At 45.4% G+C, this 71,393-nt stretch overlaps 1 protein-coding gene across 4 annotated transcripts; it reads left to right on the forward strand.

Annotated features, from left to right (window-relative positions):
* The first annotated feature begins 1,108 nt into the window (after positions 1-1,108).
* HEMK1 (HemK methyltransferase family member 1) lies at positions 1,109-55,263 on the forward strand. Of its 4 annotated transcripts, none has more exons than XR_006354227.1 (11): positions 1,109-1,280; positions 3,228-3,530; positions 13,318-13,409; positions 13,815-13,908; positions 32,895-33,053; positions 34,406-34,470; positions 39,654-39,703; positions 41,447-41,555; positions 41,907-42,002; positions 42,097-42,213; positions 43,644-43,738. XR_006354227.1 is itself a non-coding variant. In XM_043979372.1 (11 exons), the coding sequence occupies exons 2-11, from the start codon at positions 3,306-3,308 to the stop codon at positions 54,726-54,728; spliced, it is 1,074 nt and encodes a 357-aa protein (XP_043835307.1). In that variant the 5' UTR covers positions 1,109-1,280; positions 3,228-3,305; the 3' UTR covers positions 54,729-55,263. The 4 variants fall into 4 exon arrangements, 2 of the variants coding, with proteins under 2 accessions (XP_043835307.1, XP_043835308.1); XR_006354226.1 differs by having other exon boundaries at positions 42,115-42,213; positions 43,644-43,737; XM_043979372.1 differs by lacking the exon at positions 42,097-42,213 and adding an exon at positions 54,659-55,263 and having other exon boundaries at positions 43,644-43,757.
* Positions 55,264-71,393: the final 16,130 nt, after the last annotated feature.

Genomic DNA, 71,393 nt, shown 5'->3' on the forward strand with positions numbered 1-71,393 from the left:
AACTGTAGTAGGACTGATGGTTACAATTTGATAAATGGTTGAGGCTGGGGGACAAACTTAACCAGACCCAAGGATACCTATTCCAAGGCTGGAAGGTTCTCAGGATGTATGCCTAAAGACCAAGGAATTATATCTGGTAGTTGTGAGCTCTGGGAGCAGGGCATCATCAGTAAGTCACATTAAAGGCAGTCGGGTGACACAGTGAACACTGAGTAGGGAGTCTAGAAGACCTGAGTTCCATTCACTTTTTTTTTTTTATGCACCATATTTTAATTTTTTTTTTTAGTGAGGCAATTGGGGTTAAGCGACTTGCCCAGGGTCACACAGCTAGTAAGTGTTAAGTGTCTGAGGCCGGATTTGAACTCAGGTCCTCCCGACTCCAGGGCCGGTGCTCTATCCACTGCGCCACCTAGCTGCCCCAGTTCCATTCAGTCTTAAGACACTAGCCATGTAACACTGGCAAGTCATTTACCGCCTTCTGCCTCAGTTTCCCTTATTGTAAAATGGGGATAATAATAGCGCCTGCCTCCCAGAGTTGTTGTAAGGACCAAATAAAATAACATTTGTAAATTGCTCATCACAGTGCCAGGCACATAGTAGATGCTTAATATAAATGGGCATTTCCTTCCCGTACCAATGCTGTCACCCTCCAGGGAGACCTAGTAACCTGCTTTGCTTGGGCTTCAATTTTCCTTTCTGTTTCTAGGGGATGCACGAACACCTCCAGAGGACAGCTACGGGCATCTCCAGACCATTCATATAGGGATGCTGACATTCCAGATATACATAGAGATAGTGAACTGCATGATGTGTCTGCACACTTACACATTACACAGTGGAATACAGAGGTGCACTGAGCTGGGTTGGGAGCTAATCAAAGGGAGAAGGTGGTGGGAGCCCGGGGCCAATAGAGCTCCCTGCATAATCACCCGGGGTCAAGCTCTAGCTAGAGCACAAACCACGTGATCTTTACACATCGGAGGGCAGAGTCAGGTGGGAGGGCCTGCCTCTTCAAGGACAGAGGAAGGGAGAGGATTGGGTGGGAGAAGCGAGGAGGGCGGGGACTTCAGCACCGGAGCTTCGCCCTTCAGAGGGAGGAAGAGAGAGGCTGTGCTTTGGGGGTGGAGCCACTCGCTGAGGCTGCTGCCCTTCCCGGAAGGAAAGAAGAAAGGACCCATGGGCTTGGGATTGGCAATGAGAAAGGAGGGTGATTGGAGACAGTACCTACAGCTCTAGGGACCCAGAACCTCAGCATCCAGTGCCTAGAGCAGTCTGCCCAGGTAAGGATGGCCTGGGGTCTTAGGGTATGGGCCTGGCAGGGAGGTTTTTAGGGAGACCCCAGGTTCATCTGAAGCCTCCTTTCCCAACCAGGTGGCCAAAGCAGGCCAGGGCCAGTGTCCAGGGCCTCTGGCCCACGAAGGATCCACCAGCCCCCCACAGCCTCATGCTTGGGGCTCTGCTTGTTAGAATCCAGTATCTTGATGATAGGATCAGACAGAACCTGGTCAGACATATCCATAGACTGTCCAAACTGGACAAGCCCTTAGAGAAGGAGTGTGTCCTGGACCCCTTGGGCAATGTGCTGGAGTTTAAGGATCCCCTCTGAGAATAATGTTTTTTTTTTTGTTGTTGTTTTTGTTTTTGTTTTTTTTTTGCAGGGCAATGGGGGTTAAGTGACTTGCCCAGGGTCACACAGCTAGTAAGTGTTAAGTGTCTGAGGCCGGATTTGAACTCAGGTACTCCTGAATCCAGGGCCGGTGCTTTAACCACTGCGCCATCTGGTTGCCCCCAGAATAATGGTTTTAAGTATATTTGAAGACATGCCCAGGATTGCCAAGAAAACTAAGAAACAGATGTCATTTCCCCCCTATCCAAATTCATGGATCTCCTAAAATCTAGCCATCCAGCCTTCTATGAAACCCATCTTAACCTGCTTTAAAACCTGTGGAGCCTGGGGCAGCCACGTGGCGCAGTGGATAGAGCACCAGCCCTGGAGTCAGGAGTACCTGAGTTCAAATCCGGCCTTAGACACTTAACACTTACTGGCTGTGTGACCCTGGGCAAGTCACTTAACCCCAATTGCCTCACTAAAAAAAAAAAAACACAACAAAAACCCCCCACAAAAACAAAACCTGTGGAGCTTGAAGGGACCCCAGAGTCCTCATTTTACAGATGAGAATAGTGAAGTCTAGGGAGGTGAAGGGACTTGTCCAAGGGACTTGTCATACTCACAGGGGGAATTGGAACTCAGGTCCTCTTGACTAGAGAGTCAGTTCTGTTAGCTCATACCAGAATAACTTTTTCTCTCTTCAGTTTTGGAAAATACTTGGCTTGTAATAATGCCATGAGGTAGAGAGGATAAATCAGCTCCCTTTTACAGATAAGGAAAAAGATGTAGAGATCTTCAGTGACTTGCTCAGATTGACAGAAAATATCAGAGCCAGGAAGAATCCAGCTTCCACTTTTCGACTTTACTAAGATGTCTCCGGGTTAACATGACAGGGTAGAGATCCAAAGCTGGGCCCAGGGAAATCAAGCTGGGATTCTGCCTACAGCACCCCAATGCCTTCCTAGGAAAGCCAATCAGCTGATTATTATCAGATTCCCCCTTTTCTATACCCCACTCAACTAGCTCTAGTGCAGGGAAGGCTCAACAAGGCTTGGGGAGGCAGGGACATTGAAAAGCTAAATAATAACAGAAGACTTGAGATCTTCTCAAGAAGAACAATATTGAGAAACACTCATGAGCACAACAGAGGCAAAGTTCTGGCTGTTCTAAGGAAGGAGGGATCCTTGTGGTGGGGAAGGCTTTCTGGGAGAGATAGGATAAACTGGGCCTTGAAAGTTGGGCAGGGTTAGGAGAGGAAGAGAGATAGCCTCTGTCTCCCAGCCTGTGAAATGGGAGGATGACAGCACCCCAGCCCCAAATACACACTCTATTCATGCAGCACATATCTAGGGAATATTCGTTGCATGAAAGGTGTGGTGTGCTACAGACCATGGAAGAAGGCTTCCTCTGGCTGTGTGGGAAGGGTAGGTTGGGTGTGGGGAGTCTGGTTCAGAGACACCTGAAGTAATCCAGGTGAGACCTGTACCCAGGTAGTTGGGAGTAAGGATGGAGATGGAGTGGGGCAGGATTGGGGAAGATGTTCAAGAGACAGAGGTGAAAGTCCCCTGATTCTCTCTGAAGCTCTTGGGGTGGGGGTGTCTGTCTCTCTCTTCCCCAGCCCCAGGTCAACAGAGAATCACAGACTCTAGGAGATTCTTGCCATTCACTCCAGCTGCAGACACTGCTCCTCTGAGACATGTGGCTTTGGCGCATGAAGCCATGGATCCTCGGACCTAGAGGGGTAAAATGGAAGGGAGGACTCTACTGGGCCTCTCTGAGGCCAGTCAGTGGCTGCAGGGCCCTGCTGGTGACAGCGACAGCCTTGGTCAACCACTGGACACAGCTGTTTGAGGAGAGAGGCGTTCCGGAAGCCCGGGAATCCAGCGAGTACATCGTGGCTCATGTGCTTGGAGCCAAAACAGTTAAGTTGGCTCCTAAACAGAAGGCAATGATCCAGATAATCCCCTGACACACACCCCGCCACCCCCACCCCAGGGATGAGGCAGGAGGGAGAAAAGTGAATCTTGGGATCTGTCTCCTAAGCAGAATTTGGCTCTCTACTCAGCAGGTGTGTACTCCTGCTGGGAGAACATAAGCTTCTTGAGAGCAGGGACCACTGTGTTTCTGTCAGTCAGTCAACAGGCATCTATTAGTTGCCTTCGCTGTTCTAGACCCTGCTGGCTAGCTCCTGGAAGCCAGAGACTGTTCTCATTTTTGTCTTTGAATCTCCAGCACCCAACACAGTGCCTGCCCAACACACAGTAAATAATGCTTTTACATTTGCCAGCAGGATCACCATAGGTAAATCCTTTCTCTCTCCTGGGGCCTCAGTTTCCCCAGGGGTAAAATGGAAATTAAAGGGTTGACCTGGGTGATTTTTGAAGTCCCTTCTAGCCCCAAATATCTATGGGTCCACTGTGTGGCCGGCATCCTGCTAACCACCATGGGATGTAGGAAGAGTATATGACATGTCCTTGTACACAAAGAGCTTATAGATTAGTTTGGAGTTTAGTGGGAAATCATCTCACAGTTAATCCAGGGCCTGACCTAAGTCTGAACTCATTTTGTGTAAAATGTCTGCACAAGGGCTTACTCATCGGGAAAAGCTACTGATCTTAACTGGGAGGGTTAGAGAATGTTAGAGCAAGAAAGGGACTTTGGAATGATGGGAGCAGAGATTTAAAGCTGGGTGGAACCTTAGGGGAACGACTGATATGTTTGATGGGAACTCAGGGTAGATGGTATGTCAGTTTTATGATCCAAATGAATCTGGTGTCATCTTGTTAAATTGTGTTTTGTATATGGGGATTAAATCAAGTTTTGTAGATGGGGAAAGGCAGCTAGGTGGTGAAGTGGATAGAGCACTGGGCCTGGAGTCAGGAAGACTCATCTTCCTGAGTACAAATCCAGCCTCAGACACTTACTAGCTGTGTGACCCTGGGCAAGTCACTTAACCCTGTTTACCTCAATTTCCTCAACAGTAAAATGAGCTGGAGAAGGAAATGGCAAACCACTTCAGTACCTTTGCCAAGAAAACCCCAAATGGGGTCACAAAGATTCCAACATGATTGAAACACAACTGAACAACAAGAAGATGGGAAAACTGAGGCATTGAGAAGTTAAACGGCTTACCCAGGCTCACATAGCTAGTGTCTGAAGCAATATTCGAAGTCAGATCCTTCTGACTCTAAGTCCAGCTCGCTATCCACTATGCATACTGCCTTTTTTTTTGGCTCGGCAATGAGGGTTAAGTGACTTGCCCAGGGTCACACAGCTAGTAAGTGGCTAGTGTCTGATGCTGGATTTGAACTCATATCCTCCTGAATCCAGGGCCAGTGATTTATCCACTGTGCCACCTAACTGCCACTGCTATACTGTCTTTTTTTTTTTCAATCTATTTATTTATTTATTTTTGTTGAGGCAATTGGGGTTAAGTGACTTTCCCAGAGTCACACAGCTAGTGAGTGTTAAGTGTCTGAGGTCGCATTTGAGCTCAGGTCCTCCTGAATTCAGGTCAGGTGCTCTATCCACTGTGCCATCTAGCTGCCCCTATACTGTCTTTTAATCCCCACCCCATCCTCCATCTCCAGTTTTACAGAGGAGTAAACTGAGGCTCAGAGAGAAAGAGAATTCTTTAGTCTCCCAAAGGTAGCAAGTAACAGGACTGAGTTTAGAACCCAGGGTCCCCTATTTCCAAATCTAGTGTTCTTCCTAATGCAACTCACATAGAAGTATATGAATTTTTGCCTGGGGTCAGCCCCACGACCTCTCCAGCCCAGGATTCTGGCTCTGCTGGGAATGGTTCAGTTTTTGACCATTTTGGAATCATGGGTCCCTTGGGTAGCCTAGTGAAGCCAATGGACCCCTTCTCAGAATCATATTTTCAAATCTGTAAAACAAAATATATAAGATTGAAAAGGAAACCAATTCTAATGAAATATAATGGTCTTTTAAAAAGGACAAGTTCACAGGCTCCAGGTCAAGAACCCCTGGCTGGAGGAAGCTATGGTCAATTTCCTCAAGGGGTTCGGAATAAGGCACAGACTCCCTCATCTCTCTACTGATAACATGCTGTGAATTGGCCAGAAGTTTAATGCAACCAACATGTATTACTTTTCCTGGACTTATTTGTAGTTTTGACCTTTATTACTTAGAGTTATAGACCCCCTGAGCTGGTAGAGACTCGAGCTGTCATCTAGTCCCAGCCACATTCAAAGGAGGACTTCCATCTGCAACATCATGCTTCCTCTGCCTCATAGAAAAGTTTTCCCTACCCTCAGCTAACATCTGTTGCCTGTCAGTACCACCCACTGCTTCTAGTTCTGTTCTCCAGGGTTACATGGAATAAATCTGTTCCTAGAGTCATTTTAATTCAACCAACATTTGTTAGGTTAGGCAGCTGGTGGCACAGTAGACAGAACACTAGGCACAGAGTTCGGAAGTTGTTGAGTTGTGTCTGCCTCTTTGTGACCCCACTTGGGGTTTTCTTGGCAAAGATACTGGAGTGGTTTGCCATTTCCTTTTTACAGATGAGGAACTGAGGCAAATAGGGCTAAGTGACTTGCCCATGGTCATGAAACTAGTAGGCTTTTGAGGCCAGCCCTGAGATCAAATCCAGCCTCAGACAGTTACTAGATGTGTGTCTCCAGGCAAGTCATTTAATTTGTCTCTGACTTAGTTTCCTCACTTGTAATACGAGGACAATATAAGCACCTACCTCTCAGGGTTGTTGTGAGGATATAATGAGATATTTGTAAGGTGCTTTGCACAGTGCCTAACACATAGTAGGTGTCTTATAAATGCTTATTTCTGTTCCTCATTAGGTACACATTGCATTTAGAGCACTGTGTTAGGCTTTGGATATGTTAAATTTAGATTAGGGACATTATTTCCATCCCCCATTAGGTACACACTGTATTTAGAGCACTGTGCTAGGCAGGAGAGGAGATGCTAAGTTTAGATAAAGGACATTCCCTACTCTAATGGCTGTCACAGTCTTGTAGTGGGGTGAGACAGCAACAGACATAATTGTAGTACACAATAACACAGGGAACCAGGTGATGTGCTGAGGTAGGGGGAGGAGGAATAGTTATCAACAGAGGGATCAGGAACAGCTGTCTGGAGGAGGAGGTAACTGAGTTAAGGTTTTGTTTTTTGTTTTTTTGGTGAGGCAGTTGGGGTTAAGTGACTTGCCCAGGGTCACACAGCTAATAAGTGTTAAGTGTCTGAGGCTGGATTTGAACTCAGGTCTTCCTGACTCCAGGGCCGGTGTTCTATCCACTGCGCCACCTAGTTGCCCCATGCTGAATACTCAGAAGCCGAGTTAGGGGGTTTTTTTTGTTTGTTTTGTTTTTTTTGCGGGGCAATGGGGCTTAAGTGACTTGCCCAGGGTCACAGAGCTAGTAAGTGTCAAGTGTCTGAGGCCGGATTTGAACTCAGGTACTCCTGAATCCAGGGCCAGTGCTTTATCCACTGCGCCACCTAGCCGCCCCCCTTTTTTTTTTTTTCCGAGTTAGGTTTTAACAGAAGGATAAGCATAGTACAGCCAGAGAGCAGAAGGGATGATAATTCAGGTGTAGGGAACAGCATGGGCAAAGGTGAGGAAGCAAGAAAATATAGGGTATGTAGGAGAAAATAAAGAATAGCCCACTTTAGCTGGAGCTGAATAATAAATAATAAAGGTTTAATCCTTATACATAAGGATTTAAAGGAAGAATGGCCCCATATTAGAGAAGGATTTAGTGGCCCTCAGATATTAGAAGGCTGTGATCATGGCCTGCCTGAGTCTTCTCCAGGTCAGCTCCTTCTTTAAATGCTACATTCTTCAGTAAAGAGTAAGTTCCTTTTTAAATATGGTCTTTGTATCTGCAATGGTTTGCATTAAGCAGATGCCACATAATTGGATTCTTCCAAATCCATTGGATAACATCCATAAATTTACAACCAAGTGTATAAAATTATCCTTCCTTTCTCTGGTCCTTCATTGGTCTCTTTGAAACTTTATGACAATACCCCAGGTTTTCATCTCTAGGGTTGGTGGGGGAAGCCCTTGCTCCTGAGTTCTCTTCCATAGGAAGATACATAGATCTTGGGGCAGCTAGATGGCGCAGTGGATAGAGCACCGGCCCTGGAGTCAGGAGTACCTGAGTTCAAATCTGGCCTCAGACACTTAACACTTACTAGCTGTGTGACCCTGGGCAAGTCACTTAACCCCAATTGCCTCACTAAAAAAAAAAAAAAAGAAGATACATAGATCTTTAACTTTCTCTTCTTGGCCTGTCTGTCTAGATTAGAATATTTTTCTTTCCAGTGTGTCCTCATGGGCTGGCTCCTGGTGCTCATGATTTCTCTCTCTCTCTCTCTCTCTCTCTCTCTCTCTCTCTCTCTCTCTCTCTCTCTCTTCCTCTCTCCCTCTCCCTCTCCACACACACACACACACACACACACTATTAGCCCTTGTTGCCCTTCTCTCAACCGTACCCAGTTCTGCTGCCTTTCTAAGTTATGCAGTGCTTTCTGGCAAAGACCCCTCTGCTAGAAGAGTTTAAACCAGTTGTTTTAAAACAGTTCCCTTAGTTCATTAGCAACTAATCACCCTGGTGGCTCTGAAGGAGATTGAATTTAAGCACCTGTTCTGCTCAGTACACTTTATTCATCCACAGGGGATACTGAGAGAAGACACCATCCGCCACCCTGGGCTAGCTCCCTCCAAGGGAGTTACAGGTAGAGCTAGGCTGGGATGGGCTCTGCCCAGTCAGAGTTTGTGATTTTGGGTCCCTTCCACTCCACTGTCCCTGCAAGTTCCTTACCCCTCCTCCCAACTAAATGATGCTCTCTTGCCCCATGGCTTTTCATACTGCTTGGATAAGCAGGGAAACACCAATCATAATCCTTCCCATAAAATGGAGGGCCACGGGACTTTGCTATCAGCCCAGCTGACCTATAGGCATTGCCATCTGATCTGCCAATGCACTCTAAGGACCACTGGGTCTTGTCACCTCCTCTGCAGCTGAACCCCGCCCCCTTGTATGTTTTGCTCCCCAAATTATTCAGCTGAAGTATTAGATTCTGATCCAGCGCCTTATCTTACATCTCTGTATGTATTTCTGTTTCAAGTATGTTTCTTATAAACAACATATTGTCGGATTCTGGTTCCTAATCCAGTTTGTTATCTGCTTCTGTTTTGTAGGTGAATTCATCCCATTCACATTCACATTTATGATTACTAACTGTATTTCCCTTCATTCTATTTTCTTCTATGTAGCCTCCTTGCTCTTTTTTTTTTTTATCTTGACCCTCCTCTAAAGTCTGTTTTGCTTCTGACTACTGCCTCTCTTAATATACTCTTGCTTTTATCATCCCTCCCCTTGTCCCCTTCCACTTGCTATAACATGAGTGGGGATGGTCTCACTTTTCTTTTCTTTTTCTTTTTCTTTGTGGGGCAATGAGGGATAAATGACTTGCCCAGGATCACACAGCTAGTGTGTGTCAACTGTCTGAGGTCAGATTTGAACTCAGGTCCTCCTGAATCCCGGGCTGGTGCTTTATCCACTGCACCACCTAACTGCCCCTCACTTTTCTAATTGTATTCTCAGCTCTTATAACAATGTTTGCCACAGTGTTGACATTAAATAAACACTTTTTCATCCATTATTGGGGAAATAAGACAAATCCACAGGTAATTTAGTTTTTGCAGGATCGTGAATCTAGACCTTGGGGGAACTTTAGAGGCCATCTAGTTCAACCCCCCCCCCCACTCCATTTTATAGAGAAGAAACTGAGGCCAAGGAGATTTAAGAGACTTATGGAGCTAAGTGACACAGATGATAAGAGTCGGGGACTTGGACTCAATAAGACTTGAGTTTGAATCCTGCTTAAGATACTTATTTATTGTATGACCCTGGCAAGTTGCTTAACTCTTTGTGCCTCAGTTTCCTCTACTGCAAAATGGGGATAACAATAATATGGACATAGTAATAGGGATAATAATAGCTCCTACTTTCCAGGGTTGTTGTAAGGATAAAATGAAGTCATATTCTCCCCCCTGCCCCTTTTTATTTTTGGCGGGGCAATGGGGATTAAGTGACTTGCCTAGGGTCACACAGCTAGCACGTATCAAGTGTCTGAGGCCAGATTTGAACTCAGGTCCTCCTGAATCCAAGGCTGGTGCTTTATCCACTGCGCCACCTAGCTGCCCCTGAAATCATATTCCTAAGGCATTTTGCAGACCTTAAAGCGCTACATGAACACTAGCTATTATTCTTCTTCAAGGTTATAAAGGTAAGTCTCAGAGGTGAAATCCGAACCTAGAGCTTCTGAATGTAGAACTCTTTGCACTATAACCTGCATTATGATAGGGCATATATTGTGCAGTAAAAGTAGGGGATTTTTGGTTTTGTTTTTGTTTTTAACCATTTTTGTGTGTCCCAAACTCTTTTGGTGGAATCTGGCTAAGCCTGCAGACCCCTTCCCAAAAGGCAGTTAGTTTGTTGCCTCCATTCATAATTGAACGAAATGCTATCAGTTACTTAGAGGTCCAGGAAGCTGGACTGATGGTTGGCCACAGATTCTTTGGCACAAAAAGACACCCTAGGGCTTAAGACACTAGGAATTACAGAGCCTCAATGTTGGATGATAAATGTATGTTTTTGGCCTGGTCATTGAAAAAACAACCCAGGACCAAGGACAGATCCCTGGGATTTTCCATTAGCGCCCTCTTAAAAAGGTGGTTGGTTTAATGTTCATTGACCCTTACTGGACTTTAACGTCTTCTCCTCATGGCTGGCCATTCAACCATTTCCATATCCACCTAATCATGCTGACTCCTAGCCCACGTCTCCATTCGGTCGTCAAGTGCAGCATGAGAGACTTCATCAGATGCTGGGCTGAAATCTAGGTTACTGGGGTCTATAACACTCTCCATATCTATCAGTGTAGTGGCCTTGTCGGAAATGGAGATGAGGTTAGTCGGGCAGGACCTCCTTGTTCTTGATAGAGTTGTGCTGACTCTCCTAAGCTCCCCCTCTAAGGAGAGGAGCCTGGGAAATGTACCTGGTCTATCACTGCCTGTGGTAGGTGACCTTGAAGGGGCAACAGCCTACTTGGATCCTTCATCCATAGAGTGTGGCTAGTCATCCTTACTTCCTCCATCACTCTCTTGAAGGACTTTGATTTTCCAACAAGAAGGCCAGGATGACCCAACCAGTTCCGGGCTTGGTAATCACAGCCCAGTTACCCTTGGGCAAAACCCTTATCCTCTTCATTCAAATGCCTTCTACTTAGGAAGAAGGTGGTACTAATTATAGTGTCCACAGACACACACAGTGGGTCTATAGCAAGGGTACTGAGCCTTTTTTGATCTCAGAAAGCATTTATTAAGCATTTTACAGTATCAGGTACTGTGCTAAGCATTGGGAATGAAAATATTAGCAATGTCCCAGTCCCCCTGGGCAGCCTGGTAAAGCCTAGGGACTTCTTCTCAGAACAATGCTTTTATTTTATTTTATTATTTTATTATTTTATTTTATTGTGGGGCACTGAGGGTTAGGTGGCTTGCCCAGGGTCACATAGCTAGTAAGTGTCAAGTGTCTGAAGCCAGATTTGAATTCAGGTCCTTGTGAATCCAGAGCCAGTGCTTTATCCACCAGACCACCTAGCTGCCCAAGAACAATGCTTTTAAATGCAAAAACCACACAGGATTTCTTTTCTTTTCTTTTTTTTTTTTAGTGAGGCAATTGGGGTTAAGTGACTTGCCTAGGGTCACACAGCTAGTAAGTGTTAAGTGTCTGAGGCCGGATTTGAACTCAGGTACTCCTGACTCCAGGGCTGGTGCTCTATCCACTGCGCCACCTAGTTGCCCCACAGGATTTCATAGTAGCCAATTATGTCGAAACATTTATCAATATTTTTTAAGTTCATGGACACCAGGCAGGTTCCAGAATTTCCACCAGCACAGAGTATTGGGGTAATAGGTTAAATCCTAAATCTGTCCAGGAAGACGGTTGTTTTTTTGTTTTGGTTTGGTTTTTTGGTGAGGCAATTGGGGTTAAGTGACTTGCCCAGGGTCACACAGCTAGTAAGTGTCAAGTATCTGAAACTAGATTTTAACTCAGGTCCTTGTGAATCCAGAGCCAGTGCTTTATCCACTGCACCACCTAACTTCCCCACCCCAGGAAGAGTTTAGATAAATTCATGGATAACTGCTTTATAGTCACTTTAAAAAAAACTAATTGTTTATTTATTTTTAACATTCATTTTAAATTTTTTTGAGTTCTGACTTCTTTCCACCCCTCCCTCATACTTTGAGAAGGCAAGCAATAATCAATTATACATGTGAAAACATATTTGCAAATTTATAACAATAAATTTTACAGTTAGACACAGTCTTCCCTCTCACTTTTCCAGTTTTGCCTGTCAGAATTCTCCTCTCTTTTCAGACCCAGATCAGTTGCCACCCCTTCCAGGAAGCCTTTCCTATTTTCCCTTTCCCACATGTTGTCCTCTCCTACTGCCAAAGCTCTTCCTTTGTAACTTCTTCTATCAGTAGCCACAGTTGGCCTTTTAGTACAGTTGTTTGAGTCTTAGACTGTAAGCCCCTTGAGGCCAGGCACAATGACTTATGCATCTTTGTCGTCCCCCAGCACAAGCCCAGGGCTCTGCACATGGTAGGAGTTCAGTTGTGGAATAAGTAGCTTATTGGCTGTGTAACCTCAGACAGGCCCCTGCCGCCTCTCTGGGGCTCATAGCAGGGTGCCCAGAAAGGGGATGGAATTGCCTGTGGGTAGTCAATGACAGATCCAGGGTTTCAAAATCACAACCTTTGGGGCAGCTAGGTGTCACAGTAGATAGAGCACCGGCCCTGGATTCAGGAGGACCTGAGTTCAAATATGACCTCAGACACTTGACACTTACTAGTTGTGTGACCCTGGGCAAGTCACTTAACCCCAATCTCCTCACAAAGGAAAAAACAAAAACCAAACCAAAACAAACAAAATCACAACCTTTGACCCCGAATACCCTGGTGTCTTTTTACCACCCTGCCCTGCTCTGTGAAGCAGCTTCTTGAAATGTATTTTATGTTGAATGATGTCTCAGCCCCTGTTTTTTGAATACTAGGGCTGGACCATGTAGAGGGGAGGGATGACTCATGTATAAATTGGCCTTGGTTTCATCCCTTAGAGGGGCGTGTGTGTGTGTGTGTGTGTGTGTGTGTGTGTAGTGGCGAGGGGGGTGGTGTTAGCAATAGAAGAATTCAGTCCTTTCTCAGCTCAGATAGCTATTGCAGAAAAGGAGAGGGCCTGGACTTTTGCCCTGGGTAGCTGGAGGCTGGGAGCCTGGAGAATTGGGGGGTGCTCAGCCCTTCTGTAGACCTCTGTTCCCCTCCTGGTTTTTCTTCCCTCCTCTCTTTGTCCCACTGGGAAGACCCAGGCTCAGGCATCAGTCTCCCCTCTCTGCCCCTGGGGTGAGCTTCTGGATCCTGGAAGGCTCTGAGATGCTTGAGTTTGACTTAGCATCATAGATTGGGAGACAAAAGGGACCGAGAAGCCACCTAGTGCAACCCCCTCCTTTTGCAGATGAAGAAACTGAGGCCCAGAAAGATTAAGGATCACACAGTGCCAGCCTGGCCCTGGGCCCTCTGGAGGGTGGGCGTGTGTGTGTGGGCTGGGGAAACACAGCCTGCAGATCAGCTCAGAGTCACTTGTGCTTAGTTTCAGAGCCTGCCGGCCAGCCAAAGATCCACCCCCATCACCAAGCTTCAGCAGGAGCAGATTGGAGAGCTGTGCGCTCGGAGGCTTCAGAGGTGGGACATGGCCAAAGGCAGGTCCTTCACCTGCCTCTTTTCCTCTCAGTGGCTCCAGTCCTTTCCCCCTTTCCTCCCATCACCTGTTTCCACCATCTTTATTTCTTCTTTCCTCCTAGCTTGGTTAAGAGGGCCAGGGGAGTTGGTAGAGTAAGGTCCCAGGAGAGTCCCTGGTCTTTCTGGGAAGACATGGTCCCGCCCCAAGGAAGCCTTTGGTTAGAACTGAGGAACTCTGGGAGGAAGGGAGACACAAACCTGCCCTACAAACCCCATCAGAACATTACACTCCTAGTACTGCCCTCCATGGGGCTGGCATGCCTATGTCTCCTGCCAGGTCATTGGCTTTTGGGGGTCCATAGTTTGGGGTGGGTTAAGCCAGCTCTTGAGGGTATTTCTCTTTTACAGGATGCCCGTGCAATATGTCATTGGTGAATGGGATTTCCAGGGCCTCACCCTCAAGATGGCACCGCCAGTCTTCATCCCTCGGCCTGAAACTGAGGTAGGAAGCTGTCTGTGGCACTGAGGCCGGCGTTTCCTAGTGGGGGGAGGGTTGTCATGGGTGACCAGGTTGTTTGCATTGGAAAATGTAATCCTTCATTCATTCATTCTGTGAATATGTGCTCCTCATCTGCTGTGTGGAAAGCCATGAACTGGGCTGGGTGTTGAGGGGGATGGTTCCTGCCCTCAGGATGCCCCCAGTCTAGCTGGGGAGACAAACTACTTATGGAACTGATAGTCCCTAGGAGCCAAGTGAAAAGATGCTATAGCTTCTATTTAGAGGGAAGGAAATAAGCATTTATTAAGCACCTATTGTATGCCAGGCACTGTGCTGTTATAGGAAAGGAAATAAGCATTTATTAAGCACCTACTATATGCCAGGCACTGTGCTGAGCACTGCACAGATAGAATACTCATTAGGTTTACTGAGTACATTCTAATGACAACCCTGTGGGGTGAGGAGTGCAGGGTTATTATCTAGTAAACTGAGGCACAGAGGTCAAGCAGCTTCCCCCACAGTTCATTATACAGCCAGGAAGTGTCAAAGCTGGGATGCCAACCCAGGCCTCCTGACTTCAAATCATGTATTCTTTCCACTGGACCACACTACCCTTGCAGGAGAGGTAGATAGTGATTTAAGAATTTAGAGGCTGGAGGGCTCACTGATGACTAAGGCTGTTAGCAAAGCCTTTTCTCTAGGGTAAGCACCCCAAGTTCTTTTTTGTTGTTTAGTCATTTTCAGTTGTGTCTAACTCTTCATGACCCTATTTGGGCTTTTCTTTTTTTTTTTTTTGGTTAGGCAGTTAGGGTTAAGTGACTTGCCCAGGGTCACACAGCTAGTAAGTGTTAAGTGTCTGAGGCCGGATTTGAACTCAGGTCCTCCTGACTCCAGGGCCAGTGCTCTATCCACTGTGCCACCTAGCTGCCCCAATTTGGGCTTTTCTTGGAAAAGATACTTGAAGTGGTTCACCATTTCCTTCCCTAGCTCATTTTACAGATGAGGAAACTGAGGCAAACAGGGTTAAGTGACTTGCCCAGGGTCACACAGCCACTAAGTGTCTGAGACCCCATTTGAACTCAAGAAGATGAGTCTTTCTGACTTCAGGCCTGGCTCTCTATGCACTATGGCGCCATCTAGCGGCTACAAGTTCCTTCAACTAATCCTTATATGACCCAGATCCTAGACCAGGCATCATCGTTATCCATGTCCTTTGGACACCTGCTCTGGCTCCCCTCCTGGCAAAACTAAGCGTCTACTCAGCACTGATTTCCCTTTTTCTTTTCTTTTTAAAATTTCATTGCTATTTTTTGTTTTTTATTTTACTTTCATTTACCCAAGTACCCCTCCTCCCTCCTCTCCCCAGTGAACCATACCCTACAGGAAAACAACAAAAAAAGAGAAAGTGTTTTCAAAGTCAAACCACACCCCTCCTGAGCTAGACTGTGCATTCAGTGTTTGGCATCCATAGTGCCCCAACTCTGCAAAGACGGGAGGGAGCCGGTACTGATTTTTTCCACCCCTGTCACCACCACCAAAGTGTGGCAAACACCTGGGTAGATAGAGTGTGATACTGGTAGAAGCTCCCATATCTCTTGGGCTTTAAGGTTTATAAAGAGCTTTCCTCATCATAACCTTATGAGCTAGGTATTGTAAGTATTTATGAGGGAGCCTACACCCATTTATGGATGAAGAAACTGAGGCTCAGAAAATTGGAGTGAGTGACTTATGACCCAAAGGTAATTCTAGTTCCCCACAATTGCATTTAAGAGACTATACCTAAGTAAAGTTTTGGGGCAGCTAGGTGGCACAGTGGATAAAGCACCAGCCCTGGATTCAGGAGGACCTGAGTTCAAATTTGGCCTCAGACACTTGACACTAGCTGTGTGGCCCTGGGCAAGTCAGTTAACCCTCATTGCCCTGAGAGAGAGAGAGAGAGAGAGAGAGAGAGAGAGAGAAAGAAAGAGACTATACCTGGCAAGGAGCCAGCACTAATCACCAGCCCATGATACCTACCATGATTCCAGCCCATAAAATCCCACCCTTCCACCTCTTCTAAGAAACTTTTCCTAATTTCCCAAGTCAGTCCCTCACCCCAGCTGGAAGTGTCTTCTCTTTCCTCAGAATTCCTACAACATCATTTGCATTTCTCTGTGTACCCTCATCATGCTCTGTACTCTCTATTTCATCATTATGTCCATACAGCATCCATGTCTTACCCCACTACCTACTGGACTCTGAGTTCCTTGCTGGCAGAGACTATCTCTTCTTCATGCTTGTCTCCTTGTTCATGCCAGCATAGGCTCTCACCTTACATCTGAGGCATCTAGGTGGTGCTGTAGTGCATAGAACTCTGGACCTGGAAGCAGCAAGACCTGAGTTCAAATCCAGCCTCGGATCCTTACTAGCTGTGTGACCCCAGACAATGCACTTAACCTCTGCCTGCCTCAGTTTCCTCGACTGCAAAATGGGGATAATGATAGTACCTACTTCACAGGGTTGTTGTTGTGAAGATCAAAAGTGTTTAGCACGGTGCCTAGTACATAGTAGGTGCTTAATAAATGCTTATTCCCTCCCCCTCCCCATACTTCTGCTCACTGCCTGGCTTAGAATCCTGCATATAGTAGGTGTTCAGTAAATATTTGTTGAAGCTGAGAGGACAAAGATCGCAAAATCACAATATATTTAATTCAATTTGACATACATTTATTAACTTCCTGTTATGTACAAGGAACACAAAAAGGAAATGAGATCCTGTACTTCAGGAGCCTATAATTTGCTGGGATGAAGGGAGGGGTTCAATGAGTCCACAGATAAGTAAACAAAATTACACAGAAAATAAATTCAAGAGCAGCAACATTAACCACCAAGGGGTCAGAGTCAACATTATCCCCTGGGGGGTTCAGGAAGGGCCTCCTGTAGGAGTGTCCAAAAGCACTTGAACTGGGCCTCCTGGGAGCTAGAAATTCTAAGAGGCTTCGAAAAGGAGGAGGAGGAGGAGTACACCAGACATGCTGCATCAGCTGAACAAAGACATGGAGGATAGAGATGGAATGTTATGAGCAGTAACTAGTAGGCCAGTTTCACTGGAGCAGAGAGTGCTTGAAGGGAAATGATAGGAAATGAGACTAGGCTGGGGCCTAGATTGTGGAGAGCTTTACAAACCAGGTGGAGAAGTCAGGTATTTTCTCCTAGAGGTAATAGGGAGCCACTGAAGATTCTGAAGAAGGGAGAGTGACCTGGTCAGTTCTGTTATAGGTGTATCAGCATTAGGCAACTGTGCAGAAAAGCACTGGAGAAGGGAGAAACTGGAAGAAGGGTGACTTCGAGGTGAGAGGTGACAAGAGTCGATCCAGGTTATCACCATTCATGGGGATTCAGGAATCATGGTAGACCTTGATCTTAGAAGTGCTGGCATTTGAGTTAGGCTTTAAAAATATATAGGAATTCAGTAGGTGAACAAGGAAGACATTGCAGGATGTCTAGGGGCAGGGCTTTCTCAAAGTTTAGAGAGCTATCCATTTGGCTGGGATAGAATATGGGGACGGGAGCAATAACTGCTGAGGAAGGAATGGTGGTATATTGTGGAAGGTCTTGGATACCAACAGAAGAGTGTGCACCTCACTCAGTAGACAATAGGTAGCTGTGGGAGGTTTTTTTGCACAAAGTAATAACTCGGCTGATCTTTGCATGAGGAAGATAATTCTGGCAAAGTGAATAATGGAAGGATAGGGGGCAGAGCAGTGACTGAGCAGGCAAGGTGGAGTCAGGAAGCCCTGATAGCTGTTGTAATAATCCAAGCAGTAGTTTTTAGGACAGCAATGCAGTGGGATGGAATGGGCACCTGCTTCAAATTCAGCTAGAGCTGAGTTCAAATTCTGTGTGACAGTCAGGCCATTCACTTCTGGACTTCATTTTCCTAATCTGTGAAATAGAGGGGTATGGATTAAGTGACCTTTCAGTTTTTAATCCATAATCCTACACTATGTTCTGGTTTATGGATCAGGAAGCAAGTACCTCAGAGACCATCTTATTCATTTTCTGGTTAGAGAAATCGAGGCCTAAGAAAGTTAAGCTACTTGTCCAAGGTCACACAGAAAATATCAAAGGTGGGATCTGAACCCAGGTGCTTGAGAAAAGAGGAAAGATTGGAGAAATGTTGTTGGGGTGGAAATGATAGGACCTGATGGCTGATTTACATGAGAAGTGAAGGAGCAGGAAGACGGTGCCAAGATTTTGAGCGTCTGGTCCATTGTTCTCCATAGATACCTTGGGGCTCTAGAATTCTGTGATCTGAAGCTACTTTCTCAATGTCTACAGTGGAAAATGGAAAGGCTTTTAGGAAATCTGGGTCGATGATGACAGTATGCTACCAGTAGAGGGCGCGCCGGTCCCGTCCATTCAGCTGCCAAATTCTCTGAGGGATGTTTCGGCTTCTAGGAATTATTTTTCTTTGGTTTACTTATTAAACTCTTAATAAAAGATGGATGGAACTAAGAACAGTAGGAGAGGTCTGGACTATGGGAGCCTTGTGACAATCCTGGGGAGAATATCAATAACCTCAGCCCCCATCTCTCTAGTTTCTTAAGTGTGTTCCCATAACGCCTCTAAGAAGACAGGATACACCCCCATTTTACAGATGTGGAAACTGACGCTCTGGGACTTGCCCAAAGACCAAGAAGGCACCAGAGCTAGAATTAAGGCTCTTATTCTCAGGTTGCACTTTCCCTCTTTGTACCTGTGTGTAGATAATGCATAGGGATACAGTCTCCCACCTTCTTTCTTTCTTTTTCTTTTTCTTTCTTTCTTTCTTTCTTTCTTTCTTTCTTTCTTTCTTTCTTTCTTTCTTTCTTCCTTTCTTTCTTTCTTTCTTTCTTTCTTTCTTTCTTTCTTTCTTTCTTTCTTTCTTTCTTTCTTTCTTTCTTTCTTTCTTTCTTTCTTTCTTTCTTTCTTTCTTTCTTTCTTTCTTTCTTTCTTTCTGTTTTTTTTAGTGAGGCAATTGGGATTAAGTGACTTGCCCAGGGTCACACAGCTAGTACGTGTTAAGTGTCTGAGGCCAGATTTGAACTCAGGTACTCCTGACTCCAGGGCCGGTGCTCTATCTACTGCACCATCTAGCTGCCTTGAGTCTCCCACCTTCTACTGAGACCATCCCTAGTCACAGACTGGCCAAGTAGAGTGAGGCAACCCGGGTTATCCTGACCTAGCCAGGAAGTCTGACGCATAGAAATGCCCCCAGTCCCCTATGGCAGAGGAAGGGGTGTTGAGAAACAGCCTCTGGAGAAGGGAACATGATATCATGGAAGGAGTGCTGGGCTTTGGGTCCCAGGTTGGCTGCTTCCTCCCTGTGTGACCTTGGGGAGGTCATCTGAGCTTCTGTGAGTTTATTTCCTCACCTGTAAAGTGAGGGCATTGGACTGGAGGGTGTCTGAGGTCCCTTGCAGTGCGACATTTTGTCACCCTTCACACACTCCTTGTATAAACTATCTCTTTGCTCCATTTTGTGACCCTGAAGGCCTCTTTTGTGACCTTAGTCCTAGCCTTCCTTGGGATTAGCCCAGACACTGGTTGATAAGAGACATCACCATGTAGCAGGGTGAGTTCTGGGTTTTTTGGGGTTTTTTTTTTTATCGAGTTTGAGTCTTGGCTCTGCTGCTTATTCTCTGTGAGACCATGAGCAAATTGTTTTCTTTCCCAACCTCAGTTTACTCATCTGCAAAATCTGTGATGCTCTGTACTCCATAGTCTGTCATAGCCTACGTGGTCCTCTGAGGTCTCTGGGTATCCCAGTCTTTGTTCTTGACTGGCAGGTGACAGAGGAAGAAGCAGCCAAGGCAAGGCAGGGCTGGGCTAGAGCCAAGTAGGGCAGTACCCAGAGCATTAGCTTCTAGGAACGTGTGTTTCTGGAAAAAGCCTCTCACACAAACATTCCCTGGAAGAGCTGGGTGAGGGACGCACAAGTACAGAGTGGACAAAGCTCAGGTCTTCCCCATCCCTTCCCAGTCCTTGCCGCCTCTTCTTCTTCCTCAAGGATTATAGAAACTTAGAGCTGCAAGGGCCTTGGGAAGTCATTTAGTCCCGCCTTTCTTATTTTACAAATGGAGAAACTAAGGCTAACAGGGAAAAAGACTTCCCCAAGTTCACACAGGCAGTAACCAGCAGAGAGACCCAAACTCAGGTCTTCTGAAGGTTGGGATCAATGTGTCAAAGATTTACAGCTGGGAGGGAGTTAAGAGAGCATTGATTCCAACCCCTTTTTAAAGATGAGGGAGCTGAGACATAGAGATATCAAGTGATTTGTCCCAAGTCACCCAAACAGTGTCTGTGGCAGAATCAGAACCCAGATCTTCCTGATCCAAGTTCAGCACCCTATCCACAAAACCATGTTGCCTGGACCCCCTAGCTTGGTTTGCTGGTCCTCTAGCCTTCCTTCTCAATCAAAGATGAGACTCGTTCCTTAGTTGTCTGGAGATGCTGTGACAAGGTGACAAGTTGGGACAGGGACCAGAAGCCAGGCTGTAATGGCAGGGACGGCTTGGGGTTATCGGGCATTGGTAATGACAGAGGGCCCTTCCTCCCAATCAGGAGAGACCTTTCCTGCCTGGTTTGTTCCTCCTCCCTCCACCAGCGTTACTGCATTCTGAGGAAATGATTTACAGCTGGATTTACAATTGGATCCTCTGGATCAGTGGCACCAGATCCTAGGCGTGGGGCAGGCTGGGTGAAAAAACACTGGATTGGGAATTCTAGGTGTTGGCGTCAGAGCCCGCTCCAAGTAAAACTGTAACTGAGTCCCCTCCCCTCTGCAGACATCAGTTTCCTCCTTTGTAAAACCAGGGCGGGTGAACGAGATGACTCCCAATTCCTCTTTCTGTCGTCAAGGGAGCAACCTTAAGGTGAGCTGAGAGATTTCTCTATTACTCCGGTCGTGGTTTCCTGCTCCTGGGGCCCGGCTGCTCACCGGCTATATGCCAGCCATTTCCCGAGTGCATCTGTGCCGGCCAGGCAGAGCCATGTGTGCGTGCAGCCAGTGGGTGGAGATGCAGGTGGGGGTGGGGGTGGGGGTAGGGGCATGAAAGGCTGTGGTTTGGACGCTGGAAGGCAGTGTACTAGCTTTCACTTACAGCCACAGTTCTGAGAAATGGGAGAGATACCGGCCCGTGAGAAGCCATGTGCTGTTGGGGGTGGGGAAGAGAGACCAAAGCAGCAGCAGCAGCAGCATCATCTCAGCAAAGGGATGATGGGAGGGGCAGAGGCTGCCACGAGCCTGATACCAGATACCTAGAATCAGAGAGGACGTGGGCTGTGGTGGGAAACAGGAGGGTGGAATGTTTGCATATGTATACCTTTTAGCTCTTGAGGGGGGTGGTGCGGGGGGCCTGGGCAGGGGGGGATAATCAAGCATGGTCAACTTGGACAATGCAAAAAGAGGGCGCGCGTGCACATGTCTGTGTGTGTGTGTGTGTGTGTGTGTGTGTGTGTGTGTGTGTGTGTGTGTGTGGTTTGTGTCCCAGCTGGAGAGGTATCTGAATGGACAGGCTAGAGAGATGAGGCAGGAGGAAGACTGTCAAAGGAAGGCCCTACACCACACTATTTCTCTACCAGGCTGTTTCCTAATGGGGTCCTGTGGGTGACCTTCACTGGAGAAACAATTTGCCCGCCATAGAGAATCTAGATGGGGTCAGAATTCATAAGATTTAGACCTGGAAGGGACCTCAAAAATTATCTAGTTCAACCCCCTTGTTGTACAGAGAAAGGAAACTGATGCCCACAGAGAAGAAAGGCCTTGCCCAGGGTCACAGAGACAGGTGGTCACAGAACTGGGACCTGAACTCGGGCCTTTTAGCCACAAGTCCAGGATTCTTCCCACTTTGCCATAGGGAGCCTCGTCTCTGCTCTGTCACTGAAGGGCAAGTCCTTCCAGTCTTTGGGCCCCAGTTTCCCCATATGTAAAGTGAGGTACTTAGGGTAGATCTCCAAAGGCCACTCTCAGCTCTAATAATACTGGTGCAGTGGATAGAGTGCTGGACTTGGCTTCAGGAAGACTTATCTCCCTGAGTTCAAATCCGGCCTCAGACACTTACTGGTTGTGTGACTCTGGGCAAGTCACTTAACCCTGTCTGCCTCAGTTTCATCGTCCGTAAAATGAGCTGGAGAAGGAAACAGCGAATCCCTCCAGTATCTTTGCCAAGAGAACCCCAAATGGGGTCACAAAGAGTCAGAAACCACTGGACCAAAAAATGATACGCTCCTCACTCACATTAATATTGGGCTTTATTCATTCAACAAGCGTTTACTAAGTTCCTGCTGGGTGACAGGCACTGGTAATTCACAGACAAAAACTCACTAGGACCTGCACTGCTGAAGCTTCCATCCTACTGGGGCAGTGGGGGTCCAGGCCTTCCCCAACATCCTCTTCATTGCAGCCAGGACTGGTTCATTTTGGTCCTGGCATCCGCTGTGCCTTGCCTGTCATTTGGCCCTCAGTATCTTATCCCCAGAGGGGCAGCACCAGAGGGTGAGTTGTTTGGCCACAGGAACTGTCACTTGAGGTTTGTGAGGAGCCGTGATTCTCCTCAGCTTGGCCGATCCTCATGGCCAAGGAGTCACAGTCCTTCTTCGGTACTAATGAAGAAGAAACCAGCATTTTATTTTAACCCAGTCATTTCATGGAGGGTTCAAGTGTGGGTAGAGAAGCTCAGAGGTGTGAGGGACCTCCCAGGGGACCGGTCTAACCTTTGCCCGAGGTCCAACCCCCCACCCCCACCCCAAAAATGGTCATTCAGCCTCTGTTTAAAGAGCCCCAAGGCTCTCTGGCCTGAGGCAGGACTTTGAGTCGGCTATGATGACTTGGAAGTTGTTCCTCTGTATTTTTTTTTTTTTGGTGAGACAATTGGGGTTAAGTGACTTGCCCAAGGTCACACAGCTAGTAAGTGTCAAGTGTCTGAGGCTAGATTTGAACTCAGGTCCTCCTGACTCCAGGGCCGGTGCTCTATCTACTGTGCCACCTAGCTGCTTCTGTTCCTCTGTATTAAGCTTACGCCAGTTTTCCTACACCTTCCACCCACTGCTCCTCGTTCTGAACAGAGGGGCCAAGCAGAATGAGTTGTACCCATCTTTTCCAAGGCATCCCCTTCCCATACTTGGTATCCTTTAGAGCTCCACAAAGGGCTCTTTCATCAGGTCAAGGAGGAGTTTGGGTAATTTTTTCTTGCTCTTACTAAAACTCTTCTCTTCTTCTCTGTATTCCTAGAGAAAAAATACAAGTGTTTAAGGTGCGAGGAAAGTGACTTAATAGCATGAATAAAATCACACCGTAATAGGTTTAGAGCTGGAAGGACCCCAGAGGCCACCTTTAGAAGCAGCTGGTGAAGTGGACAGAACACCAAGCCTATAGTCAGGAAGACCTGAGTTCAAATCCAGTCTCTGACACTTACTAGCTGTGAGACCTTGGGGAAGCCACTTCACCTCCTATGTACCTCAGTTTCTTCATCTGTAAAACGGGCAACAATTGTACCTACCTCCTAGGGTTGATATAAGGATCAAGCAAGATAATATTTGTATAAAGTGCACAGTATCTGCCACATAGTAGGTGCTATATGGAGTAGATGCTATACATAGGTGCTATCTCCCACCCCTTGCATTGAATCTAACCCCCTCGTTTTATCAGTGAGGAAACTGAGGCACAGGGAAATTAAGTTAAATTAAGGGTCACGCAACTCATGAATATCAGAGGCAGGATCTGTATTCAAGTCTCTCAGGCTCCAACTCTGGTGTCCTGTCTATTAAATTACTCTTGCTTCTCAGAGCTGAGATTGGACACTAGGTCTTTTTACTTCCCAGGTCAGTGATCAGATCTAATATATTCTCCTGTTGGGGCCTCAGTTTCCTTATCTGCCACTGATGGTTTTTTTAATGTTTTAAATTTCTATTTAAATTGTATTTTTTTTTTGGGTGGGGGCAGTGAGGGTTAAATGACTTGCCCAGGGTCACACAGCTAGTAAGTGTCAAGTGTCTGAGGTCAGATTTGAACTCAAGTCCTCCTGACTCCAGGGCCAGTGCTTTATCCACTGCGCCATCTAGCTGCCCCCTTTAAATTGTATTTTTGAAAAAAATTTGCATTAATTTGAGGTTTTTTGTCTTTTATTACTTCTATTTCCCAATATGTTCAATCTCTGCCCACTTCCCTGCCCCACTTCCCACCATGAGAGACCCATCCCTTATAACAAAGAATAAAAAAGAGGAGGAAAAAGCAGATGAGCAAAGCAAAAAGACGATACGTGGCGTTCCACACTCAGTGAGTTGCCAACCTCTGCAGAGGCTGGTGGGAGGTACATTCCATTATCCTCTTTTTCAGATCAGCCATTGATTTTTTTTTTTTTCCAATTTGTGAGGCAGTTACTCGCCCAGGGTCACATAGCTAGTAAGTGTCAAGTGTCTGAGGATGGATTTGAACTCGGGTCCTTCTGAATCCAGGGCCACTGCTCCAACTAGCTGCCCCTGGGGTCACTGATTTTCTATATGACATTGGGCAACTCTCGGCCTCTCATGGCCTCCATTTCAATATCAGTAAGGTCAGTGGATGGCTAGGTGGCTCCACAGTACCTAGAGCATCAAGAGTCGAGAAGACTCATCTTCCAGAGTTCAAATCTGGCCTCAGATACTTATTAGCTGTGTGACCCTAGGCAAGTCACTTAACCCTGTTTGCCTAAGTTTTCTTATCTATAAGATGTGATGGCAAAGGAAATGGCAAACCACCCCAGCATCTTTGCCAAGAAAACCCTGAATGGGGTGACAAAGAGTTGGATGGTGCTGAAATGACTGAATGACAGCAAAGATCAGGGGGCTGACCTCAAAGTTCTCTTCCATCTCCAGTGGTCTGTGAGTCTCTTCAAGGAGGGAGGAATGACTTCTACCTGGAGGGATCAGGGAAGGTGCTATCACCTCAGCTGGGTTTTGAAGGACAGGAAGAATTCCAATAAGGAACAACTTGGAGGAAGATGTGTGTTCCAGACGTGGCGGTGCGGGGGCAGCCTATGTTAATGCTTGTAAACTGCCGGCATCAAGAGAAGACCAGACAACAAAGCCATAGATGAAACACGGGGTGTTTGAAGAGGAATTCTGGGAAAGAAATTTGGGACAGGATGTTGGAGCCTTGAATGACAGGCTGAGGAGGTTGCACTTTGCTCTAGACATTTGGGAGCTGCTAGATTTCTGGGGAGCAGGAGAGTGATGTGAGCAGGCCTCTAAATTCAGAAGGTTACTCTGTACAGGATTAATTAATGGCAGGGCAGAGATTGGAGGCAGTGTGACCAGTGAGGAGGCTCCAGATGACAGGTGAAGAAGGTCCAAATTGGGGTGGGGGTCATATCCAAGAGGAGGCACATGGCAAGAGGGATTTAGGAGGCTTTGGGCATCTCTCATTAATTATGGTATTTCAAGGGGATTGAAACTCAGGGAGATAAAGTCACTTGTTTTAGGAGCAGCAATGAAATATTTACTGGGGATGACAGACTTGAAGGCTCTGTGGGAGGGAATCTGAGAGCATGAAAGCCTCAGGCATTCTGGGCCCATTACCATGCGGAGGATTCATATTCTTAGGTTCGGAGGCCCCTATGCCCCAGCCCTTCACCCCAGGACCCTGGTGTCCCCTGCCCATTGCATGAAAGAGAGCCGCCTGTCCGGCAACTGGGCTGAAGCTATTTAGTAAGTCCAGATTCTGGGGTTGGAAGCCAAGTGTCCTGATACTCCCAGAAGTCCATTGTCCCATGCTTCCCTGGGCCTCTCTTCTCCATCCTAGAGGCTGTTGTCAGGCGGGCTCAGCCCAGGGCTCTCAGAAGGAGAGCTGAGGACAAAGGGGAAGGGGAGATGATGGCTCCCCTCCAAAACAGCCTGGCTCTCCCCCTCTCCAAGGTCTCACACTTTTGTTTTTACCATAATCACTGGTTGCCATGGAAACCGTGGTGTGGCCGCCCTATGGAGAAAAGGCAGCTGCCCCAGAAGAGCAAATATCCTGTTTTTGCATACAGTGCCTGGGTGCCGCACCCTTGACAAAGAGATAAAAGCCAGGACACCGCACTCCCCCCCTTCCCTCCCATCCCCACCCCCACCCCCAACCCCTGTTTCTGAGGTGAAAGTTGGTGAAAGTTTTCCACAAAGTGTGGGTTGCCTTCAGACCCTCGAGAAGGGGGAAAGTACAGGCGCTCAGCCTTTGGCTGTTGCTTGTACTTGGGCTGCACCCCCCACCCTGGGACCGAGACTAACACTTCCCCCATACACCCTGGAGCTCCTAACCACATGTGTACTGATATGACAGATAGGCTGCTCTTTGCAGCAGCCAGTCCAGAGACATGCACATTTCCCTGTCTGTCCCGTCAGGAGGAGAATCAACAGATATCAGCGGCTGAGCTCGCTCTAGTTCATAATATAATAATTACTACTAATAATAACAGTCCATCTCCTTAAAGCTTGAAAAGTGCTTCTCTCACTGGCAAGCCCGAGATAGAGATAATGGTGCAAGTATTATTAGACCCATTCTACAGATGAGAAAACAGTCTCCGAGGTGAAACAGCAACAAAGCAGTGTAGTAGAAAGGGGATTGGATGTGGGGCCAAGGGACCTAAGTTTGAATCCTGGCTCTCCCACTTCCTTAGCTGGGTGACTTTGGGCAAGTTACTTGTCCCCTAGGTTTCTTCACCTGGACAATAAGGGAAGTTTGGACTTTCTAAGGTCCTTTAGAATTCTAGGGTTATGATCCTATAAAGGGATTTTCCCCTGAGTCAAACAGCTAGGAAGTGTGGGAAGATGGTGTTTGAGTTTCAGTGAGGTATTCTATCTCTTACACCCCCACTGTCTCTGGGGGTGGGGGGTGGTAGAGGTGTCACCAGACCATTGCTAAACAGCGTGAGAGAATACAATCAAACCAGAATACAAAGACCCTACCCTTGGAGAGCTGAGTGACAAATACTTTCCCCCATCTCAAGTCCTTTGCTTGCCCCTTTTTCTTCCGTTTGGCACCAAGGCAGGATGGCACAGTCAAAAGAGCACCATATTTAGAGTCAGAACAAAGGTTCGGATGCCACCTGTTGCTGATGTGACAGTGGGCAAATCCCTTCATGTCTCTTGGCCTCAGCACCTCATCTCTAAAATGAAGGGGTTGGACCAGGGATTTTAAAGTGTCTTCTAGCTCTAAATCTATGACCCCAGGAGCGCTGGATTTGTCAGAAGATGTGTTTGAATGCCAACCTTACTGATCAATCTCTTTGTGACCTTGGGCACTTAACATCTTGCGGGGCGGGGGGGGGGGGCTCAGTTTTTTTCTCTGAAAATAAGAAGGCAATAGCTGCTGTCCACGGTCCATTCCACATTTGGAGCCATGTATGACCCTTCTCTATTTCTTAACTCACAGGTAATAGCCACAATGACACTTTTTCCTCCTCCTCCTCTTCTTCTTCTTCTCCTTCTCCTCCTCCTTCTCCTTCTCCTCCTCCTCCTCCTCCTCCTCCTCCTCCAACTCCTCTTCTTCTTCTTCTTTCTTCTTTCTTTTTTTTTTCTTTTGCAGGGCAATGAGAGTTAAGTGACTTGCCCAGGGTCATACAGCTAGTAAGTTTCAAGTGTCTGAGGTTGGATTTGAACTCAGGTCCTCCTGAATCCAGGGCCAGTGCTTTTATTCACTGTGCCCCCAACACTTTCTCTTTTCTCCCTGAACCCCTTTCCCTGATGCCCAAGACTAATCTCTTTCCCAAAGCACTTTCTCAGGCCTTTGTCCTAATCTCCTGAGTCTTAAGGTGTGTACATCCCTGCCCTGTTTCTCTCGTGTGAACTCAGCAAGGGCTGAGCCCCTTCCCTACTCATGACAAGTTGAATGGAAGGTTGGCTGAAAAAGAATTGTATCTCTTTGCATCCCTGAACACTGTTGTCATATCTCAGAGCCCATCAAGTGCTGGTCATCTACCTCCTTTGGGCAGAGACTCCCTCCATGTCGAAGATGGAAACTGGCAAGGGCTAGTGACTACCCTAAAGGAAAACCAGATTTGCCATAAGGTGATCACTGTTGCCAGGGTTGGTTCAGTTGATGTGGCACGGTCCTTTGGCATTGGGATCTAGCTAATGAGCTTGCCTTTGGTGACATCACAGAAGACAAACCAAAGGAAGAGAAGATAGACCTCCAACAGGACAGGTTTTCCCTTAGGACTCCATAGGGATATGGAAAGTGGGCATAGAGTGGTGGCTGGATGGATGGATGGATGGATGGATGGATGGATGGATGGATGGATGGATGGATGGATGGATAATGGGCTGATTAAGCTGAAGGGATGGTCTGGAGTAGACCTGGCAGGAAGTATAATAAAGTATCTTAGGAGTCTACAGCCAATTTATACCTTGATCCAGAACCTCTAGAATAAAGGATGATTTTTTTCCCCACTGTCCCATGAGTCTTGGGGGCATGATGGTATTTCAGATTTTCAGAACATTGGGCTTAGTGTCAGTAAGACCTGAGCTCAGATCTGGCTCTGTCAGACACTTACTAGCTGTGTGACCCCAGGCAAGTCACTTAACCTCTTTGTCTCAATGACCTCATCTACAAAATAAGAGGGTCTCTGAGGTACCTTTCAGGTATGAAGCTACTCTCCTGTGATAAGTACATTGTAGATGTGCTAAACAGGGTTATACATCAGGTCCATTGGAGAGGAGATCACAAAAGGCAGCCTAGAGGAGATACTATTGGACTTGGGCTTTAAAGAATTGGTGGGAAGAGGGAAGGGAGAACTGGCAAAGAGGTTGACTAAAGACATGGAGATGGGAAAGTACAGGGTGAATGTAGGTGACACAGTAGTCCAGTTGGTCTGAAATATTGAGTTCCTAGAGGGAAGTCATGTCAGAGGAGGCCAGTAAGTGAGGGTGTCAGATTTGGGAGGGTCTTGAATACCAAGCAGAAAAATCTGAATTCCACTCAATAGACTTTAATAGGAAGTCATTGAAAGTCTTTGAATAATGGAGTGGTAGGATGAAAGCTAAGGCAGATTATTGTGGTGCTGGTGGCCAGGAAGACAGTTTGGAATTGGGACAGAACCATGATGGGAAGGCTAAACATTCATAGACATTCACATGTACCTAGAGTGATTCCTTCCCTACTTGTGCCCTGTAGGGATGATTGGAATAATAATGATAATGATTATGATAATAGTTAGCATTTACATCATGCTTTAAGGTTTGCAAAGGGATGTACCTGTTGTTTCATGTGATCCTTTCAACAACCCAGTGAAATGGGTGCTGTGAATATCCCCATTCTACAAAAGAGGAAACTGAGGTTGTCAGGGTCTGATATTTGAGATGAGATTTGAACTCAAGTCTTCCTGGCCCCGAGCTTGTACTTACTCTGCCACCTTGAATTCTGTTAAGTATTCATAACCGAGCTGGTACATCAGAAAGAGAACACCCTGGGCTACAAGCCTCAGTTTCCTTATCTGTAAAAATGGGGTGACATAATTTCTGCCCTGCCCTCTTCCTGCTGGGCTGTTTCGAGGATCAAAGGAGAGCGTGGTCAGGACAGAGCTTGGAAACAGGAAAGCCCAGGCCATGCAGGCTGAGGGATCACACACTCTGCCATCTCTATCTTGGACCCTTGTTATAGTTCACATACTCCTTAACAGCTCCACTTCTAAGCTACCTGGCTTCCAAACACAGTCAGTGCCCCTGACCTGGTAAACATTTGTTGAATGAGGTTTTCATTGTCATCTGTGATCTATTCCCCCCTTCCCCCTTGACCTCCTCACCTGTGGCCTCTCTGCATTTCTGAGGCTGCAAGATTGAAATCCAGGCTGGGTCAGGGAGGAGGCGGCTGGGGGAGGAGGGGTGGGGAGCTTTGTATACATGACCACAGTGGGTACCAAGGGCTTCCCCGGAAGTGTCAATTCTCAGAAATGAGTGGGCCCAGACCACAATGCTGGCTCACCAAATCCCCACTACTCCCCCGAGCCTTCTCTGCTGAGCATGCACCCCAGCCCCTGCCCTTCCCCCCAACCCCCAGCAGCCTCAAGAATGGAGACGGAACAATAGATGCTGCTCTCTGCACACCTTCCCCCTTTTTTTTCCCCCTGCCCCCTAGTCTTAGTGATAGTCCCACAGATTCTAGAGTCTTTACAGGGCATATAGCTTAATTCCCTCAATTCAAGTAAGAGGGTTGGGGTCCCAGATTGGGGAAGAGTCTTAATCAAAGTCATCCAGTTGATAAGTAGCAAACCCGGGATTTGATTTGAACCTAGATCTTCTGTCTATAAATACAGTATATTTTTCCCATCACATCTCCCATCTCTCCAAGTTAGCCAACAAAAGCAACAATATACTACATTCTTTTGGGGCTGTGGTGGGGGTTAGTGATGCAGGGGTTGGGGAAGAAGGCGATTGGGGTTAAATGACTTGCCCAGGGTCACATAGCTAGTAAGTGTCTGAGGCCAGATTTGAACTCAGGTCCTCCTGACTCCAGAGCTGGTGCTCTGTCTACTACACCACCTAACTTCCCTTCTGTTCTTAAGTATAATAGAAATTCCTTTGCTAAGTAACTTGGTGAGGACTTGCCCTTGGAGAACATTAAACACCGAGTCAGAAGGCTTAGGGTTCAAACTTTGGCTCTGCCAGTTATGAGTTTTGTAACATTAAACAGATTCCTTTCCTCTCCATGGACCTCACATCCCTATCTATGACAAAGGATCTCTGAGGTCTCCTTCATTTCTGACATTCTCTCTTCCAAGATCCTTCCCAGCTCCAAAGTCTTATGATCCCCTAAGATAGTAAGACTCTAGTGCTGGTAGGTAGCAAAGTACCTTCAGGGGTTTGGGAGACAATAGGGAGAGAAGTTATGATGTAGAGGGAGGGTTTGTTTAGTTCCCATTCATCAATATGTGGCAATGTAAGCCTTTCCAGTTACTCTCCTGTGGCAGAAGACTAGGCTTTCTAGTAACCTGGCTTTGCCTGCCATCCCTAGTAGACTCTGGGGGTATACATGTAGCCAACCATGGGCCTCCACAGGAAGTGTGGTTTAAAAGATTCTGTCCCTGGTTGACACAGAGGAGTGACCCCAGTGGCCCAGAAGAAAGTAATTTGGCAGCTGCAGGTGAGTACAGGGTGCTGGGCAGGGTGCCACTACCCACAGGGCCCCAGGGTTGCCTTTACTCCAACTCTATCACTTACTCAGGGCATCCTGGTTTTGCCCAGCAGACTGGTACCTCATCACCCCCTGGTGTTACTACTGTGTCTTTTTTCTCTCTCATCATCTGGGGAATTTCACAGGTGAAGATGAGCAGGTGAGGGGCAGGGTGGGCACTGGGGTGTCTATGAGAGCAGAATGCTGGTAGAGAGGGAAGAGGCCCTGGGTTCAAGTCCTGGCTCCTACATTTGCAAGTTGTTTGATCTTAAGCAAGTCACTGTTTTTCAACCTCTGTTTCCTCACCTGGAAAATGGGGTCAGTAATCCTTATACATACCTCCCCCAGAATTCTGGGGAAAGTGCTTTCTAAACTGTAGAGTACCACAGAAATATGAGCTCTTATGACACAGCCAGGAAGCCTGGTAGAATAGAGAAAATGCTGCACTTGGCATCAGGAGTCGTGGATTTGAATCTGGGTCTTAGAAGCTGTATTGTATAATCGTAGACACTGGCTTCTTTGAGCCCCAGTTTCTTCATCTATAAAATGGGAATAATAACAGGAAGCACTAGGGATACAAGGTCAAAAGTCCCTGCCCTCAAGGGGTTTGCATTCCATTCGGAGAGGCGGTATGTATATATTACATACAAGACAGGAAATTTCTCCTGGCATTTGAGCTGAGATGGACGAGCAGCAAGAAGACTCCTTTGGCCAGCATGGAGAATAGAAAAAGGCTGACAAGGCAAGTGAGGGCTTCAGGCAGCTAATAGAAGAGACCCTCTTTTATCTGGGGAGTCACTGAAGCAGGGGGTGACGTGTTCAGATCTGTGCTTGGCAGCTTTGTGGGAAGTAGATGGAAGGGGAAGAGACAGGAGACAGGGATACCAATTAGCAAGGTCTAGCCTCCAGGGCACAGAAGAGGGGAGTAGGTCCTAAAGTCTGGAGAGGCAACAGGAGCAGAAAGAGAAAAGGGGTCAGATATAAGTTGTGGAGATAGAAATAGTGAGATCCAGTCACTGATAGGACATTTCATGGAAGTGAGAGTGAGGAGTCGAGAAGGATGTCAAGGTGGCAAACCTGTTGTCACATGGTGAAGCATGGCTAGACAATCGTGAATCTGAAAAAGATCTGGTGGTTTTAATGGACCGCAAGCTCAATATGAACCATGTATGATATAACTGCCAAGAAAGTTTGATTGTGGTATGTGATTGTGATGGAATACTACTGTGCTATAATAAATGATGGACTCAATGATTTTAGAAAAACATGGAAAGATTTGCAGGAAATAATGAAGAGCAAAATGGGCAGAACCAAGAGGATGTTAACAATAATATTGTCCCAATTTTGAGTGAATAAATAATTTTGACTATTATAAATACTCCAAAATACAAAGGACATATGGAGGAAGATGCCATCAACATCCAGAGAAAGAACTGATAAACAGAAGTATGTATAGAATGGTTTTACATATATACATAATGGTAGCCATCTCTAGGGTGGGTGAGGTAGAAAAAAAGAAATTTACATGATAACTTCATTATATATTTAAGAGGAATAGCAAGTTGTACATAATAGATTTGTAATTTCATAATACAATCATTTTTTATTATACCATGTTATGGAAATATTTGTTTTATTCCACAAACTAAAAATTAAATAAAGAAAAAATTAAAAAGAAAAAGAAAACTAATGTAACTTTAGTTTGCATCAAGAGGCACAGCATCTGAGTCCATTCTATACTGCTCCATGCAGACCCCTTCTAGAGGGGGGATTAACCAGCATCCCATTCCCCTTGCCCACTGTCTTTCTTTTAGGAGCTAATTTCCCTTTCCTGTTCTCCTTGCAGGAACTGGTCAACTTAGTACTTCATGAGGAATCTCAGAGGTGGCAAGAACCCAGAGGAAAGGGGACTCTAGGTCACCAGCCCCGCTCCTACCCACTCATCTTGGATGTGTGCTGTGGCTCCGGGGCTATCGCCCTCAGCCTCCTGAGCAGACTGACCCAGGTGAGTCCTCCAGACCCAAAGAGTCACCTGGCCCAGCAAATTTTCCTGGTTTGTCTTTTTTGTTGTTCGGGGCAATGAGGGTTAAGTGACTTGCCCAAGGTCACACTGCTAGTAAGTGTCAGGTGTCTGAGGTTGGCTTTGAACTCAGGTCCTTCTGAATCCAGGGCAGGTGCTCTATCCACTGCGCCACCTAGCTGCCCCCACCTAGTTTGTCTTTAGCTGCTGGAGGAGACAGGGCTGGGGCATGCTGAGGTTTTCTATAACGAGATGTCACTGTTTCTCATCTGGTCACTCCCTTCTTTGTTATGACCCTTCTCTCATAAGCCTCAAGATCTCAAGGTTTCAATCTGTAAAATAGGGAAAAATCAGCTTCTTCATCCAGGAAAGTTAGCCACACTGATGAAGGACTCCTCACTGGCGTGTGTTTCCAGAGTGTGTGTGTGTGTGTGTGTGTAGTATAGTGTAGTGTATGTATATATGAATTTGCATTTGTGTATGCACACACATACATGTATAAGTTGTATTCCTACATGCATACACATATGCACAAATATGTTATATATTTGTATGTAATGACATCTATAAATACTTGCTCTTTCCTTTGCTTATGTCACTTAACTTCATGATGAGTCATTTTCCACCACCACCCCACCCTTGTCCCAATAAATCCTTCTTTAGCTACTGATAAGTAGCGCCAAATCAACACATAACAAATCAATACATTGGTTGGGTCTAAAAGCGTATGCCTCATTCTTCACCTGTAGTCCATTGCCTATCTGCTCAGCTATGGGGAGTCCTGCTTCAGCATCAGTCCTTTGAAGCTATTATTCCTTACTTTGTTGATCTCTAGCTAATACTTGAAAAACTAATAGAATCTCAGAGTTGCCAAAGACTCTAGAAATCATCCAGTCCAACCCCTCCCCAAGGCCAAATTTCTTTTGTTTTTTGTTTTTTGTTTTTACTTTTTGGGGTTTTTTTGGTTTTTTTTGGTGAGGCAATTGGGGTTAAGTGACTTGCCCAGGGTCACACAGCTAGTAAGTGTCAAGTGTCTGAGGCCAGATTTGAACTCAGGTCCTCCTGACTCCAGGGCCAGTGCTCTATCCACTGTGCCACCTAGCTGCCCCCGAATTTCTTTTATACCATCCCTGATGGCGGTCATCCAGAGTTGGGGAACTCACTATCAGAGCAGTCCATTTACTTCAGGGACTGGCAGCTTTTGTAAGCAATGTACTCATTGGGTCATTGAGCCAGAATCTGCCTCTCTGTAATTTCTTCCTCGGCACTCCCACCTCTGCCTTCTAAGACTGGGCTGAAGGAGCCTAATCCCCTTATTTCTGTCCTTCTGTTGCCAGAGCCGTGTGGTTGCAGTGGACAAAGGAGAAGAGGCCGTACGGCTCACCAGAGAGAATGCTCAGAGGTGCTGGGGATGGGATGTGTGACCTGGGCACCAAGGGCAGCGGGTGGGAGCCACCACAGCCAAGGCCTTTTGGGCCCTGTAGCATGGTGAAGACATCTGGATTTGTGATTCTCTGGGCACTTCCACCTCCCCATGAGAATGGGGCAGGAGTCCCTGAGAGGCCCCACTCTGTGCTCTGTGGGCACTTCCTCTCTAGCATCCCTGGCCGGGCCCATCTGGATGCCTGGGATGATTCTTTGCTACACTCTTTATCACATCCTCCTTGGTAGTGACAATCCTTTCTACTGTGAATAAGCCCTAGAAAACACACAAGGGGAAGAAGGAAAAGAGGAAGTGGATAGTGGAACTGGGACTCAGGGTGCCAATAGTGGGAGGGAAAGTGGGGGGGCAGAGAGGTAGATATTGGGTATGATTATCTCTAAGACCAGAGAGCCAAGCAAGCTGAGGGGCCGGAAACATCAGGGGGTTCCAGGTCTCACTCCAGGGCTTAGAAAATAGTAGAGTTTATCAATTAATAATAATAATTTTTTTTAAATCCTAGCCCTGGGCCCAAGAGAAGGGTCCCTGAGATTGGTTCCAAGGAAGAATTTTAGGCAAGCCTAGGGCCGAGGGCTAGATCCTAAACAGACCTGTTGCCAGAAGTGACAGGAATTAAAGAATCAATGGTATATACTTTGGAGCATCATTGATTTAGAGCCAGATGGTTATCTAGTTCAACTTTCTCATCTTATAGGAAAGGAAACTGAGGCCCAGAGAGCTTAAGTAATTTGCTAAAGGTCACACAGCTAGTGACAAAAACAGTATTTTCACCACCCAGGTCCTCAGATGACACATCCTCAGATATAGCCTCCTTTTTGCTTTACCGTGCTGCTTTGCCTCAGCTGTTGCTCATTAGGGAGCTATGGCCTACTTAGTGCATAAGGGCAGTCAGCTTTTATTCTTATTGTAGTGGCAAGACAGCATAGTGGACAGAGTGCTGGGCTCAGAGTCAGGAATACCTGGATTCAAATCTCACCTCCACTATTTAGTGCATCAGCTGGTCAAATTAATTTCCCTGAGCTACAGGCAACCACCTAAGACTTATCAACTAAAACTTATCTTAATTGAGGGGCTGCAATCTTTGCCAGAGATCTTTGTCTACTTAGAAGTTCCCCCATCCTAATGAAATCACAGATGCCTTTGTATAATTGTACGTTACTGTTCTCATGGTCGTGAAAACTGTCTGCTAAGCTTGGTAATAACTGGACCTTCAGTCCTTCATTCTGACTTGTATCTAGGTTGGAGCACCCTGTCTTAGGAAAGACACAGCCATCTACAAGTGTGAATAAGTTATTCACTCAGATACTCAGGAAATGAACAAAAGTAAAGACATCTTCCACATTTGTATAGGGCTCTGGATAATAATCTTGAGTGCTATGTTATAAGCCAAACACTCATTTCTTAGAGAAATTTGACCAATACAAAATAGTCAACCATTGTAAGGTGACCACAAACTTCTTGGGTCAGCAGATTTTTGCTCTGCTTGCCAGGCAGAAAGAATGGCAGTCAGGGGCAACACTGACTTAGAGGATAGACTTTGCAAAACAGGAAGGAAGTTGCCCCAAGATTATAAGCATTACCATGTCACAAAGCAGGTAAAAGTGAGAGGAGGAGAACAAGGCTGCAAAGAACTTGCCATGTGACCCATTGAAGCCAGATCATCCCAATGGCATTGTGGATGTAACTGAATAGAAGTCAACAAACAGATATAAAACAGAACAGGTTGGTTGTAGCAGAAAGGGAACTGGTTTTGAAGTCAGGAGATCCAGATTTGGCTGAGAATTAGCCGGATTATCTTGGTCAGATTATTTCTCCTCTTTGTCTCAGATTCCTTATCTGTTAAATGAAAGTGGACAAAACGGTCTCTAAAGTTCTGTCTTGAGCTAAATCCTACCATCTTCCAAATCAAGGATTCTTAACTTTGGGTCCTTGAACTTTAAGAAATATATGAGTTTTGATAATTTGTAAATCATTTATTTATTTATTTATTTTGTAGGGCAATGAGGGTTAAGTGACTTGCCCAGGGTCACATAGCTAGTAAGTGTCAAGTGTCTGAGGCTGGATTTGAACTTAGGTCCTCCTGAATCCAGGGCCAGTGCTTTATCCACTGCACCACCTAGCTGCCCCCAGAAATAATTGATTTTTTTGTAATACTATGAATTTATTTTATGCGCTTAATAATATCTCTCTGAGAAGAGGTTCACTCTTTCACCAGACTGCCAAACAAGTCCATGACAAATGAAAAAAATTAAGAATTTATACTATAAATGAAATCTGCAGGTGTTTCCTTCACCATCTATTCTCTCCCATGACAAGACTGAAGCCCCTGCATTTGGGAATTACCACCTTGGGACCCAGTGATACCAGAAGGGAAAAGTGGTGATGGAACTTAACAGGAAGTCTGGAATACTGGATCTGAGCAAATCCATGCATTGAAAAAGGTTTCTGATTTTTAAGACTTTCTGGGCATGATTTTAAAGATATATCAAAATGGAGAATAAGCCAAAAGAATGGAAAAGACCACAGAGGGTGATCCCAGGGGCAACTGAGAGGGGATAAAACTCAACCATCACAAAACCAGGCTACTTCTCTTTATGAGACTTGCATTGAATGTGTCTTTCATAAAAAGAGGAGATGGGACTAGGAGAAACTCTATGGCAGACAACCATCTGCAGTCACACTTCTGAGAATGAGAACCCATAGTGCCTACTGTTTATAGATCACACAAATCATTTGACTGTGCAAAAAGCAAACTTAAAAGCTCCCAAAGTTTCCCACTTGCATAAATTAAGCTCATGAAAAATTCCATAGGAAAATGGCTAAAAAATTGAGGAACATGAATGTGACAGAATATTACTATACTCTAAGAAATGACAAATATGAATATGGAAAAGCATGGAAAGACATACATGAACTGATGCAAAGTGAGGTAAGCAGAGCCAAGAAAACAATATACACAATTACTACAACATAAAGGAAACAAAGCAAACAAACAAAAAACCCCAAACCAAAAGTGAATGTTGTAACTTTGCAAAGAACAAGCATAGTTCCAAAAAAGAGATATGAGAAGATATCCTCACCCTAACCCTCTGACAAAGAGGGAAGTACACTACTGTGGTACATTACATGTATCTTCAGACTTTTTTGATCTGTTGATCAGTTATGCTGATTTTTCCCTTTCTGTGTGTGTGTCTTTCTGTCTGTCCCATATTATTTTGTTATATGGGATGGTTCTCTGAGAGAGGAAGGAGGAAAGATAACGTTGGGAAATCATGGCAATGTAAAACAACAAAAGTCATCAAACATTTAAATATTTGCTTAGACTTGTTTGTTTGACACTATTCTAGACCTAATTTGTTCATTTTTTTGCTGTTTCATGACACATTCATCAAAGTTATTGGCCAGTATTTGGGGGAATGTTCTGTATGGAGTCCAAAATGAAGGTGGGTTTCCTACTGATGGAGAGGTTCTTTTTGCTATTTACAGAAACAAATGCATAAAGACCCAGAGCACTTTGGTTTCCTCAGGGAGATCTACAGCCTCTAAGTAGAGATTGACCCAACCATCCACACAGAAGAAACCAAGTGGATGAAGAATTAACCTTGCCAAGATTATGACATGCAACTGAATGGACCGCCCATTGGATTAGTCCACCAACGAATATATTTGGGAAAGCGCTGTAAATGGGCAATAATCCAGACCCAAAAGCAAATTGGAGAAAGAAAGCAAGCCGAGTTGCAAGTGGAAAATTTTGCATACCTTTAGTATTCCAGTATTCCATGCTCCTCCTTGCCACTGAAATCCATCTTTTTAAGGGACCTACATCCTCTCAGTGATACTGTATGGTTTTGAATCATGATGAAACATTGTGATTCTAGAATTAAAAGTGTAGATGACCCAAGTTTCAGCTCAAAGTTAGAAGAAGAAAACTTCCCAACAAACAGCTATCATGAAGTGGAATGGTCTGCCCCATAAAGGAGTGAATTCCCCACCTCCTTGTAAAACTTCAAGGAAACTCTGGGTTCTCACCTGGCATATATGTTATAGAGGGGGTTCCTGTTCAGGTATGAGGTGGAAGAAATGACCTGAGATTCTGTGGTTTGGATCTCTTTGTTGAACTGCTACTTCCAATGATATCCTGGCTCAACCTAAACCCCTTCCATTTTTTTTGCTAATGTGGGACCCTTGACTCTACCCAAACATTAAGCTTCCCTTCTCTTTATTCTCTAGATTTTGGATGATTTCTGGCTGTTTTGGCCAGTGACTGAGTGCTGACAAGTCGTCCCTAGCTCTGGGCCACTGGTACTAAGGGCAAGACCCTACCTCTGTCTACTGACACCCAGGGTGTTTTCCCTTCCACTTGGAGGGCATGTGTCTCTTGACTGGATAGGATAGGATAGCTATGCACAGGAGGCAGTCTGATATCGTGGGGAGATCTCTGGATTCTATTCCTGTTGCTGCTACTGGTTCACTGTGTGACCTTGGGCCTCAATTTCTCCTTCTGTAAAATGAAGAAATTGGACTCTATGGTCTTTAAGGTCCCTTCCAGCTCTGACATTTTATGATTCTCATCTGTATTATAGGATTCGGGCACAGTTTTAGGTTACTCTTTGTGCCTTGATGGACTTGAGGCATGGGAGGTACATTCTTCTTCTCTCCTCTCTGGTACATCCTGCAACTTTGGAGCTGGAATAAGCTGGCCTTTAGGTCAACGTGGCCATCCAGGTCACATGGCATACAAGTCCCGGAAGCTGTAGTCATTGGTCTATAGTACTGTATATGTCCAGGTGACACAGTGGATAAAATATCAGACATCGAGGAAGGTGGACCTAGTGTCAAATTCTGCTTCAGACACTAGACAAAAGCACTAAACCCCTCAGCCTCAGTTTCCTCATCTGTAAAATTAGGGAAATAATACCTACCTTTGCTGGATCATTGTGAAGATCAAGTAAAGTGCTTTGCCAACCTTAAAACCCCAGATAAATGCTATTTTTACTTCTATATGGACACGTCACGTACCTACCTAACATAAATACATATATGTATGTTGGGGATGTCTCTGTTCTCTGCCCTCTGTCAGTCCATGAGCACAGGCAATGGGGAACACACACCTTACCCAGTTATTTTCCTCTTCCTCCCCACAGGCTCCACTTAGAAAATAGGATCCAGATTGTCCACCATGATGTCACTGCTGGTATGTTTCTCTGGACTTCTTCTCCCTCTTCTCTTCCTCACTTTGTCCCCAACAATCTGGCAGATACAGTCAAGTCTTGGTTCTACCCATTAGGTCCTCTCCCCAATTGATGGTTAAGCATAATATCTTGCTTTCAGATTCTTAATTACATGGATGCCTCCTCTTACTCAGCTCATTTACAGTCACACACCCTCAAAGCTCAGCTTAGGTGAAGCCTTCTCTGGTCCTTCACTGCTCCCCAGTTACTAGCACTCTCTCCAGCCTCAAATGACCTGGTCTCACCCTTCTCTGTGTATATTTTATGGGCTTCCAGGAGATCGTAAGCTCCTTGAGGGCAAGTGCCATGTTATTTTTGTCCATGTGTCTCCCAGCACCCAACACAGTGCTTTACACAGAGTAGGACCTTAATGCACATTTGTTAGAACAAGACTTTTGTTTACCCTGGCCAAAACAAGTGTTTTCTCTCTCCCTTCCACCATATTGACACCTTGTAGCCAGCTCAGCTTTCTTTTGGTGCCTTTGCTTTCACTAGAGGAGTCATGTATAAAAGCAAGGAAGGAGAGCAGAGTTGGGTTGAAGCTGAAAGAGGGAAATGCAATAGCTGTGGGATGTCTCCCCAGCTGGACCATCATACTATGGTTTTATTACTTAGTGTAAAATGCCATAAATGTTAGATGCAAATTTATTTGAATGTAAGTGCCAAAATTCCTACTTTATATGTAGTTTTTGGATTATCTACAATGTTGTCCTTTTCCTTGTTGGCAGAAAGAATCAAGAGGTGACTCTAGCTCTTTAGGACATTTGAAAAATGACGCTGCTCTTTGTATAGTTCCTGGGGGATGGGCAATCTGGGAGAACAGTGTTTGTGGGTTGATAAATCTTGGTTACTTATTTGCAAGGCTGACTTATGATGTTCCACACAGCAGGGACTCAAACCGTGGCTCTGCATCCAACTACTTGTGTGACTGGGCATGTCACTCAGCCTCTCTGGGGCTCAGCCTCCTCAGGGCTGAACTAAATGATGTCCAAGATCCCTTCAAGTCCTCAATCCTTTGATTCTGCGATCCTCTGCTCCATGCTTTGCCATGTAGGCATCCTGTAAGATGGAGCCTGGCCCTCCTAAAAAGACAAGCATGCTCAAGGGACAGGCATGGTTTCCAATGGGGAGGGGGAGATAGGAGGGAGTTGATGATCCAGGATGGAGCTGTTGCCTTCTAAATTCATAGGAGGGGAGGCCATAATAGAAAGACTAGAATAGAATAAGATGAGATTTCCATAATAGAAAGAGCCCTGCACTTGGAGTCAGGAAGACCTGTGTGTGTGAAACCTGCCTGAGACACTTAGTAGCCGTGTGACCCTGGCCAAGTCACCCTCTCTTAGCCTCAGTTTCCTTACCTATAAAATGGGGATAATTGCATCCAATAGTTTTGTTGTGAGGATCAAGTGAGATTAGACATGGAAAGTTCTTTGTAGACACGAAGGCGCTATATCAGTGTCAGCTGCCATAGGACTGTGGATTTAGAGAAGGGGATTCTTTGGTAATTTGTCTAGCTATTTACAATTCCATTGAGAAAGATGGAGGAAGTGAGCAGCTGAGCAGGGATATGGATATCAGTCTTCTGATTCCAAGTCCACTGCTCTTTCTGTTCTGCCTTGCCTGTCCATCTGTGGCTCCCTGTCCTGGGGGGTCAGGGGCTGGGGGCTGTCCAGCTTGGGACAGAGGAGTTCACTCTCTTGCTACAGGAGTGAACAGGGAACAGCTACTTGTATGGGGGCCGGTAGACTTTTTGGTCAGCAACCCCCCATACATCTTCCATCGGGACATGGAACAGCTGGCCCCAGAGATCCTCAGGTACTTGTACCTTCCCATCCTTGGAGAAAGGGGCCTGTGTAACAGGAGACAGAGAGGGAGGGAGGGAGAAGCACCCAGGGACAGCAGGACTAATTTTCTGGGGTTGCCAGGGGGATGTTGTCTGATGGGCCTGAGGGATCTTTGAAGAGGCAGATTCTTTGGCTTACTTGGGGGTGCCTCTTCTGAGTCTGCCACCTCAATCCTTTTAGCCCTGGGGTACACGACTATTTTGACATCTGTTTAAGCGTATTAGAGTCCTTAAGCCTGACTCAGGGTGTCTCTGGGAGTGGCCTGGCCCTGACCTTTCAAGCCCAGGCCACAGGAAGCGCCTTCTCCTTGTTCTTGCTCCAGCTATGAAGACACAGACAGTTTGGATGGAGGAGAGGACGGCATGAGGGTGATAACAGAGATCCTGTCACAGGCGCCCGTGCTTCTCAAAGACTCGGGGTATGAGGAAAAGGAAGATCGGGGTGGGAGGTGGAGCAGGATGGAAGTTTTCTAGGGTAAGGCCCCTACTGTTCCCTCATCTCTTACCTCATAGGTGATCTCCCCATTGTAGGGATGTTACCCAAACCTAAGGCTGATCAGAGCCACCTGTGATGATGACTCTTCTCCAATGCTCACAGATGTTCTCTGCCACCTTTAAGCATGACCTAAGGTATCAAAACACAGAGTGGAAACAGTCTGAGCTGGTAGTCAGAAGACCTGAGCTCTGCCACTGACTTCCCTATATGACCTTGGTTAATATACTTCCTCTAGGGAACATAGAATTTTAAAGATGGGGGGAAATCATAAGCATTTCCTTGGGCCTCAGTTTTCCAATCTGTAAAATGAGGGAGTTGGATGAAATAAACTATAAGACTTTCAAAGAAAATTTTATTTACTTATTTTTAGCTTTCATTTGGGGGGGCAGGGCAATGAGGGCTAAGTGACTTGCCCAAAGTTACACAGCTCATAAGTGTCAAGTGTCTGAGGCCAGATTTGAACTCAGGTCCTTCTGAATCCAGGGCCCCCAGTTTCCATATTTTAAAAAAACTTTTAAATAAACATTTTAATCTAAAATTTGGAGTCCCAAATTCTCTCCCTCCCTCCTGTCCTTCCCACCACTCATTTAGAAGGCAACAATGCGATATCAATTATACATGCAAAATCATACAAGATACTTCCATGTTTAGCCATGTTGCAAAGAGAAAAGCAAGAAAAATAAAGTGGGGGGAAAAAGTATGCTTCAATCTGTGCTCGAAATTTATCAGTTCTCTCCCCGGAGGTGGATAGCATTTTTCATCATGAGTCCTTTGAAATTTTCTTGGATCATTGTATTGATCAGAGTAGTGTATTCTTTTACTGATTTTTCAAGAGACATTGTAATGATGACAGCTCACATTTATTTAACATTAATTAAACTCTAGAGTTTACCAAACATGCTTATGTACATGATTTCATTTGATTCTAATAACCCTCTGAGGAAGGAGATGCAAATATTATCCCCATTTCAACAGGAGAGAAAACTCCTGTTCATATGTCCTTCACATTGTCATTCCAGGATTTGGACCAAATTGGTCTCACTGGGCATCGTGAGCTTCCCCCTTCAAAGAAAACTTCCTTTAACAAAAAATATAGGGGCAGCTAGGTGGCACAGTGAATAAAGCACTGGCCCTGGATTCAGGAGGACCTGAGTTCAAATCCGGCCTCAGACACTTGACACTTACTAGCTGTGTGACCCTGGGCAAGTCACTTAACCCCCATTGCCCCCCCCCCCCCCGCAAAAAGACAGCGAGACCCTCACCAACATCAGCGTGAGCAAAGCTGGAGTGTTCCCAGCCAGTAAAAAGCTAATTGGTGTTTCTGAGATTTCCTTAGCACTTCAGGGTTTACAAAGAATGTCCCTGTCCTGGGAAGGGATGCAAGTATTGATATTCTCATTTTACAGAGGGTAAAACCTGACAGCCAGGCCCAGAGTCACGTAGGAAGTAAGGGGATGATCTAGAACTTGAATTCAGTTCTTCTTGACTCAGGACCCAGTGCCTCTGCCAATATATCCCACTGCCTTTCAACCAGACCTCTTGTTGTTTCTTTCCCTCTCCATAGAAGCATATTCCTAGAAGTTGACCCTCGGCATCCAGAGCTAGTTGGGAAGTGGTTACAAAGCTGCCCTGACCTGGGTCTCTCAATCTCAGCTACACATGTCGACTTCTGTGGCAAGTAAGGCTTTTCATCCACATGGCCCCATTTCTATCCATCTCTTCTCTCTGGCCATTCCTATCCAGGCCCTATGGTCCTCATACTCCTGTCCTTCTTACCAGTGGACCTTTCACTCTAAGTGATGTCTCCAGCCATGGGGGTGGGCTGCACCGGGTTATTCCCACTCCTGGGTGGTCAGTGTTGAGGCTCAAGGCAGACATCCTTGAATCCACCCATGGGCATGATCAAAGCTCAGTCCTGGAGCCAGGGTCAGAGGTCATTCTCTGACCAAGGGAGAATTTTTCTCCATTCAAAGCCAACCGAACCCTCTGAGGAACAACTCCCCAGCTGCGCGGCCCCTGTTTACTTAGATTTTTCTTGGCAAGTCAGGGCTAATTTGAGCTTTGATGTTCTTGGTCCCTGTATTTCCCCTTTGTTTGGGCAGTCCACTTCTCCAAAGAGGCTACTTCCTGGGAGCCCCGATGTCCGTGGGTTGAGGCAGAGACCTTTCAGGGATATCTTGCTTTTCCTGATGACTCCCAGTACCTGCCTTATTTCTTCCCATATCTTTTAGGCCCCGGTTCCTCCATATTCGCAAGTCAAGAGGTTCCGGTAGTTAGCAGCACCCAGAACATACCAAATCTCCAGTTCATGGGAGCCTCCAGCAGCTCCATCTTTCTAGCGCACTGATAACACAGCACAAGGCAAGATTGTCCTCCCAGGATTGGGGGCCTAGACTCCAGGAACATGGGGCGAGATTGGGGGTCAGGGAGATCCATCCCGCCTCTTACTACCAAGATTCTGGGGGTCAGGATAGACTGTGGAGGAGGGTCTGGGATGGGTGTCTGGTCACTGGTGATTGGGGGTGGGGGAGGTATTCTCCTGCATGGAGTATTCCTTATAGACCTAAAAGAAGACTTACTACCTCCTCTCCCTACCCGCCTATGCCATCTCACCACAACTACCCCATACCAGTCAATATGTAGAAAAACAATTGTCCTGATCAGAAACAAATAGGGATAGACAAAAGTGACTTCCATTGGTCTATTTTGTCCACCGGTGGATTTGGAGCCAAAGGATCCAGATTCAAGTCTGTGACCAACTTTGCCACTACCACCAGTGGGATGGATGAGCCTCAGTTTCCTCTCCCATTGAAATGAGGATAATAATATTTGCATTCCCTTCACGGGGTTGTTAGAATCAAATGAGATCATGTACATAGATCTCATTTTTTGTAAAAAAATGTTTTGTAAACTCAAAGAGTTTAATGTTAAATAAATGTGAGCTGTCGTTATTACAATGCCTCTTGAAAAGTCAATATTTTCCTTTGATGTCTGTTGAGGGAATGGGGTGGCAGGATCAATCAATTAACAAGCATTTGCCAAGCCCATACTTTGTGCTAAGAACTGGTGACTAATAGGCCAAGCCTCCCAAAAGTTTCTGTTCTCACTTGAACCTTGTATTTATTTAACTAAAAGGGTAGGCTGGGCCAAGTGGCAGACTGCCTTTACTCTCTCGTTTCCGCCAAGGCCAGTTGTTGGCTTTTATGATACTATTAGCCTAGCCTTACCTGATTTTTACCCATCAGCCACTGGTTAGTACTGGAGATTTGGGTCAAATTAGAAACTAGAGGTGAATCTGATCCTGTAGGCCATTAGCCATCAAAGCCCTTGTATAACTTGCCAGAGAAGAGTATAATCCTGAAGATTCTGCCTTTCCCCCCTCTCTAAAGGGGCAGGCGTTTTATACTTTGGGCAAAGCTGGCACAGAGACTGGGTTGGCAGTTTTTCTCTTCATTCGAGACGGTGGTTAAAATTCTTTAAAGTTATATAAAGTCCTCAGAAGGACCTGAATTCAAATCCAGCCTCAGACACTTAGTAGCTAGCTGTGTGACCCTCCATGCGTTGGGGAGTGGGGGGAGAGGACACTAAAATTAAAGCAGTAGTTCTGACTCTGATGTCTGTGGTCAGTACAATTGTCATCAGTGGATAGAATATTGAGCCTGGGGTCAGGAAGACCTGAGTTCAAATCCAGCTTCAGACACTTACTACCTTTGAGACCCTAGGCAACTCACTGAGCCCTGTTTGCTTCAGTTTCCTCATCTATTAAATGAGCTGGAGAGGGAAATGACAAACCTCTTTAGTATCTTTGCCAAGAAAACCCCAAAAGGGGTTATGAAAAGTTGACTTTGAAACAACAAAAAACAACCACCCTTTTGGGTATGTTATTTAACCTCTCAGTGTTCTAGGCCAGGGCTACTTAAACTTTTTCCACTCGTGACTCCTGTTCACTGAGAAATTTTTACACAACCCTGGGTATATAGGTATATAAAATAGGTATGCAAATCAAACATTTACTGCCACATTTTTTGCCATCCCCAAATTCAGTTACAAGACCCCGTATAGGGTCTCAACTCACAGTTTGAGAAGTTTTGTTCTAGGCTACACTGAGACTTAAGTTGTGGACATTTGTAGTATTAAAGGGAGTTCCCTTCATGGATAAAATGGTAGATAACATTAATAGTAAGCATTTATAAGGTATTTTAAGGTTTGTAAAGTACTTTATAAATATTATCTCATTTTTGATCTACAAAAAAGGTCCGCTAGGTGGTGCAGTGGATAGAGCACCAGCCCTGGAGTCAGGAGTACCTGAGTTCAAATCTGGCCTCAGACACTTAACACTTACTGGCTCTGTGACCCTGGGCAAGTCACTTAACCCCAATTGCCTCACTAAAAAAAAAAAAAAAAAAAAAGGTCCTCTTGAAAAATATTATTTAAAATAATAATTTTTAAAAATTTGATAAAGCATTTCCTCATTCTCAATTGAGCAACAGTCCTTGGAGAGGGAGGGGGTAGTGATTAATTAATATCCCTATTTTACAAGAGAAGAGACTAAGGCCAGGAGAGGGGAAATGACTTGTTCAAGGTCACATGGACAGTCAGTGGCACAGGCTGTTCCAGAGCCTGGGGGCTCCTGATCATAGGGAAGCCCGTGCTCTTACCCTTGTAGCAGATTCTCTCAGTAGCTCAGGTTATCTATGCTCCCACTTTAGCCTGGTTCCAAAGGCACCTTTGTTGGTGGGGCACTTTTGAGAGCTTACCACTCAGAAGACACTGCTGATGAGCATTGACCTTGGTGAGCTCAGGGCATTCCGAGGCAACAATTGAGGTTGGCCTTCGAAGGGCCATGGGGCAGGAGGGAGGCAGTTCTTTTCCTCCATCTGTGGAAATGTTTTTTTCACACAGTGAAAAAAAAAATTGACCCTTCATAATTTAACTCAGCAAACAAATTTCATTCAGGAGCACACTGTGCCCAAGGCCTAGTGCTGGCACTAGCAACAAAGATGAAATAAGAAGTCCCAGATTTCAAGATTACAATCTACCACTAAAGGACATCTGTACAAATGAGAGGTCTGTCCCGCAGCTATACGGACTGGGAGGAGACCTTGCTTTCAGCAGTTAGGTGAATAGATGGGTGAATAGAGCCCTGGACCTGAAGTCAGGAAGACCCGAATTCAAATCCTGCCTTAGACACTAACTAGCTGTGTAACCCTGGGCAAGTCACTTTACCTCTGTCTTCCTCAGTTTCCTCATCTGTGAAATGGAGACTAATTATAATACCTACCTCACAGGGGAGATTCAAATGAGACAATATTTGTAAAGTGCTTTGCAAACCTTAAAACACTATGTTAAGAACTAGTTTTTATTAATATTACTATTTCATCTGCCGGATTGTGGAGGAAATAGCATCCAACTTGATTCTGGAAGTATGGAAGGGATTTCAACAGAGGGATGTGGAGAGAGGAGGGGGCAAGGTGGGTCATTATTAGAATATAAGCTTCTTAAGTACAGTGATTGTATTATTAGCATGGTGCTTGACACAATGGTTTTCATTCATTTATTCATTCAATCATTCGTTTATTCTTTGGTTCATTCATTCATTCATTCATTTCTTCATTTGTTTATTCATTCAGTCATTGGATCCTTTATTTATTCATTCATTCATTCATGGAAGACACTGTGAGGAAGGCACAAAGATAGGAAAAAACTGATTGACATGGAGGAGTGTACATAGGTTGATGACATGAAGGGAAGAGTTATGGACATGTAGCAGAAATACTCAGACAGGGCCATAAGCCTTGGAGAGGCCACCTAAGGGAGCTAGCACATCTCTGCCCTGCATAGTTTTGAACTTGGCCATGGTTCAGAAATAGGCCGGGAGCAGATGGGCAGGGGGACACAAAATGGGATGAATGTATGCCCCCCCCCCCCAGCCAGAGATGCTAGGATAATCTCTCTGGCGAGCGTTGGGTTTCCCATATGCCATGCTGAAATCTATCTGCGCGTGACCAAGGCTCCAGGCCAGCAGGCTCCCTCAGAGCACTTCCATTTCCTCCTTCACATTTGGGTGGGTTGTCACTTTGGGCTATAAAAAGCTCTCTGTTCATTCTGGGAAGACCAAGGCCTGGGGCAAAGGGGGAAAGGCACGGTAAGTCTGGCAGGCCCCGACACCTTCCAAGGACATCTCATTCCCCCGTAGTGTCAGTCTCACTTGTCCGCCCGGGACACTGTCCATACAGTCTCCCAACCTTCTCATTTGATAGTCAGAGGCCTGGAGAGTTGGAAGGAAGTTGTAGAGGGAGGATTTGAACTTGCATCTTAAAACGAGTTATTCCCCCCTCCCCCTTCTCCCTACTATATAGTTAAATCTATGACTATTCACTTTGGTATTTGTTCCCCAATCTTGGGAAACCTTTGTGACACTGACACTGACACTGCCAAGACACCAGCAGAGGGTGCTGCAACCTCATCCTTGGACTTGGATGGCTGCCATGGGCTGCTTGGGATTCTGAAGGCAGCTCCAAAGACTGGCCACAATGTGGACCAGGGATCTCTAACAAAGCCCCCAATTCTGGGCTGGGGAAGGGCCCCTGCTGCTGGGGGCTGGTCACCCAGGAGCCCAGGACCAAATGCATGCTGTTCTGTCCTTCCCCAGTAAAGGTGGAGATCAGAGGTACCGAGAAGTACAACTACTTTGTGATCCTCTCACTAGCCTGCTATGGTCAGGAGCTGAGGGTGTCCTTCAGCTTGGGGCCTGTCTGATGAAACCCTAAGGTGGTGTAACTTACATTCTTTTTTTTTTTTTTGGAGGCAATTGGGGTTAAGTGACTTGCCCAGGGTCACACAGCTAGTAAGTGTCAAGTGTCTGAGGCCGGATTTGAACTCAGGTACTCCTGACTCCAAGGCCGGTGCTCTATCCACTGTGCCACCTAGCTGCCCCATAACTTACATTCAAATACTAAAGAGAAGCGTGTGTCAGGTTGTATACCCCCTCATCCCCAACACTTCCCCATCCCCAACAGAACTATTTTTTAACTTATTGCTGTTCAGTTGTGTCCAATTCTTCGTGGCCCCATTCGTGTTTTCTTGGCAAATATACTGGAGTGGTTTGGCATTTCCTTCTCATTTTACAGATGAGGAAACTGAGTCAAACAGGATTAAGTGACTTGCCTAGGGTCACATGGTCCAGGTCCAGTGCCCTATCCTATATCTAGCTGTTCTATTTTTTTTTTTCAGCCTCATCTTACCCCAAACAGGCGATCCCTGTGGCTTAATTCCCTCTTCCCTGAGCATAGGGAGCACAATAAAAAATGGATGTGAAATGACTTCATAGATTCTAAAATACTATACAAATGTGTAAATGAAAGAGACTGTTAGAGCCATGGGTTCCGGGGCTGCTCCAAGGACTGGGAGTTCTGTGGGTGGTTGGGTAGTGGGGGGATGGGCAGGACGGGGTTGGGGGGTGGGGGGAGGAGAATGAGAGCTTTGAGGCCCCTGCTTCCTGGTCTGTATGCACCGAGGATGGTCTGCTACCCCCACCCCCACCCCCACCGGTCACCCCCATCCCGTCGAAGCTCATATTTTTAGCTCAGCAGCCCAGTTTAACCTCAAACCATTTAAGCAGTCATATTATAAGGTCAGGAAGAGCCAGGGCAGAACTGACTTTGGGGCAGGGAAGATCTCATGTCTGGTCTTGTGATAGGCAGAGACAGCCCTAGGCCAGGGAGGGGTTCCTAACCTTGGGATGCTTTGGGGGGGAAAAGGGGTAGAGGCAGAAGGGAGACAGAGCTGTTGGATATGGGGGCCAAGGCCAACTTTAGGGAGGATCTGACCCTGGGGTACTTTTATGGTGTCATCTAGAAATCATGGGTTGGTACTTGGGACAGTGGGACAGAGTCAGGAGAACAGAACCACCTGTGAGAACTTGGGTAAGTCACTTCCATCTGAGTCTTGGTTTCCTCAAAATAATACCCTTTATACTGTCTGCTTCACAAGGTTGTTGTGAGGAAAAATATGGGCCATTATAACCCATTTCCTCATTTACCAGATGTGAATAATTATGCTTGTGCCTCTCTCTCTCTCTCTCTCTCTCTCTCTCTCTCTCTCTCTCTCTCTCTCTCACTCTGTCTCTCTATCTCTCTCTGTCTCTGTTTGTCTGTCTCTGTGTCTCTGTCTCTTTGTCTCTCTGTCACTCCCCTCTCCTCTCCCCCTTCTCTCTTCCCCCACCCTCTCCCTTTCTCCGTCTCCCTCTTCCTCCCTCCCTCCCTCTCTTTCTCTCTCTCTTCTTTCTTCTCTTTCTCTCCTCTCTCTTTTCCTTCCTTGCTTCCTCCCTCTCTCCTTCCCTTCCTTGTTCCCTTTCTCCTTCCTTCCTTCCTGACTGGGTCTCTCGATCATAACTCGACAAAGACAGCGATACCTCACTGGCACAATCCCACTGCTTGCAAGCTTTGACCTGCTGTTTCTGACCTGGGCCAGTTTCCCCTCCCGTTTGTCCCTTTAAGGGAGGGAGTTAGATGGACATATATTCATAAAAATGAATTTCCATTCATCTTTGATTATTTTTTTTTGGCGGGGCAATGGGGGTTAAGTAACTTGCCCAGGGTCACACAGCTAGTAAGTGTCAAGTGTCTGAGGCTGGATTTGAACTCAGGTCCTCCTGAATCCAGGGCCGGTGCTTTATCCACTGCGCCCCTTTCCATTCATCTTTTTTTTTTTTTTTTTTTTTAGTGAGGCAATTGGGGTTAAGTGACTTGCCCAGGGTCACACAGCCAGTAAGTGTTAAGTGTCTGAGGCCGGATTTGAACTCAGGTACTCCTGAATCCAGGGCTGGTGCTTTATCCACTGAGCCACCTAGCTGCCCCTCCATTCATCTTTAACTGAGGTAGCCTGCTCAGGCTACAAAGGTGTGGAAGTCGAGTCTGGGTAACCAGCCTCCCCTTACACAGCCACCACATCTTATAACCAGAGGACATTTCCATCCCCCCTTTTGGGCAGAGGCCCACCGAATGACTTCAGATTCCAGCTATGGCTCTGTCCACTTGCCACCCACCCCTTCACAACTATAGGGGTGATTTAGACAGCGGTACCTGTACAAACACTGCCGTCATGTCACATAGGCACTCAGGAGCGGGGGAAGAGGCACTGAACTCTTCACCCTACAATAGTAGGCAGAGAAGGATGACACCCTTTCTTGGAGTGTGGCTCCAGGAACACGAATTGATAAGAAAGCAATCAATGGTCAGCCTGTGGGGATGCTGGTAAAACAGTACTGTGATATCAAACACCAGGGCAGGAAGGCTCTCTAGCCCCATTCAAGCCTAAGGCATCCCCTAAATAAGCCCCTCCCCCAGTGGGGGTCACAGAAGACAGGCCAGGAAAGGAAGGGGTGTTCATGAACTCTGGGGAGTCACAATCTTCCAGCATCTTTTGGTACCCTCTCTGCAGGTTATTATAGGTAGGGCCAAATGGAAACTGTTGGTGTTGTCTGAACCAACATCTCATGTAGTGAACACCAAACAATAGACTGTGGGGAGAGTGGAAAGATATTCCTTCTCTAATGATGAAAGATGAAGGAAGCTGGAATATTTCATTATACCAACTCCCACTGCAACAAACCTGTGTGTCCCATGAGGAAGATGGATGGTATCTTGTAGCTTACATATCACAACCGTTTCTGACCACCTCTCCTCCAACAGTATTGTAGGCGAAGTAGCCCAGGCCCAGGGTGAGTGGTATGAGCTAACTGACATCACTAATACTTTTTTTTTCCTCTGCCTGTGGTTGAGATTAGTCACTTCTGTCTAGAAGGGAGTCTAGTATATATTAAATGTCATTCCCCAGGGGTACTTGAACTCTTCCCTCATTCTGCAACATCTTGGTGGACCAAAAAAACAAAAAACAAAAGAACAAAACCCAAAAAACCAAACAAACTGAAAGAGGCTTCCTCCCCTTGAGGGAATGACAATTGTTAACATTGATAACATAATGTTGACTGGGCTGAATGAGGTCACAGTAACTTGGAAGAACTAAATCTAATCTGCCTGGGTCCCTTCGATGTTAGTACTCTTCACAAACTAGTCGCAACCATGCCCGAGATTGAGGTCCTGAAACCCTGCCTCCTCTAACCCAATGGGCCCCCACCTACAAGGACGCAACTCCTGAGAAACATCGTTTTGCCTGATTTAGCAATGACTATATCTGCTATGAGAAGCATACACAGCTGTATTTTGGCAGCCATTAATCCAGTAATGGGGGATACCCTAGGGAATGGGGAAACTGGCAAGTCCTCCCAGTGGCATGAATTTCAGGCCACACAGCTGGTGCGGAATCACCTGTGCCCGGAGGTCCTTGCCTCCCTCAGAGGATTTTATACACCAGGGGACGTAGCATAGGTTTCCCTCATTTGGCAATCTACCTTTCCTTTTTTAATTTTAATTTTAAGTTTGTTTGTTTTGTTTTATTTTGGTTTTTGCTGCCTTTCCTTTTGAGATAGTTTGGACAATATCTTTCCAGAAAGGGCTTGGGAAGCCCAAGGGGTGGTATTGTTAAGAGGTGACCCACTTTCTAGCAGCATACACAGAGAGGTGAAACTGTCATTCCCTTGCCACAGTGAATGTGTATTTACTTGGAAGAAAGGAAGTCCTTTCAGGGATGGGGCAGAGAAGAGCTCCATGTACTCTAAATCCTGCATGGTAGCCCTGGGAGTGGCTAAGTGGAGAGAACAGGACCGGACAATCAAAGACTCCTCTTTGGGGTCAGTATCCATGGACCCATTAGAATATTAGCTCCTTGAGGACAGGGACCATATGTTTGCCTTTCTTTGTCTCCCTACTGCTTTGCACGGCACCTAACACATGGTATGTGCTTGATGGCTGACTGACAATATAGGTGGAGGAACAAAACAATCCCATGTGAGATGGTCAAACAACAGCAAAGTGTTTGTCTGGGTGGCCCAGATTCCGAGTTTGGGGTCAATCTCATCAATAGTGTAGCCAGGGAATGCTTCCCCCAAGAGGTGGCAATTAAGTTGGGTCTTGAAGGAATGGTAAGACTGGAGAGGAGGTGGGGAGGGCTTTTCAGGCATGGAAAGGACCTGAATCTGGGTCCAAGGGCAAGAAGGAGTCTGTTCTATGTGAGAACAATGAAGAACCTGGTTGACAGAAGCAAAGGTGACTTTGGAGGAGGAGTGTGGAAGATGACCCAGGAAGATAGGTTGAGACAAGATGGTGGAAGTCCTTGAATATCAAGCTAAGAAGTTTGGCTTTTATTTCTTTTTGTTTGTTTGTTTGTTTTTGGTGAGGCAATTAGGGTTAAGTGACTTGCCCAGGGTCACACAACTAGTAAGTGTTAAGTAGTGTCTGAGGCCAGATTTGAACTCAGGTCCTCCTGAATCCAAGGCTGGTGTGCTCTATCCACTGTACCACCTAGCTGCCCCTTGGCTTTTATTTCTATGGGCACTGGGGAGCCACTGTATGTTCCTGAGTGCCACTGTGGCCCGTTAGATGTAGTTTTTAGCAAAGTAGTGTGTGCACAATGGAAAGGGACATAGGATTTGGAGTCAGAGGACCTGAACTCAAATTCCATCTCTTTCAGTTAATCACTACATGGACCTCAGGCAAGTCACTTCTCTCTAGACCTCAGTTTCCCCACATGTGAAATCAAGGGATTGAATTAGAGGACATCTGAGGTTCTTTCCAGCTCTCAAACCCATGGTCCCCTAAGACTTGCCTTGTCACAGCACAGTGATGGATCATAGAATTTAGCGCTGAAAGGGTCCTTAGAAATTGTATTCCAGAGGAGGAAACTGAGGCCCAGAGAGGACCAAGATTTACACCAAAGTTCTCTTTCTCCTATATCACCATAGGGGTAGAAACTGGAGGCAGGTATGAAGCAACAAGGAAGGAGGTAAAGCCAAGAGGGTGGAGGTGGAGAAGGGAAGCAAGTACAACAATGGCGTCCAGGTGGGAGACAGGTTTGGCCCAGCTGCTCTCCATATATCATGGGAAGGGCCATTGCCTGGGACAGGAATTCTTTTCCCAATGAACATTAGCTGCCCAAGTCAGTGCTAGAGCTGAGGCTTGTTTGGATGTACATACCTATTGGACTCTGTTGAGACCCAGACTAATTCCCTTCAGACTTGGGGTAATTTGTGATGACTCACAATGAGAAGGTACAAACCTTAGCAAGCACTGGTCCCCTTCCAAGCATGTCACAATCCAGGGAAGGTAGATCTCATGGAAAATGAGAGTTTGGGAGACACTGAGAGGTCACGCAGTCCAACCTCCCTCCCCAGGGAACAACCTCCCTTCCCTTCTACAACACCCCAGAACATGAGGTGGTTATACAACCTCTTCCTGAAGAACACATCTAGTGACAGAGAATTCGCCACCAAACAAGGCAACACATTTTGCTTTGAGATAGTTCTGGTTCTTAAGATGGGGAGGAATTGGGGATAGAGCAGTAATAGGAGGGACTGGCCAATGAGGGCCTAGTCCTTAGGACATATGCAGCACCCAGGTGGAGGCTTAGTCAGCCTGTTTCTGGAAATGACTGATGGAGGAGTCCTTTTTCTTTCTCTTTCAGAGCAGGTGCAGGTATCCTCTGTTTCCTGTTGGTTTACTACAAGGTGACAAAAGCCTCTTTGAATGGATGAATTCTCTCTCTCTTCCCTGGTGATAAGTGAGCCAAGATATACTCTATGCCTCCAAGGGCAGAAGGAATATCAGGTCCTCCCTCCCATGTGTTCTCCATGAGAAGGAATGGTACTGTCATTCCATTTGTTTCTTTGTGTTTATTTTTTTTTGTTAAATTAGTGAGTATTAGAGATGGAATCAACTTATTAACTTGTGAGCTTCAAAAGAGCAGGAAAGTCATCCAAGGTCCACTCAGCAAGAAGACCAACAATAGCCAAGTAGGGTAAGGAATGACCTCATTTACGCAGCCTGGCAGTGAATTAACCCAGGAACCAAAACACCACAGGAACCACTCATCCATCAGTTATGCCACATGAAGAAGTGAACTTGGTGGTGGAATATTTTATAACAACCAAGTTAAATTTGAGTTCCCTCCTTCCAGGGACCTAGTGGGTGTCCAGAGGAGAGAACTTACCTGCCAGTGTAGGGGGCTTGGGGGGGTTATACCTTAGTTCTTTCTATACCTTATCAATAAATATCTCTTTGTTAAAGTTACTTATTAAGTGGCTAATTGAAATTGGCGAAATGGTGACTGGCTGATTGACACAGCAGGAAGGGATCACAACAGATGCGGGCTTGTGAGCCACCATATTGGAATCTCTAAGATTCTCTTCATCTCCAGAACCTTAAATGGAGCATTAACAGGCATTCTAGAAACCTAACCTGCTATTGCTGGGGAGATCCCAGAATGTGCATGGCAATTAAAGTCTTTTATGATATTGATCTGAAATATGTCTCCCTGTAATTTTTTTTTCGCTGGGCAATTGGGGTTAAGTGACTTGCCCAGGGTCACACAGCTAGTAAGTGTTAAATGTCTAAGGCCAGATTTGAACCCAGGTCCTCCTGAATCCAGGGCCAGTGCTCTATCCACTATGCCACCTAGCTGCCCTGTCTCCCTGTAATTTCCACCCATGGTTCCTAGTTCTACTTTCTAGGGCTAATCAAGCAAATATAATTCCTTCTCTAAATAGAAACACTCGAAGTATTTGAGGCCAAAGATCATTTTCTCTTCTCTAGAATGACTACCCTATGAGGGGTGGGCCTCACTTGAGCCGGTAGCCTCTTAGTTCAGGTGTCATTTGGGAACAAAATGAAACACTCATGGGTTGTCTCACAGTTAATGAAAGGAGGTTAATTCAGCCATAACCTAGAAAGGATAGTCGAGAAAGAGATATTAGTGCTTAGTTTGTGTGGACATGATCATCTTCATCTCCTCATGAAAAAGCCTTTGGTCAGCCGGGTGTGGTGACTGCCATCTTCAAGACCTGGGGACAGTTTTGTCCCCTTTCAGGGAAAAACTAGCTTAACTTGCATGGGAGAAGGGCTTAGGGTGTTGCTTCTGCCACCACGCCCCTTGGTGGTACTGTTCTTATGATTATCTAGAAGACCTTCCACTCCACTTAAATAGTGTTAAGCTTGTTACTGGACAGTCTTAATCTCAAGTATTTCAGGAGTCTGGCATAAGCAGCCCCAGGAGGAAAGGGGGGGGGGACCCTTAACAAAAGCAAATACAAAACAAGACACACAACCAAAAACCATTACAGCCCCTTATAGGAGTGGCTGAAAACCATGAACAAAGAAAATGAAGATCAGAAATCCCAAGTTTTTCCACCTTCTCTTGGAAAGACCAAGTTTACTATCTCGCTAATTCGGTACCTGTGGTAGGTGGTGCCCCGTCTTTGAAGTTCACAGTTGTTCTGCTTAAGGCAGTGCCAGTGAGTGGGACCAGCTTCCCGAACATCAGAACCACATCAGAGACGAGAGCACCTTTGTCACAGTCACCTACTCTTCACTGAACATAAGGCTCATCTGCAGTAAAGTGGCAAAGAGAGCAGAACCAGGAGAACTTTGTACACAGCATCAACAACATTGTGTGTTGATCAGCTGTGATAGACTTGACTCTTCTCAGCAATACAATGGTCCAAGATAGTTCCAAAGGACTCGTGATGGAAAAGGCTCTCCACATCCAGGAAAAAAAGAAAAAAAGAACTGCAGAATCTAGATGCAGATTGAACCATACTATCTCTATTCTTTTTGGAGGTTTTTTCTTTTTGCTCTGATTCTAGCACAGCATGACTAATGCAGAAATGTGTTTGATGTGATTGTACATATATAACCTATATTGAATTGCTTGCTGTCTTGGGGAGGGGAAAGGGAGGGGAGGGAGAAAAAATTGAAACTAGAAATCTTATAAAAACAAATGTTGCAAACTATCTCTACATGTAATTGGAAAATAATAAAATACTTTTATAAAAAAATTTTAAAATAAAGTGGTTAAGAGGTGATAAGCCTCTTGGATACAACCTGTTCTATGATTTAAATTGATAATAAGATTCTGCCACCTACTCAAAATTCCCCAATTCACCCATCCAAGCCTCCTTCTCCTTGGGAGGAATATCAGGGAAGTCACATCAAGCCCACTTATTGTTGTTTTGTTGTTGTTTGTTCTTCATTCTTGAAGAGGACTATGCCATTGCAGTGATGTCATGACTTGTGCTGAATTGGATTTAAGTGAGAGAGGGCTGTGCAAAGTCACCAACCTCACTCTCTCCTCCAGAGCCATCTGGGTCCGGTGGCAAGATATATATCAGGATGACTGGAGATAGCCCCAGATGTTTAAGGCAATTGGAGTTAAGTGACTTGCACAGGGTCACACAGCTAGTAAGTGTCTGAGGTGAGATTTGAACTCAGGTCCTCTTGACTCCAGGGCCAGCACTTTATCCACTGAGACACCTAGCTGCCCACAGCCCTCTTAAAGGCTTCTGCAGGGAGGGGGGGGGGCCTACCCTTCTTCCACAGAGGCTAGAGGAGGATTCTTCTCACCTTCACACCAGGAATCAGCATTACCATCAAGTCAGCTAAGGGACTTCCTTTCTTCCAAATAAATATTCACTCTGGCAAGGGAATGACAGTTTCACCTCTCTGTGCTGCTAGAAAGTGGGTTACCTTTATTTTTTTAGTGAGACAATTGGGGTTAAGTGACTTGCCCAGGGTCACACAGCTAGTAAGTGTTAAGTGTCTGAGGCCGGATTTGAACTCAGGTCCTCCTGAATCCAGGGCCAGTGCTATATCCACTATGCCACCTAGCTTCCCCCCTTTTTGTTTTTTTGTTTTGGTTTGGTTTTTGTGGGGAAATGGGGATTAAGTGACTTGCCCAGGGTCACACAGCCAGTAAGTATCAAGTGTCTGAGGCAGGATTTGAACTCAGGAACTCCTGAATCCAGGGCCAGTGCTTTATCCACTGCACCACCTACCTGCCCCCTGTGGGTTACCTTTTAACAATACCATCCCTTGAGCCTCCCAAGCCCTTTCTGGAAAGATATTGTCCAAGCTATCTCAAAAGGAAAGGCAGATTGCCAAACGAGGAAAACCTATGCTACATCCCCTGGTGTATAAAATCCTCCGAGGGAGGCAAGGACCTCCAGACACAGGTGATTGTGCTCTGGGAAAGAAATAAAGACTGAAAGTGCTCAGCTAGAACCATATCTAATGAGTTCATTCTTCTCAGGAGGCTGGATCCAAGAAACAGCTGAATGAGAGACAGAGGATCCTTCTGAAAGTGGCCTTGATTCATTACAGACATAGGTTCAGGGAGGTTGTATATCTGCCTTGAGCTGTTAGAAGCATGACGATAGAGCTGTCAATTAGCAAGGACATTTATTAAGCACCTACTATGTGCCAGGCACTGAGCTAAGCACTTTACAAATATTATCTCATTGGATCCTCACAACAGTCCTGCAAGATAGGTGCTGTTATGCTGAGTTCAAATCTGACCTCAGGTACTTAGCTATGTGACTGTGGGCAAGTCACAGTGACTTCTGTTACTTCAGGAAGAGGTTGTATAACCACCTCATGTTCTGGGGTGTTGTAGAAGGGGTTCCTCCCTGGGGAGGGAGGTTGGACTGCGTGACCTCTCAGTGTCTCCCAAACTCTCATTTTCCATGAGATCTACCTTCCCTGGATTGTGACATGCTTGGAAGGGGACCAGTGCTTGCTAAGGTTTGTACCTTCTCATTGTGAGTCATCACAAATTACCCCAAGCCTGAAGGGAATTAGTCTGGGTCTCAACAGAGTCCAATAGGTATGTACATCCAAACAAGCCTCAGCTCTAGCACTGACTTGGGCAGCTAATGTTCATTGGGAAAAGAATTCCTGTCCCAGGCAATGGCCCTTCCCATGATATATGGAGAGCAGCTGGGCCAAACCTGTCTCCCACCTGGACGCCATTGTTGTACTTGCTTCCCTTCTCCACCTCCACCCTCTTGGCTTTACCTCCTCCCTTGTTGCTTCATACCTGCCTCCAGTTTCTACCCCTATGGTGATATAGGAGAAAGAGAACTTTGGTGTAAATCTTGGTCCTCTTTGGGCCTCAGTTTCCTCCTCTGGAATACAATTTCTTTCTTTCTTTCTTTCTTTCTTTCTTTCTTTCTTTCTTTCTTTCTTTCTTTCTTTCTTTCTTTCTTTCTTTCTTTCTTTCTTTCTTTCTTTCCTTCTTTCTTTCTTCCTTCCTTTCTTTTTTTTTTGGTGAGGCAATTGGGGTGAAGTGACTTGTCTAGGGTCACACAGCTAGTAAGTGTTGAGTGTCTGGGGTCAGATCCAAACTCAGGTGCTCCTGACTCCAGGGCTGGTGCTCTATCCACTGCACCATCTAGCTGCCCCTGGAATACAATTTCTAAGGACCCTTTCAGCTCTAAATTCTATGATCCATCACTGTGCTGTGACAAGGCAAGTCTTAGGGGACCATGGGTTTGAGAGCTGGAAAGAACCTCAGATGTCCTCTAATTCAATCCCTTGATTTCACATGTGGGGAAACTGAGGTCTAGAGAGAAGTGACTTGCCTGAGGTCCATGTAGTGATTAACTGAAAGAGATGGAATTTGAGTTCAGGTCCTCTGACTCCAAATCCTATGTCCCTTTCCATTGTGCACACACTACTTTGCTAAAAACTACATCTAACGGGCCACAGTGGCACTCAGGAACATACAGTGGCTCCCCAGTGCCCATAGAAATAAAAGCCAAGGGGCAGCTAGGTGGTGCAGTGGATAGAGCACACCAGCCTTGGATTCAGGAGGACCTGAGTTCAAATCTGGCCTCAGACACTACTTAACACTTACTAGTTGTGTGACCCTGGGCAAGTCACTTAACCCTAATTGCCTCACCAAAAACAAACAAAAACAAAAAGAAATAAAAGCCAAACTTCTTAGCTTGATATTCAAGGACTTCCACCATCTTGTCTCAACCTATCTTCCTGGGTCATCTTCCACACTCCTCCTCCAAAGTCACCTTTGCTTCTGTCAACCCAGGTTCTTCATTGTTCTCACATAGAACAGACTCCTTCTTGCCCTTGGACCCAGATTCAGGTCCTTTCCATGCCTGAAAAGCCCTCCCCACCTCCTCTCCAGTCTTACCATTCCTTCAAGACCCAACTTAATTGCCACCTCTTGGGGGAAGCATTCCCTGGCTACACTATTGATGAGATTGACCCCAAACTCAGAATCTGGGCCACCCGGACAAACACTTTGCTGTTGTTTGACCATCTCACATGGGATTGTTTTGTCCCTCCACCTATATTGTCAGTCAGCCATCAAGCACATACCATGTGTTAGGTGCCGTGCAAAGCAGTAGGGAGACAAAGAAAGGCAAACATATGGTCCCTGACAGCTAATATTCTAATGGAGGAGATAAGATGTAAACAAATAGGCATGTACAAGATACATAGAGTAAATAGAAGGTAGTCCCATAGGGAAGGAACTAGTAGCCATAAAACCTAGGAAAGGGGTGCTGAAGAAAGTGGGATTTGAACTAAATCTCAAAGAAAGCCAAGGAAAGAATCTATTGGTAGAGTTGAGGAGGCAGAGCATTCTAGACCTCAGGGATAGCCAAGGCAAAAGCACAGATGGAAGTGTTATGTGTGAGGAGCAACAGGTGGGTCAGGTTAACTGAATTGTAGAGTGATCCAAGGGGAGTAAATCATATGAAACATGGAAAGAAAAGAACTAGAACCCAAGGGGTGCCTTCAACGACCTCTTTGACAACTGGGGAGTGGCTGTACCAACTGTGGTATAGGGAATGCAAGGGAGTATTATTTTGCTATAAGAAATGAAAAAAAAAAGTTGACTTCAAAGTATCCTGGGTAGAATGAACTGATGTAGAGCGATGGGAGAACAAAGAGGCCAATTCATACAAGCATCACCAGATTTATTTATTTTTCCAAACCAGCTTTGAGAGTCTTCAGATGTCTGATCAAAGTAATGTCTCCACATGACCTATGAGGAAGCTGGTTACCCACATTCCAAAAGAGAGGTGATGGACATAAGATGAAGACGTATTTTTGGGCACGACCACTGTATAGATTCACTTGGCTTGACTATGCTTATTTCTAACAAGGTTATGTTTTTGCCCCTTTCTCTCAGTATTTAATGGGGGGATGAGTGGGAAAAAGAGGAGTTATGCATAATGATGACAAAAAAAGAGGACCATGGAAACATCTTTTTAAAATGTATAGAAAAGAATGGAAGGAAATTCAGAAAGAAGTACAGACAAATAGGATGGCTTTGAAAGTAATGTATAGAATATATTATGCACTTTTTTTAAAAAAGCAAGTAGTATAAAATGGAGATTAGTGATTTCATATAAAAATCCTCTCTTTGTGTCTGCTGTGTGTATGGAAATACTCTTTTTGGAAGGTATTGAAGTTCAAAATATATATTTTAAATGGTTTAAGATGAATATTAGGAAGGGGCCAGGTTATGAGGAGCTTTCAATGCCAGAGGACTTTATATTTGATTTTGGTGATAATAAGGAGTCATTGAAGTTTATTGAGGAGGAGAGTGAAGCTGAGTGAAGGTTGAACTGGAGTAAGGAGAGCCTTAAAACAGAGACACTGACTAGAAGGTTGTTAAAATAGTATGGCTGAGGGGGCAGCTAAGGTGGCGAAGTGGATAAAGCACCAGCCCTGGATTCAGAAGGACCTGAGTTCAAATCTGACCTCAAACACTTGACACTTACTAGCTTTGTGACTCTAGGCAAGTCACTTAACCCTCACTGCCCTGCAAAATAAACCCCCAAAAAACAAAAACCAAATAGCATGGCTGAGAAGTAATTAGTACCTATACCTGGGTATTGGTGATGTGAATGTAGATAGAGAGATAGATATATAGATATACATATATATACACCTTAGGTCTCACATATATATATATATATATACACACACACATTATCTCATACATACATTATATCTCATAAATACATTATATATACATGTGTGTATGTATGTATGTATGTATATATAATGAAGGTAGAAATAATGAGATTTGGCAGTGTATTGGATAGAGTTGTATTGTGCTTCTTTGTATCTATTCCACCACCACCACTCCCACACCTCCATCCTTACCTTTGAGGGTTTTTTTTTTTCGGGGTGGGGAGAGTCCTCCAAAGGGGGTCTGATGAAAATTGACACCCATTAAAATTAGGTTTTAAGCTTTATGAAGCTTTATGTCTTATAATAATCAAGGGTATTAATTTCATTTTACAGATAAGGAAAGCATGACCTGAGAAGGTCCATTTTCCTAAAACTGGGGTTTGAACCCAGGTCTCCCCATGCCACGTTCAAGGTTCATTCAACTATCCTTAATTGATTCCTTCCCTGATCTTTTCCCCTTTGGCCGAGACCTGTGATTTCATTAGTGTAAGAAACTCTAGGCAAAGAAACACCTTCTACCCAAGCAGATTGGCAACTGCTCTGATCTACATTGTCGAGAGTTGCCTGGGGGTAGCGAGAGATTAAGGAACTTGTACAGACAATGTGTCACAAAAGTGACGTCTGAACCTATTGACATTGAATCTGACCCTGCCTGACCCTCTATCCACGGTGCCCCGATTCTTCTTAACTCCACATTCCACCTTAGCTATCATCTTGCTATCTATGCCACAGTTGCAACATCCAGATACCAAACCTTTCCACCCCTCTTCTACCTCTTCCTCTGGGTACTGGTAAGCAAACCAACACTGTCAGTACTACTGGTAAGGATATGCCAAGTAATTCCCCTCTGACTACACTCACCATCTGTGACTTCCTGGAAAACAATACTCCTCCCTGGCTACCACACTCCTTTATGCATTGTCTTCCTCTGTTGAAATATAAGCTCCCTGAAGGCAGGAGTTGTCTCACTTTTGTATGTGTATCAATAGTGCTTAGCACATAGGAGCAGCACTCGCTACTTTTTCATTCATCCGTTCAGGAAATAAACAACATTGAATTCCTCGAGATCTGCTTGCCTTCAGCAGCTCATCCATTCTGAGTACTTTCAGATCCTTCTGCATGGGCTGCTCTGACACCTTTGAGAAAATGGTAGGAGCTGCATTCCTGAGCTCACTGATCTGAACCCTCCCTGAAGAGCCTGGGGGAGAAGAACTTCATCACCAGAATAACCTCAGTTGAACTGCAGCTGCCTACTGGGGTGGTGCTGGCTCCCTCTGACAACTCCACCAACGGGAAGTATCGCTTTTCTATGAAAACAAGGGGAAAGTTCAGAGAAGGAGGGGGTGGGGATGGAGGATAGAGAGGTCTCTGAGCAACCCCAGGGTCATAGATCTAGAACAGAACCACATGTTAGAGACCACTAGGGCTTCTTCACGTTTTTGTGCTGTGGACCTCATGGGAAGTATGGATGGAACCTATGGGTGCCTCCTTAAAATCAGGTTTTTAAAAAGCATAAAATAAACACATAGGATTACAAAACCAATGGCTAATGAAAATAAAGGTGTACTTTTTTCATGTTCAAGTTCATAGATCCCCTCAAATCTATCCAGAGACACCTTGAGTGTTGGGAGGGGTGGTCCTTGGACCCAAGGTCAAGAACTCCTGAGCTAGCCCAACCTCTCATTTTATAGAGAAAGGAAGGGTCTTGCTCAAAAGTGTCAGAGCTGGGATTTGGAACTGGGTCTTCTGATTACACTTCAATGCTCTTTCTACTTTATAATGAGATCTCAATAGATTGAACACTGCCAAAGGGAAGGAATGGAGAGGAAGGAGCTGGGGCCCTCGGGCCCTGGGGATGACCTAGACTTGTGAGGCTACCTTGATTTTGAGACTTCCACAAAGAATCTGCTGGGACTGGACCCTTTGCCTTTGTAAAGTGTAATTTCTAGCAAAGTGACCATGACTGGACATGAGCTAGATGTCTCTTCACACATTCTATCACAGTTGCCTTGTTTTCCCAAGACTACCCACCCTTTCATACCACTCCATTCAGGCCAAGTACCTCTAACCTTGATAGATTGGAGAGGTTTGAGGCTCTTACATCAAGCGCATAAAGAAAATTTAGGAATTTGGGAGTTGGAAGGAGCCTTAGACATCATCTAATATAATTTCTTCACTTTACAGATGAGAAAATAATAATAGTTGACAATATATATATATACTTATACATGTACACACATATACATATACACACCAAAAGGCAGCATGGTGTAGAGCTGGTCTGAGTACCAGACAAACTTGAATTCAAGCCCAGCACATAATGGCTATGTAACCCTGGGCAAGTCACTCTCATTGCTTTGGGCAATTTTTAAAAATTAAAACTTGTAGGAAGGGTATGAATCTGCATTGCCAAAGGGAGCTTGCTTATCCTGGGTGTCCTATCTAGCAATGAAATCACAAGCCCAATTCCTAGGTATTGTAGCATGTTAAATTTTGGAAAGTATTTTAAATAAGGAACAAGGGTCCTGACAACCCTTCAAGGCAGATGACACTCTCCTCATTTTAACAGATTAGGAAACTGAGGTCCAGAGAAGGTATGTGGCTGCAAAGCTACTTAGTAACAGAGACAAGATTTGAACCTGGGCCCTTCAGATGATGTCTGGTACACTGTCCATTATGTCCCCAAAGAACCTCCAAAATGGTGTCAGGGGACGTGAGACAACTTTCCTGAAGTCATGGATAGTGAGTGAGTGGCAAAGCCTGGATCAGAATCCAGGATTGAACTTAAAAATCAAAGGGGTGATCTCTCCATTGCCCCCTTGCTGTGTCCGTTGTGCCCAGGAACGGAAACAATATCTATTATGCAGCAATTGTGTGCAAGGTCTTTTGGTCATAGAATGTAAGCTCCCTGAGACCAGGGACTCTTCTGCTTTTGTCTTGATATCCCCGGCATTCTGCACAGTGTTTGGCAAATGTTGTTGTTGTTGTTTGGTTCTTTTCAGTTAGGTCTGACTCTTCATGACCACCTTTTCAAGGTTTTCTTGGCAAAGATGCTGGGGTGGTTTGCCATTTCCTTCTCTCCTAGCTCATTTTACAGATGAGAAAACCAAGGCAAATGGGGTCAGATGACTTGCCCAGGGTCATGCAGCTAATAAATGTCTGAAGCTGGATTTAAAGTCAGGTCTTCCTGACTCCAGGTCTGGAATTCTATATCCACTGCACCACCTAAATGCCTGGCATATAGTGGGTATTTAATAAATGTGTATGCAATGATTAATTACAAAGATGAAATCAATTAATCACTGGCCTCAAGGAATTGATGGTCCAACAGAGGGGTCCAACAACAGTGTGATACAAGTTAAGATGTGATGGGACAAATGAGAGCCTGAAAGAGGGTGTTCCAGGTAAATGTGATGAGGGAAAGATCTCCTTATGCTACTGTCACCCTGGTGCAGGCCCTTATCCCCTCTCAGCCATACTATACACTACAATAGCCTTCTGGTGGCTCTCCCGGCCTCATCTCCCTCTTCTCCAATCCATACTGCACTCAACTTCCAAAATGGTTTTTCTACATTGCAGGGTGACTATGCCCACCTCCCTCCTCCTCCCACTCAATAAACTCCAGTGGTTCCCAATTGCTTCCCGGATTAAATATAAAAATCCTCTGATTGACTTTTTTTTTTTGGTGAGGCAATTGGGGTTAAGTGACTTGCCCAGGGTCACACAGCTAGTAAGTATCAAGTGTCTGAGGTCAAATTTGAACTCAGGTCCTCCTGAATCCAGGGCCAGTGCTCTATCCACTGCACTATCTAGCTGCCCCTTCTGATTGGCTTTTTAAGGGCTTTTTAAGCCCTTCACAAGCTGGTACCTTCCTACTTTTCCAGACTTTCCCCACTCCCTGTATGCTATGTTCCAGTGATGATGGTCTTCTTGTTGCCTTTACTCTCAATGCTCCAGATCCATGCCTTTTTAGTGACCATCTCCAGGTCTTGGAATGTCAAAAGCTGGGGAGATTCCTTAGAGATTGTATAGAAAATAGGGGTTCTTAACCTAGGGTCCATGTATTAAAATTTTTTAAGAATTATTTTTCAATATATTGGGTTTCTTTGTACATTTTAAAATGATATTCTCTAAAGATGGCTTCACTATCTGAAAAAATGGTCTGTGATGCCAAAAAAAAAAAAAGATTAGGAACCCTTAATCTAGTGAAATCCCTTCATTTTGCAGATGGGGAAACTGAGACTCAGAAGAAACTTTTTCAAGGTGACGTAGTTATGTGGGGGTATAGCCAAGCCTATAACTGAGGGATCTTGATTTTTTTAGTCCTCTACTTATGGTTAATCTCAGTGTTTTTGTTTTTTGTTTGTTTGTTTGTTTGTTTTTTCAGGGCAATGGGGGTTAAGTGACTTGCCCAGGGTCACATAGCTAGTAAGTGTCAAGTGTCTGAGGCCAGATTTGAACTCAGGTACTCCTGAATCCAGGGCTGGTGCTTTTATCCACTGCACCACCTAGCTGCCCCAATCTTAGTGTTTTCTAGTAATTATTTTTAATATGTGTTCATCATCTAAAGTCTTCAAGTCCAGAACAGACTGGGTGATTAACAATAAGGCTTTCCCATACTCACCATGACTTTCTGGCTTCCCTGGCTTTTTTCAACTCATTCCACAGTCTTTAGGAGGTCATTCCTATTCCTCACAGTTGCTAATGTTTTCCTTTTTCCTTTTATTTATTTATTTATTTGTTTGTTTATTTATTTTTATTTATTTATTTTTGAGCTGGGCTATGAGGGTTAAGTGACTTGTCCATGGTCATATAGCTAGTAATTGTCAAGTGTCTGAGGCCTGATTTGAACTCAGGTCTTCCTGAATCCAGGGCCGGTGCTCTATCCACTGTGCCGCCTAGCTGCCCCCTGCTTTCCTCTTTCAGGTTATTTCCTACCTACTCTGTATATTTCTCTTTTGTGCTTATTTTTTTGCATGCTATCTCTCAACCATTAGAATGTGGGGTCTTTAAGAGCAGGGATTGCTTTTGTCTTTGTATTCCAGGTGCTTAGCACAGGGTCTGGCACATACTAAGGGATTAATTAAAGCTTGTCTTTCAGTTCAGGTCTGAGGAAAGTATATGTTGGAAGGCTTCATGGAGTAGGTGGCACCTGGGCTAAGTATATTTCAACAGACAGTTAGGACAGCCTTGATTCCCAGGGACAGCTCCCACTGCTAATCTTTGTACCTTGAACTGGGACCCAGATCAAAGACATATCTCTTGCCAAAGGGTCCCTCAAAAACATCTGGTGCCCAAACATCCAGCCACCAAGTCATACCCCAGGCAGGGCAGGATAGGTCAGAGGAAATTGCAGAGTTCTGCTGGTACCCATAAACTTTGGAGTCAGAGAAGCTGCCTGACCCTGCATTCTTAGCAATCTATTCTCAGGAAGCTAAGCTGAGTCATAAACCCTGGTGCCCAACAAAGTCTGGTATTGGATCGGTCACTGCCATTCCTTATGTCCAACCAGGGAAAATTTAATCCAGGTGACAGCTCATTCACTCCCACCCCCACCCTTTCAACATCCTGCTCATCTCATCTCAGCCCAGCCCAGCCTTGCCCCTGTTCAGAGTCAGATTGTCTGACAGGTTCCTTAGCACACAGCACACAGAATGCCAGGGCAAGGAAAGAGCTTAAAATACAGAACACAAAATGCCAAAGCTGAAAGAGATCTTAGAGATCATCTAGTCCAACACCCTCATTATAGAGATTGTGAAACTGAGGCCCAGAAAATAATTTTCAAGGTGACATATCCATCTAGGGGCAAACTAAACCTACAATCCTGGAAATCCAGCTTTCTAGTACTGTACTTCTGATTAGTCTCTGTGAGAGAGATATATAATAGACAATATAGATATGGATATGGGTATTATATAGATATAGATATATACACACATATACTTATATTTATATATACACATATACATATATATGTATACACACACACACACACACACACACATATATATATGTGTGTGTGTGTCTATAATTAAAATGTGTTCACCCCCTAAACCTTTAAGCCCCAACACAGAACAGGCAATAAAGAAACTTCATCTTGCCCCACCCCATTCTCCCTACCTTCCAGCCATTTCTATTGGCACCAATACCTCTCAGGCATCCCCTATATTATTATTTTGCCACCCCCCCAAAGAAACCCACAAGAATCCTCTTTTCCAGGTGCTTTGACTTATGGGCTGCCCAGAATTTGAACCTCCCAAAGGTTCCAACAGTTTCCCCTACAAAGTAGCCAGTCCCTCCCTCCTCCCACAGGAGGATCCTCTCTGGTGCCCTAAGAACCAGGGGTAGGATTGTCCCAAGTAGGCAGGCAAAGGGCGCTCAGAAGACTGAGCTCCCTCTTGGAACACCACCCCCTCCCCCTTCAGGGCTATAGCCTGAAGGCTGGGGCCAGGCAGCTGTTTCTGAGAAGCTCAGCTGAGGGCAGCTATAAATGCACTTGATCCATGTAATTTGAAGGCAGGCAAAGGACAGGCTGTACTTGGCAGGCTGGAGAAAGCAGACGTAGGTTTCCTGTAGTCCTAGAGAGGAGCTGACCAAAACTGCCCTCCCCTACCCCCGCAGGTCTGGTGCGAGGCTCCCAAGGCCTCTAAGCACTTGCCTGGCAGCCTGCCATCTCCACCTGACTCTGCAGACTGACAGTGTCCTCTTGCCATTTCCTTCTTAGTAACATCTTTTGCTTCCATTGCCTCCACTTAAAACATTTAGTTCAGGGGCAGCTGGGTGGTGCAGTGGATAGAGTACTGGTCCTGGATTAGGGAGGACCTGAGTTCAAATCTGGCCTCAGACACTTAACACTTACTAGCTGTGTGACCCTGGGCAAGTCACTTAACCCCAATTGCCTCACCAAAAAAAAAAAAAAACAAAAACCCAACACCTTTAGTTCAACTCACACAGATGGTGGACCTACTATGTGCATGCAACTTGTATGGATGAGTAGGGGATGAGGGTAGATCAAAGGAATCCCTGATTAGCTTAATGAGTTCCTCCTTTGAGTTTATGAAGCAGGCACTTAAGGAGCACCACCTCATGGAGAGTGTGAGCACACCCACTGACAAACTGCTGAGAGGGCATAGAGGATTCTTGGTTGGTTATCAGAAATTGGCTCGTCCTAGGAGCTGCCCCATAAAGAAAAGGGTTTCTTTTCCTTTTAATCTGGTTCCACTTATCCCTTTTGAATAGACAGACCATTTGCATGTTAGAGCAGGCCTGGCCCCAAGGGGAAGGAAGCCTGTTCCTGAACACTGTCTCTCTCCCAGACTCTTGGGGCAAAGGGGACCCTAATCTATGTAGAGAATAGGAGCTTTTGAGTTCCAACACAGTGTGATTGCAGAATTCTACCTTCTAGCGAAAAATACGGAGATTTCCTAAGCATAGATGCCTTTGGGGGTTGACTTATGGAGTAACACCAAATTTAAATTTATAAGTTGAGAATTTAGGCATCAGGCTATCTAGATTGTCTATAGTTTCTGAGAAGTGTTCTTCTCTTAGAGAAAGAAGATCCCCTACATGGCCCAGGAGACTGGAGGAACAAAGTAAAGGGGACCTATGGCTTGGGGGAACAAGGTACTCATGATGTTGATACTCAAATATAATAGGAAGAAGATTGCTTGTTCAGCTGTCCCTGAAGTATATTTGCTTTCCAGGGTGTAGTACAATTATGAGTCCAAGGGGGATTGTAGCATTCTTGGGAAAGAGGTAGTCACTGAAAGGTCAAAGTGTTGACCTGATGGAAAACCCAAGTCCAGTTTCCTTATCGAGGAGGGAAGTATGAGTCTGTTGGGGCACTTTATATGTGTCAGCATCCATTTATAAGCTGCATTTTCTGTGAGGTGAAATAAAGGCCATCTCATACTCAACATGAACCTAGAATAGTCTTTTGAGAGCTTGTGTGAGAGGTGGAGTTCCCTTTTACCCACATATGGAGAATATACCTAATCTATATTTAGAGATTTTCCTGGAGTAAATCCAGGTGGAGGAAATAAGCCACAGAGAGAGAGAGAGAAAAGTGGCCTTTCCATGGTGTCAGCCCCCAGAATCAGACCCAATCAGTTTCAGCCCAGGAGCTTTGGACCATATGTTAATAATAGCAGGGACTAAGACACAGTCTCTGCCTTCAAGAAGGTAATACTCTTGTAGGTGAGAAAAAAATCTATTTAATGCATGAGAAAATAATTAAGTGCCTAAGACAAGTAAAAGAGACATGAACAATTCAAGGAATCAGGGAAGACTTGAAGGCAGAAGTGGTACCTAAGCAAAGTCTTGGGGTAAGGATAGGATTTCAATAGGCAAAGACATTGGGGGAGGGGAAAGGAGTGGAGGTCCCTTCTAGGCACAGTGTGGAGAGAGGAGAAACAACAAGATCTGGAAGTTCCTAGAAGTCTGATTAGCCTAGAATAAAGATTCCATTTCTACAGTCTGTCAAAATTGTCCCCTCCTTTCTATTGCTACTGCCAGCTCCCAAGTACAGGCCCTTAAGTACACCCAAATTATAACAAATCTTCCTGAGTCCCCTCCCTCTCTTTCTCTTCTCTCCTCCATCCTTTGCAATGCCAAAGTAATCTTTTTTTTTTTAAAAAAAAAACCTCTTAGATCTTATTATGTCACTCCACTGTTCAAACAGCATCAGTTTCTTCCTTCTGTTTCCTGATTACAGTTCAAACCTTTCTGCTGGGTATTCAAGGCCCTCAAAAATCTGGTGCCAGCCCCATCTCATGTTACTCCACTTACCCTGAGGTCAAGCCAAACTGCATGACTCTCTGCCCCTTTCATTTGCCCTGAGTTTTTCTCCTTCCATGTCTTTGCTCACATTACTTAACACAGTGCCTGGCATATAGGAGGTGCTGGAAAAAATGTTTATTGAAATAGCTTCTCTTTATGTCTTTGCCTAAGTGTCCTTTGTTGTTGTTCATCTTTCATTCTCAAAGAGGACCAACGACACCATGAGGGAAATATCTTGACTTGTGAGTGAATTGAATTTAAGTGGGGCAGAATTGTGTGAAGTCATCAGCTTTACTCTCTCTTCCAGGGTCATCAGAGTCCAGTGGCAAGGCAAAACTCAAGACAACTGGTCATGGGCAAGCATCCATCCTTCGTTTGTTTGTTCATTTGTTCATTCATTCATTCACTCACGTATTCACTTATTTATTTATCTATTCATCCATTCATCCATTCATCCATTCATCCATTTATTTGTTTGGGTGAGGCAATTGGGGTTAAGTGACTTGCCCAGCTAGTAAGTGTCAAGTGTCTGAGGCCAGATTTGAACTCAGGTCCTCCTGACTCCAGGGCTGGTGCTTAATCCACTGTGCTACCTAGCTGCCCCCATCCTTTATTTTTAAAAATAGCATTTTATTTTATTTTTT

The sequence above is a fragment of the Dromiciops gliroides genome, chromosome 1 (assembly GCF_019393635.1).
Source record: "Dromiciops gliroides isolate mDroGli1 chromosome 1, mDroGli1.pri, whole genome shotgun sequence".
Classification (NCBI taxonomy): domain Eukaryota; kingdom Metazoa; phylum Chordata; class Mammalia; order Microbiotheria; family Microbiotheriidae; genus Dromiciops; species Dromiciops gliroides.

What these genes read in the sequence shown, in the direction of transcription:
- HEMK1 (XM_043979372.1), top strand. Translation starts at nt 3,306, where the DNA reads ATGTGGCTTTGGCGCATGAAGCCATGGATCCTCGGACCTAGAGGGGTA. An exon ending in TGCGCTCGGAGGCTTCAGAG is followed by an intron (nt 13,410 to 13,814) that starts GTGGGACATGGC and finishes TCTCTTTTACAG; the next exon opens with GATGCCCGTGCAATATGTCA. An exon ending in ACCAGAGAGAATGCTCAGAG is followed by an intron (nt 34,471 to 39,653) that starts GTGCTGGGGATG and finishes TCCTCCCCACAG; the next exon opens with GCTCCACTTAGAAAATAGGA.